The following is a 72,089-nucleotide window of genomic DNA, read 5'->3' as shown; positions in this document are numbered from 1 at the left end:
GGAGGTCGATGGGCTTCTGGTGCAGCAGGGTAAATCTAGAGAAGACAGTTTCCTGGGAAAAGATCCCGAGCCCAGTTTTCAGGGGTGCAAGCAGACTGAACTGTGCCAGTGCCAACAGAACTGTGCCCTTGCAGAGCAACAGAGCACCTGGCTCTGCGTTCTTCAGGGATCTGATTAACCCCATAACTACTTGCTTCCTGGCATTAATTATCTACCTGTGGTTTTGCCCTCTTTTTCTCATATATGCCTTTACCCTCCTTCAGGAAAATCTTCCAGCTGGCTGTAAGATTTCTCAGTGCAGTCAGATGCCCTAAGACTGTACCCTGGGAGAAGACAACAAGCAAACCTATCAACAATTTACATCCCGCCTGGGATCTCCAGGTAGCCTCATTTCCCTGAGGGAACAGCTCTACTCTCTAAGCACTACTGCATGAAGCAACTGGGACAAAACAGCTCCTGCAGCTTCATAAACAGCCAAGAAGAAGCACCACATGCACGATGGCTCATGCACTTAGGGCAAATGTTTATAGAACAAATTTAGCACCGACTCAAGCAGATTAGCAATTGGTTGCAGCATTTTATCCACATCTTTGTTGTCCCCCAGGACATCATGAGCCAGCGAGTGAGCTGTTGACAGCACAAGAGATCAGACCTTACCAGCTCAGCAGCAGCTCTTATCACCGTGGACGTCAGAATCTGCAGGTGGAGATCGTCAGCACACGCCGGGGCTACCGACATTGTTGTAAGGGCTTGCGGGGGCTTTAATTCCTAGTCTGTCAGATACAGGGGGAAAACACACTGGCAAGGAGAAAACAAGAAAGTGTTATGGGTGGGAAAGCAATTATCTACCCCTCATCTGCAAGGCTCTTTGTGGTGGATTCCCAAGGAAGCAATTTGCAATGGGTCAGTTTAGCCTACTGTCCTGGTTTCAGCTGGGATAGAGTTAACTGTCTTCCTAGTAGCTGGTACAGTGCTATGTTTTGAGTTCAGAGCGAAGAATGTTGATAACACTGATGTTTTCAGTTGTTGCTCAGTAGTGTTTAGACTAATGTCAAGGATTTTTCAGCTTCTCATGCCCAGCCAGTGAGAAAGCTGGAGGGGCACAAGAAGTTGGCACAGGACACAGCCAGGGCACCTGACCCAAACTGGCCAATGGTGTATTCCATACCATGTGACGTCCCATCCAGTACAGAAACGGGGAAGTGGGGGGCAGGGATTCGCCGCTCGGGGGACTGGCTGGGTGTCGGTCGGCGGGTGGTGAGCAATTGCACTGCGTATCATTTGTACATTCCAATCCTTTCATTATTGCTGTTGTCATTTTATTAGTGTTATCATTATTAGTTTCTTCTTTTCTGTTCTATTAAACCGTTCTTATCTCAACCCACGGGTTTTGCTTCTTTTCCCAATTTTCTCCCCCATCCCACTGGGTGGGGGGGGAGTGAGTGAGCGGCTGCGTGGTGTTTAGTTGCTGGCTGGGGTTAAACCACGACACCTACAAAAATTAGCTCCCCCTGCAATCAGGAAAGACTCTGTATGGGGTGATTTAGAGCAACTTTGCAAGACATGTTGAGAGAGCCTGAAGTTGTATCTAATACACGAGGTTAAGTGCCAGCCACAGCATCCCCAGAGGTCCTGGTGTCCCAATGCTTTAAAAAATACCAGGTAGATGAATACAAATAGCATCACACTTACAGCAAATGCTAAGAAAGCACTATACAGTGCTGCTTCTTAGGGGACTGAAAAAATTACCCCTTTCTTCATTAAGGAAGACAAAAAAAACTTTTCTTATTGTATAGACACAGAAGCTGAAGTTGGAAAAGTTGGTCAGCTGCTCACACTATATTCTTTGGTCTGCAAAAGGGATGATAAGCATGGTAATGTTTTACACTTATCCCTGAAACGTTATAGCAGTGGCTCCCACTGAGGCACTTGAGGGTTAAAACTTTTTACAGGCCACCTTATTTTTCCTCATTTAGCTCCATGCTCCATTTCAGCCCCGACAACACCCCAACTGGTTTATGACCTCCCTCAAATAATGTCTTGGAACTCTGGAGCTGTTAGTTGCCCTCGTATAATTGTAAATGAGTTAAGCTGGTTGGGAGCCTAATTGCTGCTAAATGACTCAATTGTCTCATACAGATAGCAGGAAGCTCTCTCTGCTCCCATCCCACGTGTACAGTACAGGACTGGGGTCATGTAGCAGCTGGCTGATAAAAAAAAAACCCGCAAAGGCCACTGGCCTGCCTGGTCAGTCAGATACTGGTTTCCAGTCTGTGGAGCTAACTGGCCTTCTTGTGCTTTTCAATAGGTTGGTGCTGCTTAGGTTTGAAAGGCATTTACCTTCAGGAGCACGGCATGGACACCACCAGGTATTCCCTCCAGCTCAGTCACACTCCCCAGCCTCTGTGGAAATCCCCATTATTTGTATTTTGCAACCTTTATTTCCTGATATCCTGGCACTGCCAAGAAGCTTTAAGTGCAGCTCCACACAGAGTGTGTGGCACGTGCAGGTCATTGCTAAATTGCACTTTCTAATTAGCACCTGCTCTGCTGGCTGGGCTGAGAGGGAGCTGGGATCCTCCTGAGCTGGTCCCAGGTAGCAAAGCCTGTGCAATGAGCAATTTGATGAAATGAGCTGCCTGTTCTGCATTTTCTCTCCTAATGAGCAGAGCAGGGTAATGCTGTCAGCTAGAGGAGCAGACACCTGGGGAAGCAGTGGGGCAACTAGCTGTCCAGCTCCATGCACTGACCTCTGTATCTACTCTTTTCACTGTGGGGAAATGGTAAAAAATTGCAGGAGTGAAGGCAGGCTCTAAGGAAGGGTCACAGCTTGTAAGTGGTGCTGCTCAGGGAATGTAAAAGAAAAGACTGGTGGGGTGTGTATCACACATAATGCTGTTCCTGGCAGTGCTCAGGGTGTGTGACTTTGCACCAAACTTCCCCAATGACTGCCAGTCCCCTATAAGTGTTCTGCCTCACCAGCTGAGATATTTAGGAACAGCATCTGTCGAGAGGTAGGATCACTCTGGGCCAGGTTGTGTTTGGCACGTGTTTCTTGGTATGTGAGGAGACACAGATGTATTGCATACAATTTCTGCTTCCACTGAGGGGCAAATACCAGACTGAATGGCCTTTCAGATGGCAGGAAACCCAAGATGGGGGAGGGGGGCAATACATGATAGAATATTTGTTTTGCAAAGGAAAATTCCAACACTCAGAAGACCGTGGTTTTGTTTTATTTCTCCGTGGCAGTTTTGACTAGCATGTGGGCATTGCCTCTGTGGTGGGCAATGCAACCATTGCTTAGAGCAAGGGTTAAAGTTATCAGGTTTTTTAGTTGAATTTTGTCACAAAGGGAAAAAAAAGTGATGTAAAAAGTAAGATAAAACTTTAGTCTATAATAGGATAAATGGGACAATGCTTAGATTAAACCATATTACTGAAGCAGCATTGATTTTGGGTGGGAGAACTGCATGCAGTTGCAGAGCTCAGCAGTAGGAAGGCAGCTGTGATGCCTTTGGTTAATGAACACATTCCTGCTGTCATCAGCCCAGGCACTGCCTTTACCCAACTAATAAGGGAGAACAAGGTTGCTCTGAGTTTTTAATATAGTTCCTACCTAATGTGTTGCTTCCATCTGAGTTTGGCTTTGAGTGTCAGGTATTTTTCTAGCCTCAGAAGAAAACTCTGGGGTTTTGAAGCCATTCCTGCTTGGGGAAAAGAAGCCATTAGCAGAGTCTTGTGCGGGAACTAGCATTCACACAGGGTGGTGGCATTCTGCTCATTGTGATGCTGCAAGATGTGGCAAGATAAATCATTTTAATCACAGAGCCAGTGGAGAACATTGCTTTCTCCCCTCAGATTTCCAGATGACCCAGGTGTAACAATGAAAGAAATAATCCCTTGTAAGGACTTGTAGCTGCTTCAGCAGCAAGATTTAATATACCATAGGATGGAAATATATGGGAAGCATCTGTCAATGTGTAGGCGTTTTAAAACAAGGAGAGGAAAAAAAAAACCCAAACCAACCAACAAAGAAACCCCCAAGTGGATGAAATGGAGTCTGGCTGAGAAAGACCATCCAGAAGGGACATTGCTTTGCTTTCGCTTACATTTCTCAAGCCATAAACTTGCTTTGTTGCCCCCTTGTTCTGTGCCAACTCCTCGGTGCTCCCAGAAGACTCTGCCTGAAATGTGAGAGGTCAATTTACAGCAGGGCAATTCCAGGAGGCTTTATAGGAAACCCTGAAAGCACCCCGGTGAGGCAGGTCTCCGTTGAGAAAAGTTGAGCTGAAGCAGTGCTGTGTAAGAAGGCACAGAGGGGTGGGTGGTAGTCCACAGCCAATGTGCCGTGCATCTCTGGGGAGCCCAGGCGCTTGGCAAATGCTGTCCCCATTTTCAAGGATCCTTGCCCACGTAGTGGTGCCAGAGTGAGATCACCTGGAAGGGAGCCCAGCATCCAAAGTGTGTGAAATGCTTCCAAGTTCATGTAGGTGGTTGACTTTCTTGGTGAACGTGGACTGCCTTTCTGTAGGAAAGACCTGCTGGGGGAAAACTCTTCCCAACATGCCCACTGCTTCTTCTCCCAGCCTGGAGCTTGTCTCTCTGGTGAAAGGCTTCCTTGACCAGAGGGATGATGTCCCATGAAAGTGAATACAGACCTGTTAAGGAGAAGTGAATAGACCAAAGTACAGCCAGTTACTTCTCCTTGGAGTACATGCAGGGTAACTTGTAACCCTCTAATATCTATATACCAGCGACTCATCTCTTGGGCACGGTGGTTGCTGGCATTTTTGGAGAAACTTTCCTTTCCCTAAGCTTATCTAGATGATTTCTTCTGAATCTTCACCTGTGAGCAGGATGCAGGTGACCAGCCTGGGGGCTGAGAAACAAGGGGATCAGTCAAGGAAAAGGACTTTCGTTTCTGTTTGGAAGTTAGTGTGGTCTGGACACCACCAGAAGGTTTTCTGCTTGCGTTGTATTTAGGCAGTGAAACTCGTCATTGCCAACAGAGAAACTCTGAGGCCTGCCTGACCTTCCCGGAGTTTTTTCACGTTGATCTTTATTGGCACATAGGTCCCAAAGTTGATGGCCTGTGCGGGGAGAGATTTTATTCGGTTCAAGTACAGGCAAGAGGGGAGTAAGAAAGGATGTACGTGTGACAGGCACGCACAGGCAGTGTCGAGGGAGCCGTCTGTGGCCACCTGAGCCAAGGGGACGATACCTTTGCTCAGGTGCAGCTCCTGGGTGAGTGTGCCTAAGTAGCTTGCAGGCTGAACCTGGCTGGCATCTCGCCAGATGATTGCTCTGCGTTGGCCAAAACTAAGCATACCTCGACTGTCACACCAGCTTACTGTGAGGTGACATTCAGCACGACCGGCGCCTGTGCTCCGTGCCGCGTAAAAAATGTCGGCACACCATTTGGCTATTTTGGAGATGGAGGAACAGGTCCCATCCTTGGGAGATGTAATCTATTTGATTTATTTAGCACCTGCGGTCCTGCTTTTAATTTTTTTACACTGGGAACTTGTAATGAGTTTAGTGAGCTAAAATCAGATTTTCAAGGGTGGCTCTTCACTGCCAGCAAAAGAGAAAAAACTTCATCAAGAGTTTCTTGTCTACTGCTAGAAAACACTTTCCATCACCCCTAGGGAACTGTGCCTACCAGAGACTGTGAGTGATTCTGGAAGCAGCAGGCAGGCAAATCACTTATTTTATTAGCTATATTTTGCAGCCCAGTATGTTTGTACAGTAAATAATATTTTGCATAAAGTCAATGGCTGATGCTGTGCTTTTTATCATGGACTGCTATTTTTTACAGCTGCTCTTTTAAGTGTCAGCACTGAGCATTTGTTGGTGTCATCATCTGCACTTTACATTGCTATGTGCAGCGATATAACTGCTCCAAAGCTTTGTACTGTGACAGGGGTGTCACAGTTATTTGGGAGAGATGGAACCACACTCTGAACATTTTTCACTCTTAGCATGGCCACATTTATGGTGTTTGTAAAATTCTGTGCGATTTTATGGCATTTGTAAAATAGCGTCATTTTATGGCAGTTGGGAAGTGCTGTGATTTCAATGAAAAATGGACTACACTGGTTTCAGTGGGAGAGTTTTCCAATGCCACCGAGGGATAAAAAACACACCCAAACTTTCCGAGCATAGCAGGAAACTCTGTGTTTTCTGCCTTTGGCATGTAAGTGATTATTCTTCTTGTGGTAAACAGTATTTGCTGCTTTGCATGATATGTATGAGAAAAGAGTGTAGCAAGAAAACCTCTGTAGTTAAGAATTTTAATAAAGCAGAACCTCAAGGAAATTATATATTTATAGTCACACACATATGTAAAGGAGTAATCATGTTCAAAGGCTGCCAAGTCCCGTGTGTCGATAATGGTAAAATTTAGCTCTGTGCGAAGGGCCGGAGAAGGGACTTTGGGGCTTGTCTCTGCTTAGTACCCTCCACGTTAATTTGTCCATGTTTGTAGGATGTTAATGCTCCTGTTTGTCAGAATTTAACAGGAGTGTCATTAAATACTGCAGTCATTTTTATTCTTTGCAGCTTTGTAACCTTCAATAACTATGGACAACTCCCCCCACCTCATCTCCCCTTCTTGCAGGCTTCACTCTTAGCCATAATTGGAGAAAAATCCGGAAAGGGGCTGGAGGTGAGGTTTGTTAGAGCTGCTAATTAGCTGATGCCATCACATCCGAATTACAATCCAATTCCTTGGAGGACTCCAGAGCCTCTTCTCCCCAGCTCTGAGACACGTGCCGAATTTACCCTTAGAAAACAGGGGCAGATGATTAGTACTGACACCCTCCAGTTCCCTCACTGAGTAGTCTGGTACAAGGTGGTTGGTTTAAGGGCCTTGGCTGGAATTAAAGAGTTTTCTTTCAAGTTTTTTTTTTTTTCCCCAGACTAATTCAACTGAATGTGAAATTTGATGAGGGAAATTTCCTCTCCAGAGCTTCTCATTTGGGGAGGAAGGGAAAAACAACAGCAGCTCTGCTGACGATAAAATTCAATTAGAGTTGAACTACCATTGATTGTTTTGATTTCATTTGTGTTTATCTTTTAATTAAGCTGTCCTCATCTGATTTTTAATTTTTTTAAAAAGATTTTTTTCATCCTCTTTCTTTACGTGCGATTCAGAAGCAGGTGTTCTGTGAGCCTAAAGGAAAAGGTATAGTGCTGCATCCCTTATTTACCATGCTGGATGGTGAAGACAGCCTTCTAAGAAGATAAGTATTCTTAAGACATATATGTTACATTGAGGACAGTATCCAGACCATACCTGATACAGGCATTGAGGAGCCATAGTTTTGTGGCCACATCTGGTCTGCCTGAATTAGGCAGTCTCTCTATAGACTCTATAGGGAGATTTAGGCATGCTTGAAGTCCAAAAGCCCTTGTCACTTAAACACGGTACATAATCCGTCTCCGAAGTGGGAGCAGCTTTGCCACTGCTGCAATTCCCAAGCAAAATTGACAGCTGGACCTCAGACCTATTGATTACAGCTTTTATTCACCCAGATGTGTGCCCTAAGTTTTCTCTGCCTGGAGAAAGAGGGGATGCACAGCTCTGGTATGAGGGAAGAAGGTAATCCCTTTTCAGGCTGGGTCACGGTACAGGCAGGAATGCAAAGGCTGTGGGGCCAGAAGGAGAGCAAACATCAAAGCCCAACCAGGACCTACTGGTCAGGGTAGTCTGCTGGGAGAAGCAGGACTGGGGTTTGTCTCCCTGATCAACATCCTCCCCATGGAAAACTAAGGCACAAGATTAATTTTGTTCCTAGTAAATACTTATACTGAGTAAGAACCAGTTATTGCATAGCAGTGTGATAAAACATTTCCTGGGCTAGTGCTGCGTGCTGCAACAGATCCTACAAGAGCTGAGAAGACTTAGCTTCCCAGAAGAGGAGGAACTAATTTTCATAGCTCCTTCAGCACTATTGTTCATTGTAACGTGAGTACAAATTTAACTTTATTAAAGCAGCATTTCTAAGGTAGCTCAGCTAAACACAGAAAATACGAGATGCCACCACACGCTGTTGTTTTCGTAAGGACAGCAGCTTTAATACTGGAGAGCAATAAATTGCCTGGAATTATATTAAGTCCTGGAACACTGTGCTAATGCTGGTCTGCCATTGAGTAACTCCCAGTAAAACATCAATGGGCCTCTGGCTTTAGTTTTGTTCAGTGAGTAGGTGTTAGAGAGTTTTTTCCCAGCATACACCAATCCCTGGTTCTGCCAAAGATGATGGATGTTTTCCTGTTTTCCTGTTGATAACAACAGGGACTGAACCAGACTCCCACAGCCAGACTCCCCACCCTTCCTGAAGCCATCCCTTGCACCCAGTTACAAAGACCTGAACAGAGGAGTTTTACAAGGTTTAGATCAGAAGGCAGTGTTTGCCACATAGCACCCTACTTGTTTTGTGACTGGTCATAGGAAATTGTTTTATGTGTAGTTTGTGGGTTTCAAGAGTCAGCAAAGGTGCATGACACCTGGGGACCATTTTGGATATTTGGGTGTTGAAAATAGATCTACTTTTTGCATAAGACACCTTGCATCCACCTCAGACTTCAGTCAGTCCTCAGAGAGTCTGGGTGAAAAATGGGTGGACTGTGACTACCCAGGGAGGCAGGTGCTTGTGCAGGATGAGGAGATATTCTGATTTTTTTGTTCTGAAATAGGCGTAGGAAGGAGGCTGTGATGGAGTGTTTTGCACAGAGGAGGAAAAGGATGGTCTTGGTCATGAAGGGTTTCTGGTGGCTGGGGAGACACCACAACTCTCTCACTTGACAACTCTCACAACTTGACATCACAAGATGATGCCAAGGGCAGAGAGGCTGCCACTGAAAAATGACAGTGTGTCAGGTTGTTTGCTTGAGCTGGATGAATGCACAGGAATAACTTGATGCACACAACACAACGTGGAGTAGCACGTGCCGAAAACATCCAGTGCTGATCATCTGAGCACTCTCTGGTACTGGGCTGGGTGTTCATTTGGGGTTCGATCCAGCGTGGCTGTTTTTGTGTTCTTTCCTCCCAGTTTCTATAAAATAAGCAGTTTTATCAGTGGAATTTACCTTTTGGCCGAGCAGACTCTAAACAGTTTCATTCAAGATATGCAGGTGTACGTATACACCCACATTTAAAAACACACATACACTCGTCAGATATAGCTATCTCTCTATTATTGTATCATTGCCTTTTAGTAACGTATGATATAATTAGGTAATAAAATACCTCCTAGTCTGGTCAAGTTTCTTCCATCAGTCAGTGAGGGTTTATAGCTCTCTGCTCTGCATGGCACAAAGGATTCTTACTCTCCTCACCAATCACCCCTTTCCAGTGATGCTCAGCACACCACCACAGGCAAAAGCTGAATAAAGAAAAAGCTATGAAGGTAGCTAAATTGGGCACTGAACAGGGTAGGAAACCCCAAGAGGGTGGAGTGAATCCTCAGCTCTGCCCCCTTTTGTGCTTGCATTGTGACAGAGACCTTAATTAAACGATTGCACGATGCTTTTTTTCCTGCGGGATCAGACATCATTGAAGGCACAGGATGGAAGGACTTACTGAAAAACAGGCTTTAGGTAGGGCTTGTTTTATGCTCTTTTATTATTAATTGTGAGCTTTCGGGCCTTAGCTGCTGCCTGCTCTGGTGTTAGAAGTATTTCTGCTCCACTGGGCTCTCTGCAGTGCTCCACCTTGGGGGTGTCTGAGCCCCACAGACTCATGTCTTGCAAGGGTATGCAATCCCTATATTGCAGACAAGAACTGGGGCACAGGCTGGCAACAGCTGGGAGAGCTCCTGAGATGGGCACGCCACCGTCAGATTTTGGGGATCTTATTTTTGCAGGCAGGCAGTGCCAAATAGTGCTGTAGTGTGCTCCAGCCAAGCCAGGCATGTGGAAAAGGAGCCTTGCATGAGTGAAACCTGCAAGTCAAGCCACTAGCCGAGCATCCCATAGGAACAGGTATGGCCAAACCTGCCCCTCACCCTGCCTCAGATCAGCTCTTTGTCCCTGTGCAGTCCACTGCTACCCACCCATCCTGGCTCCACGAACGCACTGGCATCACCTCTGGTCTCACGTCCCTGGCTCCCCAGCAGTCTCCTCGCCCAGCCAGCCTCTTCTGCTTATGCCAGTCCTTGTCCCATTCTCCTTCTCCAGCCACAACCCCTCCCTGCCCTCCCACCTTCCCTGGGGAATGTGCTCCTGCTATTAGGCTTGAGGAGGTTGCTCCACCATCCTGATCCTGCGATTGAGGTGGTGGGGCATTCAGAAACCAGGGGAAAAGGGCTCTGGTGGCTGTCATGAGAATCTGGGCCACGTGTTGTTCACAGCGAGCCAAGAACTGAGCTTGCGAGGGAAGTTGTGCTGAGCCATCAGAATAAGCATTGCTAGGGAGCATCGACTCCACAAGGAACGTGATTGCTATAATCTGAAGGACACAGAATAAACCTGTGCAGACTGATACTTTTCAAAGACTGATACTTTGGCCAGATGACAGTAGTTGGTAATAATGATGGCAAAGAGCACAATTAACAGAAAAGGCCAGCTCCATGCCAGATTTCAAGCTCCTGCTCCATGTGCTGTTCTCAAAAGGGTACCAGAATTTTGTCACCATGAGCAAAAGAGTGCACTTTCCCCAGCCTCAAGGACTGAATTGCTTAGATTTAAGACATCGGCCTGAGACAGACAGATAACACAGAAAAATATTGAATTTTGAAAGTTAAAATCTGGTAAAGTTCAAAGCATCTGAGAGCAGAGGAATTGCACTGAGGAGTGCTGTAAAATGCCATCAATAAAAGATTGCCCAAACACCTGTGACACAGGCTGAGATTTAAGATCCCTTAGTGGGGACCTGCTTTTCCTTAACTATAAGAAGGACAACCCTGGGAATCAGATGGTAGACCCTGAACACCGGACCCTGAACACTCCTCCTCCAGGCAAACGAAGAAGAAAGCCTCTCCTGAGTAGCTCCCTACACTAGCATCCATTTCATGGCAGTGAGGAGGTGCTTTGCACTGCCTTGTGCCCCTAAAAAAAAGACTGCACACTTATTCCTGCCTGGGAAATCCTGGCAGCATTGTATGGGACAGCCCTAAGTTCAGAGCAGCAAAAAGACATTGGCCGAGGGAAAAAAGCGAAAGTAGCAGTAGCATTTGTTCTGCTAATGCGTGGGGGAGACAAAAGAAAGGAGAGGGGGAATGGCAAGGTTTCAGAGAGTGGAAAATTAGTGCCAGGCAAGGTTGATATTGCTGAGAGCCCTAAACATCTTCCTAGCTTCAGCAGTCACAAACAAAGCAAAGGGTACCATCCCAGAGTCAGGAACATGCTTCCTGCAGAGAAAGAAAGAAAAGTGTTAAATTGGCTTTTCCTGTTGTTGAAGAGCAGACAAAATGGCTCTTTTCTGCTCTTGGAAGTGTTCGAAACCATTAAGAGGTGACAAGGCCTGGGGTCTGTAAGGCTGTAAATAGCAGTATCTATATTTAATTGAAGATGATGAAGGATTCAGTGAATTTCTGTCCCGTAAGCTTGACATCAGCCATGTGACAAAGATGAGGAACACGATGTGGCAAAGAATGTGACTATCAGAGTTTTGAAATGCAGAAAAAGGGGCAGCTGCTATGAATTCCTGGCATGCAGTTGCTGGCTGGTACTCTTTAATTCTTTAACAGACTGCAGATCTGGCTGAAGACCTGGCAGCTGCAGTCTGGCCAGAGGGATTTCTTAAGTAAGCAACCTATTCAGAATCATTAACCTACCTGCACTCCCATGTGCACAGGACAGCCTTCCCAGCAAGCCTTTGGGTCATAATTTGCTTTGCTTTTTGACTCTGTCACGAATGGCCACCCTTACAAGTGATATGTCTGGGAGGGAGACCACATTTTAATGGCTTTGCTCAGTAGCTTCCCCTGTCAGTGTGCAATATGTGCTGTGGCTACAAGACAGAAGATGGTGCAACCCTTTAAACAGTGCTTTCCAGCAGGTGCTTCCTGGGAAAGTCAGTGGAGATATTAGTGGAAGCATGATTGGACCTTGAATAAGCAGGGGAAAAAAAGCACCATATGTCAGAAGATGAATATTATGTAAATAGTAAGGCATACAGACATTTTGTAAGTGGGCAGGCTGATGTCATTATCAATCTACAATTAAACCAAACTGTGGGGTCATACCATCCTATTATGTCTAGCAGATTAAACTCAGGCTGTCTCTTTTTGTTATTGTTTCTGATGGAGTTTTGGAGCTTTCTTAATTCAGGTCAAAAAATGAGAGGCTTCCTCATAAGCATTTTAATTAACCAGCTGAAGAATTCTCTTGCCCCCAGAGACTCACAGTACCAAATCCAGAGCTCAGCACTGCTATCCCTCTCAGACTGTCATATTTCAGCTCAAATTGTGTTTGTGCCCCTTTATTCAAGCCAAAACCACAGACAGCAAATCAAACCTACCCCCCTCCCTCATTGACTACTTGGGAAAAAAAAAGTATCTAGAAAGTTTGATTTTTGACCTAAACATGTCCTTTGCATCCCCCAGCGCATGAGGACCAGAATGTATGAGGAAAGCGACCTAAACCTGCTGAGGAAAGCCCTTTTGGCTGCACCTTGGGGCTACACACACCTCATCGCAGGCATCTTGCCTGCCCTAAACCACCAGCACAATAGGGTCATCCAGCGTTGTCTCAGGGCTGAGTAAAACCCCAGTCCTTTTCCAGGGCCGCTTGGTGCACTGTTCCCCCAGGCAGAAGCCCTCAGTTGAGCCGTTGGGTTTGTAGAGAGCATGCTGCTCCTTGGGCTGATGGGGAGCTCCTTCCTGGTCCATGGTGGCTCTCGACCGCGTTCGCAAGGCTGCGGTGACTCGTGGTGGCTCTCCCACAGCAAGCTGACCTTGCACCAGAGGCCAGCCATCGTCCTGGCAGGCTTGTTCAAGGAGAGGAACCTCACACCCCCAAAATGGTCATGGGTGAGAAAAGCATCCCCCAAAGTCCCCCACTCCCCCTGTATCCTCCTCTATGTGGAGCTGGCGCAGATACTGCTCCTTTCCAACTTTTGGGGTAGCGGCGTGCTGTAAGGGGGGAGGACATTGAAGAGCAAGTACGGTTTTGGGAAGGGCAGGAGCTCCAAGTGGTGGGGGACGAAGGAGAGTGTGCTGGGCAGCCAGGCAGTTGTCAGCTGCCCTTGCAGCGGTAAGTAGTATTCCACGGCAGGGATGGTAGCAGCGAGCTTTCTTGGCATCAAGCTAGGAGCCTTTCAAGAATAAAAATGCAGTCTCAGGTAAATCAATACAGACTTTTAGTTAGATACAATTTATGATCAACCTTATTTGTTTCCCTGGTGCTCAGTAATTAAGAAAAAAATTTTAGAAGAATAGACTCCCTAAAACCCAGTGGTATGCTGTCACCCAGGGAGCAAGGCAAAATACCCTTTGTTCTAGCCATGGAAAAACTCCTGACAGGGAAAGAGCCTGTGTGCCAGCCTAGGTAATATTAACTGTCCTGGACTTGGCAAGGACGTGGGTCAAGAACAAAAAGCGCTGGTCAGCCTAACAAGGCTGGATGTTGTAAAGAGATACTGTCTATAAAGAAACATTGCTTTGTGGCTGCAAATTTTGTATTTCTTCCTGTTCAGGAAATTTCTGATGGTAAAGATATTTTGAATCTAAGTATGATTTACAGGGAAGTGATTTAGAAGTAAAATGGGGAAGGATCATCCTGCAAGAGACACCTCACGGCATATTTACAAACCAGGTTTAATTTCATAAAGAAATGTGCTATTTGACCATATTTGCCAGCATTTCTCTTCATCATATTGCCATTTTTGTCTTTTCCAGTCCTTCTCCTCTGGGATAGTCCCATGCGAAGAGGTGACCTGGTGAAGGATAGGTATCTCTCCCTCCCTCAGTGGCTTTATACATAGCTTCCTATACTCACTGTGATATCTGACTTGGCAGCAGGAATGAAATCAACTTCTGTCAGATGCTGAAGGCCACCAAAGTTGCCAAACTTTTCATGTTTCCTCCACTTTGCTCGCTGGTTCTGGAACCAGATCTGGATACAGGCAAGAAAGAAAAGGCACAGAAATGAACAGGAGGTGGAAGAGGAACTGCTCACATCCAACTACTTTCCCTGCTCTCTGAGCATCAAAAAACATTGACCCCCAGCTTGGCAGAACCAGGAGCTGAATCTAAAGGAAAACATTGGGTTCAGCACAGCGCCTTTCACATTTTGCATAGCATGTGGGATCTCTGGACTATCATGACAGCCTCTTTTCTCTCGCAGCTCACAGAAGAGCTAGGATCTCCCTGTTTAAGGAAAGACATTGTCACAGGGTGCAGCAGGTCTTCCAGGGCTCTCCTGGGAAAGCAGATCCTTTCGTGGTGAAAGCTTTGCAGCAGTCAAGGCACACGGCATTCTGTTTTCCCTAGGAGGTGCAATTTGTTGCATGACAGGGGCTCTTCTACCCTGTTCCCAAGTGAATAGACTGGGAAAAGACCCACCTAGATGTTTTGCTGGGCTGCAATAAAAATGTGTCACCAGTGGAGTTGTAGTAACAGGGTTCTTCCTATATTTAGCTGGTAACATTTTGAAATTCACATAAGGGACCTAAGCAAAAGACCCAAGGGGATGAAACCTTCTAAATCATTCAGCAGTCTATGTTATCTGCCATCTCTTTTTCACTGGAAAACAGATGACTCATTTTCTCAGGGGAGTTTCTTTCATCTGTCAGCTGATTTGACCAGTCTGGCTTCTGGCTGAGGCACACAAGTATTTATTGTGCAGCTACAGTAGTGCATCTTGCTGCATTGCTGTGAAAAGTTGAATCCCCCTTCCATTATAGTTTCTAGCTGGCTTAGGAACTTGCTGTTTGAATGTAAGCAAGTGGTTCACATGAGCACAAGGTGTTAGTGATCAACACCAGATGTTACTAGATGTAAATATGTATGCATTTTAAACCAAATAATGAGCAGCTCAATTATTTCTGCATCTCTTGCCCAGGAAGTAATGGGAATGTCAGGACCCCCTGCTATATTGCTGGTAGTTAGCAGTATCTGAGGTTACTGAAAGGACAGTCTTGTTTATTTGGGCTTGCATGTGTTTGAGAATTGCTTAGTCTATATGAACTGCTCCATTCCCTTTCTACCATGCAGGAGTTATATGGTGAAACAGCACCATAAAAATGACTCCACTTTAACAGCAACAAAGTGATTGAAGGCAGAGGGGAGACTGAAGCCAAAATCCAACCTCTGAAATGCTCCTTCCAAAGTCTGCACATGGGATAAAGTCCTCACTTCAGGGATATTTATTTTTTTTTAATAAGGGCAAAGCTGTGTTCACAGACTGAACTGCTCTTTTTTTGCCCAACCAGCCCTCCAACAGCTACTGATATAATTTACTCTCTTCACGCTACTAACTTTCATTTTTCCAGTGTTCCTGAGCTATGGCACTGAGACAGAGCACAGTATTCCCATGTGTGTTCACGAAAGTCACACCAGTGCTAAAGCCAGGGACAAGTGCCTCCTTAATCCTGCTTGAGATTTCACAAAAGACTCATTTACCCTCTCAGTGGTCAGCAGGTTGTCCAAGGAAATAAGGACTAAAACAGAGTGCAGAGAGAGGGTGGCATGCCCCATGCTGTAGGAATGGTCTCCAGTTGTTGCTCTGTAAGATTGTCCATTTGTTGTTCTCTTGCAGACACATGACCAATGATCCAGAGCTTGCTGTACTAAAGAATCAGCCTTTTCATTATTTTCCAGTCCCTTAATCTTCTTACCACTTCATAGCACTATCATTAAAGATTTTACTGATTATGTAGTTCAAATTCACCTTTGTGTCCTTAAATGGTTCCTATGAGAGACCACCTTTGATATGTCCTCCTTTGCAACTGAACACCTGTTGCAGACCTAGCTTTTTGTCTACCAGCACATGCCATTTGATCTGCTCTGTTTTCTTAATCCAAGCAGGCTGTAGGATGAAGGCAAGGTCCTTACAGTGACATGCCATCAATGTTATTACCTTTATCAACCAAATACGTAGAATCATAGAATCGTAGAACCACAGAACCCAGTCCAACCGCCCTACTGTGGGCACAGACATCTTTCACTGCATCAGGTTGCTCAAAACGCCGTTCAACCTGACTTTGAACACTTCCAGTGATGGGACATCCACAACTTTTCTGGGCAGCCTGCTCCAGTGTCTTGCCACCCTCATCATAAGTAATTTCTTATATACAATCTAAATCTACCCTCTTTCAGATTAAAACTGTTGCCAATGATCTCATCATAAAAAGATGAGTTAGACAACATCTATTTTCCATAAACCTGTGTTGATAAGCATTAAATATATTACCCTTTCTTTAATTCTTCATTAACAGAGACTCCTATCGGCTTTATCACTGTTTTGCCAAAAATCAATGTTTGGCTGACAGGCCAGTCATTATCTGGTTGTCCTGTTTACCCTTTAAATACTGACACAACATTAGATTCCTTCAAGGCCCCTAGAATGTCTCTTGTGCTCCAGGACTGATTAAATATCAACACTGATGACCCAAAGTGCTTCTCAAGCAGCTTTTTGAGAGCTACTGGAGGTAAGTCACCTAAATGTCTGGATTTAAAAATATCTGTCTGTACCAGCTGCTGTTCAACATTGTCCTTATGGAAAGTGTTTCATCATCATCGTGTGATACTACCACCTTACCTGACATATTTCCAAGGATAGAGCAGAAATTATGACTGAACATCTTTGCCATTTCTGCATTATCCTTGACAGTCCCATTGTTTCTATAAAGTAACAGATCAAAGTAATTGTTCACTTTTTTTTGTTTGTTTGTTCTTAATGGACTTTTATCAAGTTTCTGATGATCCTTAATTTTTCTGACCAAAGCTTTGGCCTGTATCCTTCTGCTTTGCTTATTCATTTTTTATAATTTCTTGTTTCTAATATTTACTCACCCAGCATTCTTCATTTTGTGTTGCGTGTAGGCATACACACATGCAGGGATATAATTCCATCTATCTATCTACTTTAACTGTTTCACAGCAATCATACCTTTGTTTCTTGATTGGAGGACACAAGCTTTTTCACAGTTATGCAATGTTTCACTTGGTTACCCAATGGTTGCTCACTTTTTTTTTCCCAGTTAAATTATCTCTCTGAGGTGATTTGACTTATACTGCTTTTAACTTTGTCAAACTATTATTTCAAAGTACCAAGAGCATATACGAATTATCTGCACTCTATTTTGTTTATATGTGACAAATGCAATCAATCAAAACTGTAACAACTTGTAACTTGTACCTAAGTTGCTGCTAATTTTTAGTTCTGTGGCTGGTTTCCCTTTATCAGCCATGATAAGGTCAAATGCAGAATTTTCTGTGTCATGTGTAACACTGTCTGAATTGGGAATTTGGCGTCTGCAGTTCATACATGAGGGGCTTTTCACTACCTTTGTGTACATCTCAGGTTGATGTTTCCCATGATAACTCTTTTTTATCCCCCCCCCCCCCCGATTATAAATAATTTTTTAAACAGAAGATTGTCCTGTTCTTTCATGTGATTTGCTGGGAACACTGACTAGTAGCCCAGCTTGTGCTTTATACCATTGGAAATGCATTGTGGGTACACTGATATTGCTAATGGGCATATTATGTCTATGCTGTTCCAATTCTCCCTGTCACCTAACTATGAAGCAATATCATCATGGTTAGTTGATAGTCCCAGGCATATCATAGTCAATAAACTGCTCTGCGTTGAACTTTGGTTGTTAGAGTGGGATATGTGCCTAGAAGTACACTGATGACTCTAGCATTATGGCGAGTACAGGAACTGCCTCGTGCAAAAATCATCACAACAGTGCCTGGTAAACAACACCAAATTCCAATACACAGTGGTATGTATATTTTAATGTAGCAGATTTCATATGCAATAAACATTTGGGGTCAATTTTGAGCTCAGTCAGCAAGACTGCATTACAGATGGGGAGAAGTGGATTAGTTTCCGTGCACTGAAATTACAGCCAGGGAATTTAAAGCCTGTGATATCGAAATACAGAGCAGTAAGAAAGCATTTTCATTTGGGCAGTTATTTTCACTTTTTTGAGACCCTGTAGAAGATGGATGTAGATGGCAGTTTGTGCTGGATGTACATTAGTCTATAAAAGGTTGATAAATGATTAATAAATATTTTCATAAATGGCCGCTCTGTCGCTACAGAGTCCAACAGGTTGCTTATAACCATCTGTGACTCCTATTTGCTATGCATTTAGTATGCTTAGAGCTCCTGTTAACCCTTTGATTAATCCCATTTGCTTAGTCCCAGCTAGGTGACAAATACTTTTTTCCCTATTTGCAAAAGGAGAATGGTGATACTGGCCTCCTCTGTAAGGTAACTGAGAGGTCACGTATTTCATTAGCGTTGTCACCCAGGCATAAACCATTAAGAATGTACTCTGAATAAGGAGTTGGTGCAGTGAGCATAGCCGTTTGGAGACATAATGTACCTGAACTCTGGCTTCTGGGAGATTTATCTTTGCTGCCAGTTGGTTTCGAATATGGACATCCGGGTAGTGAGTCACTTGGAAAATCTTCTCCAGTTCCTGAAGCTGCTCAGCTGTGAACGTTGTCCGGATTCTCCGTTTCCCTTTCCTCTCAACTGTGCAAACAAGGAAAGGTGTATTGCGTTTTATAGGAGAAGGCCACAGGGCCACAAGAAGATTCAGAGATGCAGGAATTTCTGTAAATTGCTATGCAGCTGGGATGGCACCCACTCCAACACCTTCCAGAGATGTACTTACCATAGGTGACTGTCTCCTGACCCAGCAGTGAATGCGAATGAACTCCTTTATCATTCAAGGAGTGAGTCAAAAGTGCCCATTTGCAGTGCTAATTCCATGGACTCACTGCATGTCAACAGCTACAAAACCCTATGTATTTTAACCACACTAGCCCTGTAGTGGTTTGTCATCAAAGTCTTTTAGTGCTGGACCAGCCTTTGACCCCTTTTTGCTCCTGTCTGTCACATGCACACATCTGTTGCTAATTTATAATCCCTTATTAACTATTTGTGAAGAAACCTTTAATGTAAACTGAATGAAAAAGTAGATAGATACTCCATTTTGTCTTGGTGCTGTTCTCATGCCTGTAATGAAGCGCCATCTTTCTTTCAGCTGATAGCTTTTCCATCCCTATCTTTTCCCATCATACTGGTCTTACTAAGCTTTCTTCAGGCTCTGAGGTATTATTTTATTCCATTACCACTCTATTGATTTTGATGAATTTTCTCCTCCTGTATGCCAGCAAGATCAGAGAGTACCCAAAATGTGTGAATGCTGGGAAGGGAAGTCAACCATTCCAGACTAACTGACCACTGCTCTCTTTCCATAGCATTCCTTCAGCAGTATTTAGGGATATCCAGCAGTTTTCACTATAGTGTGACAGTTGCATTAAAAATGTTACCTTACAAAGAAAAGTCATGGTATTCTCCTGACTACAGTGTTGTGGTGTGGGGACTTTCTAAACAAGCTGAACCATAAGAACTACAAGGCCTTAAAACCCATGGAGCAGCATATGGGGAACTTTGGGTGCTATTAATTCCTAACAGTACTCTTGGACTGCTCCATTCCTTCACCTGCTGTGGTGTGTCCACACCAAAGACTTCCATCAGAACTCCTACACTGTTTTGAAAATCCCCTCCCACACCAGAGTATTTTATTTAGATCATGAACTCTGTATGCCACTTGGTGTAAGTTAGAATAAGGTCTAGGTTGCTATGAAATGATGCTGAAGGGATGATGTCTTGCAAGGAGGAGGAGAAAGGAGCAGCAGAAGTGAGCTCTAAGGCAGCTGATCTGCAGAATGTGGAGTTCAGCCTCATCCCAAGGCTGGAATCCTCTCTGATGCACAAATGGAGTATCTTCCAGCTGACATTGAGCGACCAGTGCAAAAAGCCATGTCCCAAGCATTGAGTCACAGGGTTTTTTCTACTGAGCTTGGAAAACTGCAGCCTGATAGGAGCATAAAAATTCTAATATCACTAGTGACTATGATGAGCTTGTTACTCAATGACCTTAAGTAATTTGCAATGACACCATGTTGCTCAAGAAAATGACCTTTTTAAAGAACTGCTTTTGGTCTTCCATGGTCTGATGACATCTACCAATTCATACTATGTAAGTAGATGCATATACTTCCTAAGGGGAACAGTTAACCAGAGAAGGTTATCTTAGTCCCTCAAAGAGACTTTGTACTTTTCTCCCCCCTTTTGTTCAACCATTAGCATAAACTTTTCCTTTTGGGGGCTAATGCAGTGAAAAAGGTAACTAAAACCTTGGCCAATATAAATTGGGCTCTGTGCCAACCAGAAAATGACATTTTTCATTCTGTAATTGAAACTTTATTGTGACTCTGTTGACACAGAAAATAAGGAATAAAAAATTCTGTCCATCGACTTGGTAGGAAGGTGCCTAAGACACGATACCTGGGGACCAGTAAGTGAATATATTCCATTGTGAATATTTAATCTTTTCTAAACCTTTCAGGTACTTTGAAAGGAAACCAGTCATGCAAGAATAACTGAGGAGTGTCATTTATCATAAACACTGTCAATACTCCTATATCTCAGAAACAGCCTAATAAAGCTGATGTCCAACACAGTTAAATCCATATCATTAGACTTTTCACCAGCCTATCAAAGTCCTACTCATTAGACTGCAGCGCTGGCTTCAGCCCCAAGAGAAAAATGTTATTTACATTGAATCTTGTTGGCACTACTGGGGCAGAGATCTGAAATGAGAAATAATTTTGTGCTTTTATGCTGAATATAGCAATGGGCACCCTCTCCTAAGAAGCCCTGATTACAAAGTTGCGTCTACTTGAACCTTCCCAAAAGATGGCTGTAAGGGGATTTATTGCTGTATGGATTAAAAGGTTAATATCGATGCTGAGACTATGAATCTCAGGACACTACGTCCCCTGTAGATATGATAGAGCTAACAGTTCATAATGGTGTCTCTTGTCTGGAAGATTTTCACCTCACACTTCTCTGTGTGGGTTGGCCTCCATATCCTCCTGGGAGATACTGCAGACAGGTAAGATTGAATACTAAGCTGATATTTTGTCAAGCACATCACGTTCTGTCATACAGTAATGAATCTCTTTGCTGTATTTGTATTGTTACAACGTATGGTCTTCATATTTCTGTAGCACTGCGCAATTCATTTAGCAGATCCCGACAAGTGAAGTTTGCACTGGTGTCAGAAACTTGAGGCCTCCCTGAGATGTCCTGTACATCACCTGAACACTGAGCTGAGCTCCTGCCTCTATCCAGGGTAGAAGACTGGCTCCACAAACCTGGGAGAAGCTGCAATCTACCTCCATCATTTCCAGAGTGGAGCAAGAGATCCAAGCTCAAACTGTGACCACCTCCTCGTTCCTGTGGTCCCACCTGTACATAAACATCTGGGAAGCTGACAGAGTTGTTGTCCTGCCAGGTTTTGTATGCGCAGGCACTCTATGTAGCTTCTAGCAATCAGAAAGCCTTCAGGAGAAAGAGAACAAACCTGCCTACCTGCCTACCCTCTGGAAAATTTCTGGATTAGCAAAAAAATCCCAATGTACTTTTTAAAAAAAAGTAATAGATTAATGAACTGAAATATAATTTCATGACTATGCAAAGCAAGAAAGAAACTGTCTACAATTTAAAACCTAAGTTGTCACATCAAATAATAAAAAAGGTGTATTTTAGTATTCCATCAGAATACAGCAAATAATGATTTAGTTCAGTATAAACCCTTCTGTCTCATACATTAACCAGACTCTACAGAATTGAGATGACTGAACTGGACCACGATGGGATTGAAGTGAATGCCAAAGACCAACTGGATCAGACCTCATCGAAGCAGGCACCATACAAACAGCAATCATTAGTTCTTGCCTGTAAGCACATATGATGACAGCTATCATCTCCTCTTTGTAATGGGGAATCAAAGCTAAGGCAAGACTTTTAGTGCCCAAACCAGGGACTACTACCTGTGCTAGAAAGGATTGGTTTACATTATTAGACCATGCTAGCTGCAGGACTTCTCCACAGAGTATGTTCACACACACCAGAGACAGAGATGATAATGTGGATATCTATCCTTGGCTACCAGCTTAAGAAGTTGTGGGTGCTGGCAGAACACTTGATACAGACTTCACTGGATTAATCAACCTAGATAGACTCAAGAAATCAGCTGTTACAAGCAATGCAATACCATCTCTACAGGGCCAAGGTGTGGAACAAACTCAGTAGTGAAGATCATGACTCTAGAAGGAGCTGCAAAGCCTGCCCTACAAAGAATATATGAGAATGAGAAGACAAAGGCTGTGCACAGCTGGTGTAGGTTTGGGAAGAAACTTTTAGTTGAGCTGGGACATCTTATGGTACCTGAGAGCTGGATCCATTGCCTTGAACGTATTTTAAACTGTGCTGGAGATGGGATGGGGAATGGATCTGCCAGATCATCTCTTACTCTATTCTGTCCCACTGGCAGCTAAGAAGTGTTCAGGACTAGAGAGCATGGCTTCAGAGAGAATAGGCTAGTGAGTTTCTGGTGTCTCATATAGGCTTCTTTGGTATGAAAATGACCCAAATAACTTGGTGATGGGCAACAGAAACTCCCTATCAGTTGACTCTTACATCCTCCTCATATTTCCTTCTTGAAAGGTGAACTGTTTTACAGATAAGACTCATGTAAAGGAAGGGTCTACACAGTGCTCAGAAGTGTCAATCCGATTTTTCAAACCTGAAACTCATCAGATTAAACAAAATACAATAATATGAGGTCAGCTATGGGCCAGTAGAGTCCGAAGGACTGGCTTTGATTTCAACTGGAAATGAAATTAAATTGCTAACAAAATAGACTCCTGTGAACTAATCAAGGCTTTTGCCAGTAGGAAATCTAGAAGAGTGCATTTTTTTTTCTATAAGTAATCAGCCATTCTGGTTTTGTTGTTTTTTTTTTTAAAAAAAAAAATATAAAAAATACAAAAAATCTGGGACTGTGTTAACTTTTTCTCCTGCAAGATGAAACTTTCTCTGACTGTAGTTTTGATACTTCCCTTTGCCTTGGGACCTTAGCTTAGAGATCCCATAGCAAACAACAGCATTCAGAATTACAGTCTAATAAAGACTCTGGGTGGAAGATATAAGACTAGAAAGTGTTGGAAGTGTAACATTGGCTTTACAAACGTGGCTCTAGAGTCTCTGGGGAAATAAGACTGTCTGAGTTTCCTGAGCTATTTTCTATGTAAAAGCTGGGGATATTCAAGTGTGCTTTTATGCTCTGTGAAAGTTATTTGCAGGTTAGCTGACTGCTGAAACCAAGCCTGAAAATACCAAGCAGCTAAATATGTCAGCATTTGCAGATGCTTAGAGATACAGCTGTCTATACATTGCCTTACTATTGACATTGGAAGGGCCAGATTCTCCACGCTGATAAAGCAGTATAGCTCCTTTAAATTCAGTAACAGGCTCCACTTGTCCTCTGCAGATCTGGCATTATTACTAGGTCAGACTTGGAGCAAGTTGGAACATTTGAACTTTGTAGAAATACAGATTCTTCTTGAAGCTAAGCAGTGAAAGGATGAGATCAATGGGTACAAGTTGCAGCAAGGAAAATTCTGATTACATAATACAAAAAAATGTTTTCCCCATGAAGGTAGTCCGACATGGGCCTGGAGAGGCTGAGAAGTCTCAATCCTTGGAGTTATTCTAAACTTGACTGGACAATAGCCTAAACAACCTGATTTGAGCTGGGCCTGCTTAAAGTTGGGGTTGGACAAGATGGTGTCCAGAGGTCCCTCCCAACTTACTTTATTATGTGATCTCTGACCTCCAAATATCCACATGGACTGAAGCCTCCCCATCATTCCTTTCCTAAAAAGTAAGGGAATTTAAGGCTTTAATACTATGCACAGCTCAAGGAGTCTGATTTGCAATTGCTTATTTACACAGTTTCAGCTTAGCATATTATGGCTTATTTCCACTATCCAGTATAACACAGTTACAAGATATTAAAGGTGTGAGGGAATCGATACCAAAGACTACTGCTTGTACCTGTTTGCTAAGTAAAAGATGTGCAGCTGCAGCAATGCCATACTTGGGCAAATTCATTCTGGAATATGGTCTGTAGGAGGCAAATAGCCTATGGTACAGCTTGCACTGCTGTTTCTCAGCTACCCCGCATACCTGAACCAGCTAGATAAATGCTACCTCAGGGAGATCTCTGCAATTGAATCTCCCATTTGCACTTAGCCCATTAGCGGGCTGAGACTGTATCAAGCCTACTTGGTCTTATTACAAGGATGCATACACTGGAGGGATAAGGAACTAAAAACCCAAGAAAAGGGCTGGAAATCAGTGCTGGCACGTATTTGCTTTGGAGTATGTAATCTAGGTAGACGAAAGCTGGTGTGATCAGTTTATCACGCTGCGATCCTCTTTGTCGTTTCTGGACAGACACCCTCTCATGGTATGCGATAACCAGATCCAAAGATTTTGCTGCTGCTTTGAGAAGAAGAGTGAAAGCAATTACATGAGCAAGCAAGTGGCTTTAGCTACGTATCCTCAGAAACATATTTTTCTCTGTGTAACAAAGTTGACTGTATCATTTGTTTCTCAGAAAGTTGGGAACATTGAAAAAGAGCCTCATTATATCTGGTTAAGTTCTGGTTTTCCCTTTTAGCCTCTTTAAAAGAAGTTCCTCTCTCCTTTTTAATTCAACCAATTACAGATATGTGGGTCTCCCAGCTGGTTCCTTCTTGTGGCTTTTCTGAATGTTGTTCTCTTGTGGTGACATTCTGTTTATGGCAGCCAAGCCCATAGCAAAAAACCCCCAATTGCAACTCTGTCTAAGAGTTATTACAGAGTGCTGATGGCATCAGGGCAAAACATGCTTGTCTGCGTACAGAGATGTGCCCATGGCAGTCCCTCTCCTAGTTAAAGAGGTGGCTCAAGGCTTTCAAAAGAGCTTGCGCTGCAGTATTTAGGTGAGAGTATGGCAGTGTGGCTAATCTTTATTAAAGTGATTTTTCAGCCTTTTTTAAGAAGGACTGGCGTAGCCAGCGAGACTTATCCTAATTGGATGGGTACAATGCGCTCCGGATAGAGCCTCCTGCTAGCGAAACGCAGCATTTAGCATCCAGCTGCTGGCGATTCAGGCTTTGCCAAAGTTAAGACAGAGCAGCAGGACTTGAACTTTTAGAGGCTTGACTTCCTCCCTTCAGTCCACAACTCCTTGACGGAGCGTTGCTTCCACCCTGGTGCAGAGTACAGTGCCTAATCACCTGACAGCAAGGCTGAAATGCAGAGAGGTACAGACTTTAGACGGCGTGAACAGGGATGCTAAAAATACCAGGCTAGAAACCTGTTTGAGCAAACTGTACAGTGGTGGCCAGGGGAGTTTCTTAGTCTGCTTGTCAGAGGAGTTGGCAAGGAGTAGACGGTATGTACGAAACCATTCATGTGGACAGTTCGTTGCAGAGGATGGTGCTCACCATCAACCTGACCCCCTGGTGAATTTAACCCTTCCGATCTGCCAGCAAAATGATGGCAGTGTTTACACGTGCTGCTGCCCTGAAATGGTGTTGTGCGTAACTCTGGCACAGCCAGTGGTCAGCGAAATATCTGGAGGAAGAAGCATGCAGGCCATGGTTTGAGGGACCCCAACTGACAGGGGTGTGTGTTAGTTTCCATCACCTGATATCAGTTCTCTACCTAGGCTAAATGACCTGCACCTTCACGAACTCCTTCAGGTCAAAGTGGATTCGGGGTAGGTATATGTGTAGTTTCCCCATTCAGCTAAATCTCAACCTCGAAACATACTTTCTGTGAATGTTCAGCTGTTGTCAAACTTCACCTTAAAAGCAGTGGCCAGCCTAATCCAAAAACGGTTCTCACCAGGGAAAACAGGTTCTCCACCACTCTCCCCACACTCTTTGGTCAATCACCTTTGTCAGAAACCAGTCATTTGCCCATGGAGAAAGCTGGGCTTATTGCAGGTTGCACAGACAGCCGGTTTTCTACTTTATTCCTGCTCTTTGTGGTTATTTGTACCTGCAAACCTCTAGACATCAATCAGGCATGCTTGTTTACATCCCTGCCTCAGAGTCTGTGCTCCCTCCAAGAAAGCACAATTCCATCATTATTTTAGTACGTAGTCTCCGCTGTTTCCCATTTCAGCATAAAGCACTTGCTAATACAGTAGGTAAAAGGCCTGCCCTCAATTTCAAAGAACAGTAATTAAAAGTACCAAATACCAGGGATGCAATGAGAAGTTCTCAGACAATTTAGGAGAAGCCAATAAGTACTCGTAAGACCTTTGAAATAAACTTATCAAGATGTGCCATCAACTTTACGAGTGGTCACATTACACAGATTTGACTAGCAGGAACAAATTAACCTCTGGGTCCTGTGTAATGTACCCTTTGGATCCAAAATTCCCAGGAAAGAAGGGGCTGCTCGAGGAAAGCATTGAATGCTAACATTTGCTTTAACTAAAAAAACCCAAAAAGCACGATGAAACAACATAAACAGAATTTATGACAGTCCCCCAACTGCTGACAGCTTTGCTTTCTTCAGTGCTTGCTTGTACCAGTGAGATTTCTATGTGAAGAGTCTGAAGGGTGGGAGTAACGGATTCAGGTTTCATGCCTTTCATTTAATATCCAGGGTGTGATTATAAACAGTCAGGCTTCAACGAGGGAAAAAACAAAGAACCAGCCTTCAACAATGCCTCAGGTAAACCCACCAAAACAAGGTCAATGGTCTGCTGCATTTCTAAATGTATATAGGAATATTGCACTTCAGAGACACAGGGCTGCAGGGACTATTCACACTGATAAACAGAAGACTGGTACGACAGCTAATGGCAGCCAAATTATATACATAGGCATTTATTTCTTCCTCCTGCTTTTCCTTTTCATTTAGAATTGCTTCCTTTTGTTCTGCAGGACAATGGGATGCTTGTGCCCTTTCTTGCAGTCCCACTGGCATATTCTGGGCAGCCGATATTTATCTAGGATTGTGATTATACAGTGCTTCGTTGTCTCTTGGGTGTTTCATAAATGCATTAAGATAAGTCAGCATATTGGGGAAAAGACTGTTCTGTGAGAGATAAACCGTGCTCTTTCACAGGGGTACATGGATTAGACCATCTTGTCCACAAATGAACAGTACAAATGAATTTATGGCTTCAGAGAAAACATAAACGCTAAGCTAAAGATACCTGCAATTGGCATCAGTACAGAGGGGGCATGACTTATACTGGAAGTTCTCCAGAACTGAGATCATCTCTGTATTTCCTGTTGTCTTTATGATAATTGCCACCAGAATTTGTCAATATGCTTTGGGGTCAAAGATGCTATCATAATAATAAAACAATTAGATTAATAAAAAGATCCCTGAGCTCCCAGTCAGCAATGTGCAGAAGACTTCTGCTATGGAAATATTTGAGTGATGTTGTCTCATTATGGCAGCCTCCTCTACAGTGAATAATGAAGACATGAGCTTCAGGAAATAACGTCCAGTTTTTCCCATGGCCTAAACCCCCCAGTTTCTGGTGGAATTAGGAGCCAGCTCCATTTACTGAAGCCTGATCTACCTTGTACTTGAATTATTGCCCAGAGAAGAAATCCCACAAGACCAGTGTCTTAAGGTGATGCTGCTATCTGGCTTCTCCAAGGCACTGACTGCTCCCTCGCTGGACAGGAGGACTGGAACCATTACCCATGTGCAACACTGGACACACTCATCCACTGCCTTTGAATGTAAATATTTACAGTGCACACACACAAATGTATACAATCGGACTCAGTATGCATAAAAGCTTTTGCAAAGGAATTGCCCATGGGGATTTGAACTAGGCTGGGATCTTGTACGTGGCAGTCTGCAGCAGGAGCTGCTGTAGGTCAGGCAGGCATGGGGACATGTCATCTTCTTGGGCTCCAGTGCTCGGCTGTCGTGAACTGGCCAAGTCCCAAGGGTGCCACACAGAGCAGAGAGAAGGAATGAAAAGGAAAGCGGGAGCTCGGGACATGTTGCTGTGATGCTGACCGACAGTCACAAGAGTTTGCCCTGCTTGTTCTTAAGTTTTAAAGACCCTGGCAGCGATGGTGGTTTCACATAGCAAGATGGCAGCAATTAATCATTTCACAGAGAGCTGGCCGAAGCAGAATCTGTACCCACTGCTCCAAAGTAAGGCCTCTCTCAGAATGCTCTCCTCCTAAAATGGGTTTTAACACCACTGCTTCCCAAGAACCAGGTTTTCCAAAAAAGTTCTGCTGAGCTTTTTGTGCAGAAGGCCACAGGTGAAAGCACTCAACGTTCAGAATGAAGGCTTCCAATTTCAAGTGGGGGCTTAGCAAAACTAAATGCCACTGTCAGCACGTCTCTAGCATATGAGGGCTTTTCTCTTTTTTTTTGCTTACAATGCAGCCTCTAAGTTCAAAGTGCAAGAGGCATTGCTTCCTGTAAATGGTTTGTGATAAGGGCATAAATCTATTTAGTTTAATGACACTGCATTTCTAAACCGCTTAGTCGCAGAGGCCATTTTGTGGGAAGAGCAAATTTTTAGGAACACTACAGTGTTACAGCGTTTCCTGAAAATACGCTCCAAATTCACACTCAGGGTCACAGTCAGGGTGCTCTTGCTATCTCAGACCGCCTGCCCATGAAGGACGTAATGTCATAGCCTCGTCATCATCTTTCTCCTCCTATCCAAAAAAGCGCCAGACAAACCCCAGCCCTCCCGCCTCCAAGGTGATTGTACAGCACGCTTGATTTCTTCGGCTCCCTGACAACTATACAGATGTGTATGCTTAGTCAGAGCCTAGTGCCCTGCCTCCCAAATTATGCAGGTGTTTTATATAGATAGAGGCGGGCTGCAAGAAAGAGGTGAAGGAATGCCCAGCCGAGGATTTCTGATGTTTTTCACATCAGAAAGCTCTCCCGCTGCTGAGGTTAGTGCCGTTCCCCTGGGAGCTTGTAGGCATCCTCGGTGTGGGTGTGAGGGAGGTCTTGGGGATACCTCCATGGCATATGCTACGGGCATTTGGTACTGCCTGGGTGCCTTGTTAGAGGACCCGTAACCGGCCTGGAGCTACCATGCCAAAAGTGCATCTGAAGCACTGCAGAGTCGATAAGCGTGGAAACAGAATTAAATCTGCTATCAGCTTGAGCTCTAAGGATTACAGACTGCTTCCAGGGATGGTGCAGTCTACCTCTCCTGCAGGTGCTGCTGCTGACATCGTCTGGGAAAGGTGACTCCAGCCACAGCCAGAGGCAGGAAAAAAAGAACTGCCAGCTCTTCCCCCCCTAACATAAAGTGGAGGAAGGAGGCTGAAGCTTATGATGCTGGAAAGGATTTTAAACCCAGGCCTCCAGCTCTCTGCTAAGAATGACACAGTGCGTGAACAGGATCCGAAACATCATTGTTTGTGCACCGTGGGGAAAATGCCAATCCAGTGCTTTAGGATCCTCCCCCCTCCTTCAGCCAGTTTCTGTCAAAGGCTCAGCAACTGCGGGAGCCAGGAGCCTAGAAAATGGCAGATCATTAAACCTCTCCTTGGTTTCAAAACCCCACTGCCACAGGGGAACAGAGGGATTTTGTTTAAAATGCCTTTAAAATATAAGTTGCCATTGAAAGGGCCCGCTCAGCTTGGCTCAGTTTTGTGCAGATAATTACATGCTTCTTCCCTGCTTTGCTGATGAGGCTGGTACCGACCACCGTGCTGGTCAAAGAGTACTGAGTTGGGACAGCCACCTCCCGCCTCTGTCACCCTGGGAAAGCCACCTCCCAGCTCCAGTGTGATCCCCATGGCTGGGAACTCCCTCCCGCATGAAATATACTGCTTTTATCACTCACAGGTAACTCCGAGTACCAGATACAGCCCTGGCTCTTCTGCGAGAAGGCAATGTGATTTACCCTGCTGCCATCAGCTGCTTGCAGCTTACAGGGCAGAGGTAGGCTAAAATATCTGGTTATCTTACAAGGCTTCTCTCTGCATCGAGACAGATGCCGTCTCGTGCAGGAGGAGGAGGTGACAGCAGCTTGTCACAAGACTCATGTATACCATAGCAGCAGCAGCAGGAACAAGGCTTTTCTTTCAAATGTATTTCACAAAAAGAAATGTTTCCTCTGCCAGCTTGCGCAGTATGGGCTGAGGAAGATGCGTGGATCCCAGTGAAGCCAGCTGAGTAACCCTGCATCTGCCATCACACAAGCCCATTCAGAATCTTAAATGGACTTAATTAAAATTGCTTTTTTTTTTTTCTTTCAGAAAGGAATGAATAATAACAAACTATGCAGGAAACACCTTACTGCTGCTACTGAGAACCTGTTTTCTGGAGTGTAGTATGATCATCTGTATTAACCTGTCCTAAACCTCAAAGAACTTAAAGCAGTTTTTGTCACATGCTGCTAATAAATTGCAGTGTGTCTGTTAGGAACTTGTCTTGTTCAGGTACCATGTATCCTGCTTAGCTTAAAGTCTGTGCGCAACATATTGACAAAATATATTTGTAGCGTCCTTTGCTTTGGCTAAGAGATAGACTGCTGTTTACCTGTGCTCACAACTAATGAAATTAGCAGACCTACCAACGTGGCCAGGCTTGAAAATTGTGCCTAACGCATCCTGCATGCCAGACCTATTGCACATCAACAGTTTGTCTGTGTGCATGCTGATGACCTCTTCATCACCTGTACAATGGGTCCAAGGTGTACAGAACACATCGGGCTGATTCAGCGTGTTCAGCAGCCTGGCTCCCCGTGTTGTGCAATGCCCATTTACGAGGAAATGGGTGTTGCACAACCTGGGGACCGAGGCTGCTGAACATGGTAACTCTGTAGATTGCCACCCCAAGTAGGAGGGCGATAAACACCCAAAGCAGTCCCTATCACTAAAATTGGTAGAGTTGGCAGCCCTGAGCCAGGTCTTTAGCTCAAAGGGTGGGTCTCCATGTTTTCGATGGCGAGACTGAAAAACCATCCCTGTGACTTAGCCAGGAGCTTAGCAGTAGAGATACTTGTGACGTCTGTTCCTAGGTATTGCCATATACATCATTGTAAGATAACAGCTATGTTTTGGGGTACTCTGGGAGAAAGTTTGGGTATAGAGGCACTCACCATGAAGTGAATGGTCCACCGGGAAATCGCGTAGCTGATCTTCTTCTTCCTCGTGTTTTCTTTTGCCTTCCAGGTGTTCACGTCCTGTGTCCTCACCCAGGGGCGAAGCTGGGCTGTCAGCAGGTCTCCTGCAGTGAGCTGCCTGCACTTTCTTTGCCCTGGCCATGGGTGTAGCACACATGGCAGGGAGAAGCATTTTGGCTGAAGGTACATCACAGTCTAACTGACTTCTGCTGCTGGAACCTGTGAAGGACACAGCACAAGACAGCTTTGAATAAAGCAACTGTCGTTCACCGCACCTTCCAGTTTGTGTGAAAAAAAAGAAGCATGAGTGTAGTATAGATACTTTACCATTCAAACCTGATCATATTTAAAATGGCCTTAATCCTTCTGTGCTGTACATCAATGCCAAGATGACCCCATGTTGCAGGGGCATGATCCCGGTGGATTTGACCCCAAAATCTAGCCTGTTCTCTGTTTCCTTCCACCCTAAAACTTTCAATGGTCCTTGTGGGAGATTTTCAAAAAAGGACTGTAGAAGTAAGGAGACACAACAAAATGATCAAGAAAGCTCAGCTTCCCTGTCAGCACCCAAATTGGTGGCTGCCTTTTCTGAAGAACTTGGAAGTACAGTAGGTGTGGAGCTGCTCTGAAAACGTGACAGCAGGATTGCCGTGGAATTTGCTAGATGCCAAATGCTTTCAAAAATCTGGTCCTTTCTTAAATGTCCCTGTAGGTACATCTACCCGATAGGAAGATGCGCCATAGGATAGGCTAAAGGTCAGTGTCTTCCCTGATTCAGGTCCATTTGTCCTTTCTTCTACATCTGGGCTGCCTGCCCCTCAGATTTAGGCATTGGAGATTTCTAAAGGCAGCCTTTGCCCCGGCTGTCAACATTGCCCATCTGCCTTTGTGACAGGTGACACTGGTGATATCTAGGAAGGTACTGACAGCCAACTCATCTTCATGATATCACCTGCACGCTTTTGTTGACAGAACAAACATAAGAGAAGTGCATATTGGCCCATTTTGATGAAGTACAGTCATAAGGTTAGCTTAGATTTGAGGATGGGTGTTATAAACAATCTCAGCGGGAGCTGATGGTAACCTCAGCAGTAACCAGTGGTGACACATGCTAGGACACCTCACCCTGAGTGGTGATGAAATTGGTCATGGTGTTGCCTTATTACTAACACCATCATATCTGTGTGTAGCAGGGGCACTGCAAAGATCTTTCAGATTAGTTTTCTGTCCTTATGAATGTAGTATGAGCCCTTACTCTTCCTTATAAAGGTAAGTGGACCTTGCAAAGCCATGCACTGAAATACAACGTGCTGGGAAGCCTCATGGCTCAAGGCAGTGGGCTGTCTGTGGCTGTTAGCACCCTAAGAAAGGTATACGAAATACTCCCATTCTCTTACCCGCTCTTTTCTACATTAAAGTCTAGCCATAAGCCCCAATTCTGAGTGCTTTATGCACTGCCTTTGGTAGATGCAATCAAGGGTCAGGCTTGACTCTTCAGACACAAGATAACTGGTTCTGTGCTGCTTTAATGGCAAACCTAGAATTTTATCTAGTTTTCCTCCATGCCTGGATTTCTTTGCTTGGAAAAGCAGAGAGAGAGGCAACACATAAGCATAATGGACCCATTGGGGAATTTAGGTTCCACGGTTAGCATGACCCTGAAGCAAACGTGACAGCACAGATTTGTCTGCTGTTACCACCAAAGAACATTAAAATATTAATGCAATAATGGACTGCACTCCTGAGCAGTCACCCAAATCTAGGCTCTGGGGTTTGCAGTACCCGTGGCTGTTCCCCATTCCCTTCTCATATGTAAATAGCAGCAGGTGTGAACCCCACCAGGCTGTACTGGAAGAAACTCCATTTTAAAATACATATTTTACTTCTGGTGCAGTATCTAGCATTGGCAAAGCATCTAACTTTTCAGACTTGTCAGAGTTTTATTTTCTGAACAAATAACAAGTTCTATTTGTAACCAGCCTTGGAGCAATAATAATTATAACATCCAGAGACAAAGTGCCCAATTCTGGCCTCAGTAAAAGCCTACACAACAGGAATTATACAGAGGGCTGACCCTGACATGAAGAAAATGCAGTTACAAGAGCCCTGGAAATTAGCCAAAGCCTCATGTCAATAAAGGATGATTGTCAAATGTTATCTTTTGAAACTATCACCAATCTTTGGGTAAACTTCTAAACATGTGTCCAGCCATGTTGACCTTAAAAACCTGTTATGAGGTCCACCTCTGTGTTTGAGGCATATTGTGCAAAATAAGACTCATTTAATTCCTTTGGGATCAACTAGATTTGAGTTTTCTGATGAGAAAACAGTGAGGTTTTGAACAATATTTGTGGGATAAAGGAGGAGGATAAACCTGGGAGTGGTCACTAGCATGGGGCTGGGGTTAAATGATTTGCTCAAGAACTCAGAGGGTATCAGTGTCAGCATACGTTCTTAGCCCAGGATTTCTATCTATCTCAGTCTCCCATCCCTAAATTAAGGACTACTTGCACTCCCTTGCTAGATGTGATGCTGCAAAAATGAGTATGTTGCAGAATTGATGGTGCTTATATCCTACAGTAATGAAGAACATAAGGGGACCTGAGCAAGGTGTTCTTAAGTGCAGTGATTAAAGCTTTCTAAGAATGACACTGGCATTTTCTAAATTATAGAAGGCTTTTCACATGTCTTCATCCTTCATACACAACTCGCCCCCCTCCCCCCCCGATTTTTCTCTGAGAAGCTCGCATACCCCAGTGATGAGCACAACTTATGTATGAGCATGGATAGAATAATTATAGGCTGAAGATAAGAAAACAGGGAGGGAATGGAAGACTGTCCTAGGCAGATGGGAAAATACCAATGTCTCTGTGAACTGGTGAAAAGGAGTGGGAGGATCAGTTGTTTGAGATCAAAGCAGCAAATTAGAGCGGCATGAACCTTAAAGAGAGGCTGGAAAAATCAAGGAAGCTTTCTGGAGAGTAAGATTGAAGGTAGATGATACTGAGTTTAAAGCACGTATCTGAGAGTTAGGAGCCCCAAGGTCTAGTCACATTTGCATTGCAACCTCCTCTGGTGCTTGTTGTCCTGAACAAACAAGGACACTGTCTGAAGTGGTAGCTCTTTAGGCCACCCAGTATTTTTCAGTGCATATTCATGTGACTCCAGCAGAGCGCTCTGAAAAATACCTACGAACTGGCATGGGGTAAAATTTCCTCCAGGGAATGCAGTTTCTTTTTTTTTTCCCAGGGATGGCAATGACATTTCAGCCTGGCACAACATGAGATATTTGTTACTGTTATGCACAGAAATGACTTTGACTTGTGGCTCAAAATGGTCTTTTTGGCTTGACTTTCAATTGCGTAGGAAAGGATGGGAAATTTCAGGCAAGATAGTAAGATTTCCTTTTGGAAGCAGGAGTTTATTTCAGATGGCCTAAGTTCCATTTAGTGAGCCTTTTTGTGTAATCACTGGAGAGAGACAGACCCGTTGTAGGCATAAGGCTTATGATTTTAGGGTCTTACTAAGGTTGTGAACAGGGAAGAGTCTATTACTGAGAAGTGCAAACAGCTTTTTATTGTGCTGTTTTTGTCTTGCTTCTATACCTTTTTTTTTCTTTCTTTCTTTTTTTAGGTGGATTGATTTCCCTTGTAATAGGTGGGGTAAATTGGTGATATTGGCCAGGTGGTATCTGTACAGTTGTTATCCATCAGCTGTTTCCTCTTTTGCAATAAAGCTGGGTGGTGTGTTGCTAAGGGTGAAGTAAACAATCACCATATTGACATTTGTGTGTGAAGTGGCAGTTGTACTCCTATTAATTTGCATATCCTTAACATAATGGGGCATAACACAGGCAGAATGACAAAATTACTGTATCTGTTACTGCTTTTACTATTAATTTCCCAGGTGTAACGTCCTCATCCCAAGCTCTCCTTGACTTGATAAAGGACCTCCTGTTGGTAGAACGTCACTGGCAGAAACTGGGGGAGTAATGAACAATTATTTCAGATGTGCTTTCAAGCACAACGAAATCAAGTTCCCAGGGATTTCAGAAGAAGAATTTCTTCTGAAATAGGCCTGCTAGTCTTCTCTGTTTAAAATGAGAGAGTTGGCACTAGGGAGGAGATCAGCACTTGCTGGGTGTTTATTTGCATCCCTTGCAAAGGCCATGGTTACACTTTCTAGGCAGTGTGACAAAAAGAAGAGAGAAAGCATAGACTGAATACTAAAATGTCTACTTGTTCACTATTCCTTTTTTAACTTGGTAAGAGTCTTTAAAAAATTTCATTAGACTTCAGATCAACAGCTCCAGTTCCAGGTCATCTAGTAGTTGTGGTTGTGCAGTAAACTCACAAATGGCTGATACCAGAAGAGGAAAGTCGCATGTAACTGGGAAGTTGCACGCTCCTGGGGAGACTGCACACTCCTTATTCCAAGTCCCACTGGAATTACACTCACAAAAACCTGTGAACTTAGGAGTCAGGCCCAGAGATCTTCTCATACACGATCAAGTCCTGCCCCAGCTTTCCACGAGAGGCTGGTACTGTACATCACAACACCTTTTTTGTCAAAGAATCATAGAATAATTTAGGTTAGAAGCAACTTCTAGAAGTCACCTGGTCCAGCACCCCTGGGTTTTCTTGGGAAAGGGCTCCAGGGTAAGCTTTGTCTATGTATGATGTCCCTCATTTCTGACATTCTGCATCTTCTGGTCCTCTGGCCCTACCCATCTCCTTGGCTCTTAATGGCTAGATTTAGACTTCAGGACAAGTGTGATCTTGGTACCTAGACAGCCTTGGTCAGCAGACGAGCTGGATGACCATTTCTGGCCTCGGTATTTACCTTATGGTAGCCATGCATATGTGTGTGGTGCCAGTTCTTGCTCTCATATAGATCATGGCTTGGCTCAGATACATACCATATGGGATGTGGGAAATGTTCTTAAAATCCATAGTAAGATATAACTCAGCCCTGACCTGTAGTACTTCCTTTTTTGCTGCTGCTGAACTGTTCTGGGAAAGCAGCTGGATTTGTATCCCATCCTGGAATTTCTAACAAGTTCCCTAAATCATTTCAGTTCCCTGACCTTGCCAGCACCAAGCCAAATTAGATATGACTGACTCTTTACACAACTTGTTTAATGCCAGTGTTATATGGCATGAAGTTGAATGACTTTGATGAAATACAGCAATTATCCCAAGATGTACAGCATAGGGTATTGCACTTCTGAAATAAATAAACATACCTATCTGCAAAGATTGGCAGTTCTGCTGGGAAAGCAACGGGTAATAAGCTTAGGTATCTTTTTGGTGTTAGGAAGAAACCAACAGTGAAAAAGCTTCATTTTCATTCTCTTTTTTAAACATCCTTGATCAATTTTGAAAGCAATGAACAACGACATTTTGGAATACCTCTACAGCTTTCCTGTCTTCCCAGCTCCAGTGACAGTTAAGTGAATCTTCATGTGTATATACTATTTTCATTAGCTAACATTTTACATTGCCTTAAGTATTTTAATCCAACCTTGCTTTCTAGCCAGGGAGAGAAGAGACACTATATTCTCTTGCTACAGCTATAGTCTCTCTCTGGCAGGGTGATGAAGCAAAGTCAAAGGCAAGGCCTGGCTGTTCTGCCTGCATTGCTTTCAAAAACTGACTGTACTTTCAGGTGGAGCAATTTGGGATGAAACAGTACTGGCAGTGCAGTAATGCAAGCCTAGGAACTCACCACGTCCTGCATACAGATTTTTCAGATCTTGTATTTGGAGCGGCACACTTAGCCGAGACACGCAGTGGAACAGGGCTTCAACATATTGATCGTGAAACAGACTTAATATAAAAAGGTCCTGTCTCTGCCACGCTTCTCTGTTCCCAGAGGAGTCTCATGTTCTTAAAATGCAGTTCTATGGTCCATGTTATGAACAGCACTTCATTTTCAGTGGTGTTATCTGTCTCACTTTGGATCCAGTGGCACAAAGTGACTGCCATGGACCCTCTGGAAAGGACTTCCAGCTCACAAAAACTCACTCCCACAGAGCTCACACCAGTATTTCCCCCCTTCACAACCTGGCACCTGGGCTCCTTCAGCACACGGGCCCCATTATGCTTGTACCGGCATCAGCTATGTCCTTGTCCACCCCTACAAACTACCAAGCTCTCACTTGTTTCAGGACCATATTTAAAACGTGGCCTGGGTCTGCTGTTGTTCACTATTCAGGAAACCTCCGAATGCTGCAGCCCTCCAGCAGTACCAGTGGTGAAACAGCCAAGCAACACAGCAACCTCACCTATCTTTGAAGCTGCCCTTTCTTTGAGCAGCTGGCTGGACTTCCAGATGACCTTAAGAGGTCCCATCCAACCTCAATTATCCTATGGTTCTGTGAAAATTCAGCAGCACGCTGTCCCTCTTCCCCATACACAGGTTTCTGTGGAAAGCCGCAGGTACTGGCGCAAAGGCAGCGGTTGATATCCAGCCCCAGTGCTCGGGGCTCCCACGGCTGTGAGATGTCTTGTGGGCTGGCTCTGCCCCGTGGTCAAGAAACAAGCTCTGGACAGAGCGAGTGAAGTTACCCTGTCTCGGAGGTGAACAAGAAAGTGCAAATCTCGTGCAAAGCAGGGCTGAGAGGCAGAGTTAGTGGGACTGGGTTTGAGCCCAACTGGTGACTAACGTTACACTAGTGAGTGTGGTGCTCATTTCACTGTAGTTTCCTTCCCAATTTAGGGCGTTTGCTTTCCAATCCAGGCCAGTATCCAGTTTGGACAAAAAAAAAAAAAGCACTGAAATTATGTGAATAAGCAATGGTTACTTGGACTGTCAGGTTTTTGGAAAAAGACTCTCTCCCTTACTATTGGGTGGTTCATCCAGTGTCCTGGGAAATGTGGTCCTGATCCATGAAAGGATCTCTCTGTGTTACAAAAAATGAAATGTAGCATTAAGCTTTGTTGAAAGCAGTTGAGCGGGAGGTGAGTGAAAATTTTCTGTCAAAACTACAGATCATTTTTCAGTTAAGTGGATGTGTTTGTATACATAAACCATCTCCTTTTCATGGAAGATGTAGATTAAAAAAGAAGAAGAAATACTAAATCCAGAAAATGTAGGCCATTGGTCTTTTTTTAAGGAAAAAAAGAGACCATTTCTTGGGGGGTAAAAGCTCACTCAAGGCCAAAATAACTGAACTGAGGAAACTGAAGTCAAGAAAGCTAATACACTTGCTGGTTTGCTAAGATCAAAGCCATGCTGGTTTTCTACCAGCTGTTTTTATTGAGTTCATGAAAGGACCTAGTGTCCATGATGATAAGGAGAAATGATTAAACACAAATGCTTTCTCTTTTCTTGTTCCAGCATTTGAGTTCTAACACTCCTTAGCTATCATTGCCCTTACAGACCATTTCTCCTGCTTGAGGATGAGTGGTCGAATTTATCAGAAAATGGTACTGATATGAGATTTGGCTGTAATTCCAGACAACTGTCAGCTCTTGATATAAGTGAAACTCCAACAACTTCATTAAGTTGCAGCAGTTTTAGGTTAGCTTCCTGAGTTTGAATGCCCGTCCTTCCTTATGACAGGCGATTCTTTTCTTTTTTTTTTTTAATAACAAGAGTATTGTTTTTTAAAGGGAAAGACACCAGGACATTGTATTTGTTTACAATAAGCACTTCTCACTGTTACTGAAGAGAGTTACCTGCAACAACCGTTCAGGTTGCATACCCACCTCTCCAGTGACACTGGGGCTTCATAATGCACAAAATCCCACCAAAGGCTGGCAGCAGAGCCCAGTCTACTGCAAGGTTGAAACAAATTATTTTTTAAAGATTATTTCTGTATATATAATGAATGATTTGTACCCGATTACGGAAATCCCAGATTACTACAAAAGCTTAAGAATAAAAATTCTACATAATCAAACAGGATAGCTTTAGGGGTTAAAAAGAAAGGAGCATTTTCATTAAGTGTTATAACTGGTACTTACCAAAGGCCAGTGGTGACCCTGCTTTTAGGGCTGGAGGTCTCTCAGCATAGTTACTTCTGTTCCTGGTTCCACTGCTTAGGGCTGTGCTGGCAGAAGGTTTCTTTAAGATTTCCTCAATGGAAAAGGACAGGCTGGGCTTCCCCTCGCTGGCACGCACCCGGGGGTCTGTCATCTTCCTGACAGAGTGGCCACGGGGCAAAGAGTCCTCTCCTGCTCTCCCGGCTCTTGGTGCACCCCAAGAAACATGCAGCTGGGAAGGTTCGTGTCTCTCCCCAGCCGTCCCCCGCCGACCTGCCGGAGCGCCAGGAGGAGAAACAAAAGCGACCCACAAGTGAGCACACGTGCCTGCTCCTCTCTGCTGATCACCTTGGGACCAAGACCTGAGCTCCTGTGTCTGGGGAAGACAGCATTAGAAGTGGGGGTGAAAAGTCTTACCAACCCCACCCACTGCCGAACATCCCCTGGCCGAGGCAGAACAATCGCATGGCCATCCCAGGAGGAGGTATGTTCCTCACAGATCCGGGTGAAAAATGCCCTGGGAAGGATTGCTTCTTGTTGGTAAATCCTGTTTGTGGGGCAGTTATCCTCCTTTTCTGCTTTCAGGCTGCAATCTGTGACAAGCCCACTGGATATGTACTATTATGGAGTTCAGAAAATAATCGGTGGGGTGAATAGTTGTTCCTCGTGCCATTTACTAGCAGGAGAGATATACCCTGTAAACTTATCTTGCATACAAGGAGGTGTCACACATGGAAACCTCCCTCACCAGCAATTCCCAGGTTATCCTTCAGCCATCCCCCCCCAGCCATCAGCTTTGGCTCAGATTCTCTTTTCTTCTACTTCGGAAACCCTTTGAACTTTCCAAACAGGTGCTTTTCAACATCATCCCATCTTATCAGTCACAAGAGAAAAAGAGATAGCCCTTGCAACATGCTTAGGAATAGGAATTAGTGCCCTCTACCCCCCACCCATACTGCTAAAGATAAAACATTATTTTCTTTCTTTCCTGAGCTATGAGGCAAGCTAGCTTGGTAATCATCCCACCAGTCACTTGTGCCTCCCAGTCAGGCATCCACCGCAGGGGGAAAAAATTTCCCGGGTAATGCGGATGAATGCCAGTGATTCCTCTCCTGAGCCACTTCTGTCTTCTCGTTAATTTTTATTTTGGGAAGGATATGTGGTTAGATACACTCCTGTTCCTTCCCCCTCCCTGCCCCCACTGGCATTTCTTGCCACCTTCTGGCTTTGCCCCTCACCTTTTAAATTGCTATGGTTGTGTCTCCCTCTCCTGCAGGTTCTCCTCTGTGCCTTCCTTATCGGGCTCTTATAATTGTATTGGCAGGCCCTGCCTTATTTGTCCAATGAACTGACAATTCTTGAGCTGATATCCCATTATACGACCTCTTCATGGAGCGGAGACCAAAATTACTGTGTAACCAGGGGGCAATAAACCACATCTGATAAGATGAAAGGCTTTCGGCTTTTTCCAGATTCGAGATACTGGAAAAGCAGTGGGGGTGGTGGGGAAAAGAACAATGAAAGAGGTAAAAAATGGTGCAGCCAGTTGTGATGAAGAATATTTAATTATCTGATTTTATTAATCAAGCTTCTCCCCAGGCGACAGGGTAGACAAGAAAGTGTCTTTCACACTGATGAAATGCACGGGGTGGAGAGTGGGAAGTGCTTTTCTTTGTTCCCTTTGCATCCCTCTGCCCAGTGGCTCAATGGAGCCGTGTGTGTAAAGGAGGATCTCTTGCCTTCCCGTTTGTGTGATGAGGTGGCAGCTGTTGCGTGGGTGCGAAAGGTCTTGTGGCCCTCTCCGCAAGCAGAGGACACCTTGCCGTTTCAATCGATGCATGCAGGGGGACGCCACTTTGGCCAAGCCATCCTCTCCTGTTTTGCTGCTGGTGCCTGTAATTCTGGCTGTGCGCACAAAGAGGGATGTCTTCCCCTTCTCTGCTTAGGCAGAATGACAGAGTGGGTAATTTATGGGCTGAGAAGAGGTGAGCATGTCGTCTGTATGCAGAGGGAAGGGAAAGAAAGATGTTCTGAATCTACACCCTGGATGAAAACTGCCTGTTTAATAACAGGGTTCCCCTTTTTCCTTGTGATTCCTGATTCAAAACCCATGAAAAAGCACAAGGAGAAACCTGGTGCAGTCTTTTACAAATGCCTTCCTTACCCTACTCAGGTTGCCTAAGGCACTAAAAAAGCAGCCACTCTTCTTGCTTTTACTGGCTTCCTATAGAGCAATGGCTTCAGATCTTACTCACTTCCCAGATGTCATGAGTTGAACGTCCTTGACCCAGCCTTCAGTGTATTAATTTAGCATATATGACAGTGTCTGGACTCTCTGATGTTTACTGTGCTACCTTTTATCTGAAAGCTTTCAGGAACAGGGTAACCAGCTCTAGGGACAAGGAGCCTCTGTTTTTTAAGCCTCCCTTGCTGTCCATTTTTCCAAAAGCTCTACATAGGTGCAGGAGTGAAGCCCATGGATTCGTTTGCTTCAGTTGCCAAGTGAAGCCTAAGAAAGGACACATTTTGCTTTGCCGTGGAAAGCTTTGGCTTTGGTTTGTTCTTAAAGCCTCTTTGTGATCAAGGGGCTAATTTCTTAGAGGGGAGAAGGAGGAAGATTTCATGGGAAAGCCTGATAGGTCCCAACACTCCTTATGAGAGGACTCCTATCTTTGGAGGTCACTGGCTGGGTAAATTAGCCTAGAGACTCTCAGGACAAAAAATACACCTCCTATCCCTCCTCTTTGCTCCAGGTCCATTTCTGCTGAGTTAAATACACACCATTTTGAAAGGAAGAAACATAGCCTTCTGGCAGTTATGTCTCTATGAACGCTCACACCGGCTCCCAAAGAAATACATGTGCTTCCCCGTTAAAAATTTTCTGAAGAAGAGAGAGCTGAGACAGGCACACTCCAAGTTTTCATCTCAGTGAAATACCTTTATTCAATGATCCCACTGACAACATGTACCAAGTGAAACCAGAGTATTTCCCTATTCAGAGAGTATGCGCTGCCTGTCTCCACCGCCACCAACTTGCTCTGGGTAGGAACCTACTGAGACAACGCTGTAGTCCCATGTCACAAAATCAAACCCTGCATGTTTGTATAACTATTCTGTTTCAGTCTGTGACTTTAAACCTCCCTGCTGCTCGCAGGGACAAGCTGATTTTCTGTGTGCGTTTAAATGAGATGCGCACATGCAAATTTACAACTTGAAAGCTTCCTTGTGAAGGCTTTATTTTTGTTCTGTCTTGTTGTATTGTTCTTTTTATTAAAACTGAAGGCAATGCCAACTGAAAAATATATTTTTGTTCTTCTATACAGAAAAACACAACAAGCACTAAAGTAGGAAATAGGATAAGTGACAAGTCTTGAAAGGGGATTAGAAAGCAGCAGTGTAATGATGCATAAATCCCATGTTTTGCTTACGAAAGTTTCTTCAGAAAAAAAATGCAGATTTGATATCAAAATGTTTAAGTAATATCAAAAGACTTGAACATTTTAATTTTTTTAATACAAAAAATGAAAAAATAGTGATAGATACTATTTCATTAACTAAAAAAATGAAATACTTTCTTTGGAATGACTGCTAGTTTGGCATTTCTTTGCTTTGTATTATGTTAAAATAAAAATGAGTGGCAAAAAATAGAAGCTTGAAATGCAAATGAACATTTTGCAAATTAAAATAGTTCAGTTGCCCCCCTTTTTCAAATGGTTGAGTTGCTGAAATGTAACAAATTATTTATGTTCAAAACAAGAAATGATTTACTTTTAAATTACCAAAGAATGAAGAAGTTATTTTTCTGCCAAGTTCTAATATGATGGCTTTTGTAGGGTAGTTTGGGGATATTTTTACATTTCTGCTTGACCTGGAAATGCAGATGACTCTCATTTGTTGCAATTATTGTGCTACCTGTCTAATTTAGTCTATAAATTCCTTGAGGCAGGAAACACATCTTCCCCTGGGGCTGCTGAGCTCTGAAGGCAACTCTTTACACCAGAAGGCAGCTCTCTAGAACAAAACCATGCCGTGTTAATTTTCTCAACTCATCCTGCCTGTGCCAGGCAAATCTAGAGGTCCACAAAGCCTGTGAGGTTTTTAAATTACGGTGTGCTTTCAGAAAGTGAAAAATCCTGGATGTGCGGACTCAAAATCAACTTGGGATCAATACTTCGGAGTTTTTTGTCCTATATTGCCTGTCTCGAAGAGGAAGAAGAATTGTATTTATGCTGTCAGTCAGGAAGCATGACCGTTCCTGCCCCACTGGTCTCTTCCTCTGGATAAAGACAATAAGGGGACAATTTTCCACCCAACGCCTCTGAAAAATCTCCTTTAAGCTCCCACTTTTGTATGTGACTCAGAGTCAGAGCTGTCCAGTGTTTATGCACAGTATGGATGCTGCAGCTTGCAACACCTCATCTCCGAGGGCTTGTGCTCAGCCAGCTGTTCAGAGCAAGTCTACGAGCTCAGGAGGTCAGAGGCACCCGTGCGTAGGTGCATCGGCAGTTGCCAGCGATGGTGCAGCTGCAAATTGCCCACATCACCTCTTGGATCCTCATGTCCTTGTAGGTCGTCTTCCATCCTTTATGCCTTACTGGACTCTGACAATCTCCCAGGTGACAGCTGAACTGCTCTGATCTTCTCAAAGTTCAACAGCTGGCAATGATCTAGCAGAAAGCCCATGCAGCCTGCCTTCTGGAGTCCTTTTAACTTCAGATTTATTAGCCATGTGTCTCCGTAGATTTCTCAACAAGCTCATGAATTCGAAATATTAATAAAAGGGACACTGTGGGTTTAAACTGATAACATTTATTATGGCTTTTTAATGGCACAATTATTAGCAATTGACATTTAAAATGGCATCATAATCCATCAAGGTGAAATGGACTCAGAAAGATATTTCTCCCAGGCCAAAAATAATAAAAACAGCAGCAGCAGGATTGTAAGAGAGGAAGCACACAAACAGTTTGAGTCCAGGTCACTGATTACATAGTTTGGAGGTGATTTTTAGCAACTTCACCCTCTGTTTAGTCCATTTTTGTATTTCATAATGCTGCTTCTCCCCTGCCAGGCTCCTCAAGCCCTTTGTAGAGGTTTTTCTATCAAAAATCTTTAGTTAATCCATGATGGGGAGCCTGCCTCTTTGCTTCGAACAGAGCAGGAGCTGTTATATGTGGGAAGGGCTGGAGAGATCAAAGGTTGTCCTTTTCATAGCAATTCAGGCCTCTGAGCAGCAATTGCCATGGAGAACTGTCCGGCTTGGCTATGCTATAAACTGGCTTTGATCTGTCTGCTGTTTGGCTGATGGAAAGTTAAAAATAAAGAAGGAATGTGCTTAAGGTAGCCCATCCTTGCAAACATGGGAACATCAACAATTCCCTCCCCACCTACTGAAGAAGGCTACAGAGGCTACATGTACAGAAACAAAAGCAATTCTCCTGGAAAAAAAAAAAAGCTCCAGGAATCGATAACAGAGTAAAACAGAAAGTCCATGACCTCTAGCTCATTATTTCAAATTGGTTGTAGTTTGGTAGTGAATAAATGTTCGTAGTAATGCATGAAAATGAACTTCCCATGTCCCGGAACGGTTCTTCATCACCTAGATGTGGAGAAGGAACTGAATCCTCCCATGAATCACTAGCACTATGCTGGACTGCTGTTGTTTTGTAGTGGTATCTGCAATTAAAGATTTAGGCCTTCACTGCATTTTCCATTCTGGAGATGCCCAGCGGAAGATAATCTTTTAAACAGTGCCACGGCAAGCTGTCTCGTCTGCCAATGGGGAGGAGACTGGCACTTCCAAATGGGCAATTCAAGCTATCCTCAGGTAAATGCCTGGGAGAGATGTTCCTAACCTCCCTCAGGAGGCACTTGTCTCTCTACATTTTCAAGAGAGAAAGCCTCAAGAAGTAGCTTAGACTAATTATCTAGAAGTTAGGTACCTAGACTATGGTAACCCCCCCCCCTTCAAATCGACCATGCAATGCACAGACGGGGAGTCTGAGACTGACCTTTTTTTGTCCTGTGTTCTTAACGATGTGTGCACTGGACTGTTTTGTTTTGGTAGGCAGCTTTTTTCAATATGCTCATGTGAAAAAAAGCACACACAAACAAAGTGAGCCAAGCAGTAGGCAGAAGTCAGTGAGGTTGAGCCGACCATCAGTGTCTTGGCTGTATGGGAAACGTTTCTGCTATACTAATGGGGTGGAGCTGCCAGCTATTGTCTCTTTCCTGAGAAGGCTGGTCTAGAGTCATTCACCTCCTGGGTACAGTTTTATGGGAAGTAGCCTTCTCGTGCTGGGAGTATTTTGAGATTTCATGAGAAGCTCCTACACGAAATCAGAACAAAAAGTCAAACTCTCAAGGACTCAAAAAAAGGCCTTTTTTTCAGTTCATTACCCTCAGCTCAATAAAAACATTTCATTTTGGTCATAATAAAATGTTTTGGCTTGCTGTTGAACTTTCAATTATTTTTTCACCATAATTAATTTATTTTTAAATAAAGAAGTAATCTCAAACATGGAAAAACAACCTTTAAAAAACTATTGGAACAATACGTTTCAAAAATTTCAAGAACTTTCATAATCTTTTTTTTTTTTTTAAATGAATAGTGAATCCAAACAACACCAGCCTGGTGGTGTACTGCTCTGTGTGTGCAGAGCAAATCCATGTGTTTGCTGCTGACCCAGTTTCCTGGTCTTCTAGATGCAATTGGAAAATCAGCTGTTTGCCAAAAAACATTCAGGAAAAGTTATATTATGTATGCTTTTCCGAAGGCTGCTGTCTGTCGTGATTAACAGGAGGCATAGTTAAATACCTAGTCATATTGTATTGTTAAACCCACTTTTTTCAAAGGCTTTTCCTCTATTTCCATAGCTATTTTTCTCAAATCTAGCAGTTCAGTCTGTGAGGTATCCTGGAAAGCAGTTATTGCATAGATAATTTATGTGGGAATAAGGAAACTCTATATTGCATGCATAACAGGGCTTTTATCTGTCTGGGATGGTCACAGATTTCAGTGTGTACAAGTTTGACAACCTTACCTTTCTCTAAAATTGCTTTGATTTCCACAAGAAAAAAACATTAGTGTGTCATAAAGTTCCCAACTGGCTCTGACACCCTGCATGAATTTTAATCAGTCAACACCTTTCACATGATAGGCTTTGCAAACAGTATTGTGAAACAATAGTTTAGTTACCAGTAATTAATTCAATGTTAAGGCTGACAGAGCCAGTATTGGGTGATCGCTGCTTGAACCATTTCTGCCCCTCAAAGCCACGCAGGAGAGGGCAGCATGTCCTGTGGACAGCACACCTGGGCTGCAACAGCCTAAGTGAGGAAGTGAAAATTGTCTTACGTCCTTGTCTTCCACTTTAAGTCGAGTCATCCCCATGGTGAAAAGATGTCACAGAATGCAAAGTGATACTCTTATCCACCTGATTTCCATGCGAAGATTCTCCTGCAGTTACTTGACACAGTAAACCCCATGATTTACAAGCCAAGAACAACCTTGATTTTTTTGCATATATGGGCTTCTGCAGCTTTGCAGGGTGGGAAAGAATTACAGAAAGAGAAAAGAGAAGAGAAGAGAAGAGAAGAGAAGAGAAGAGAAGAGAAGAGAAGAGAAGAGAAGAGAAGAGAAGAGAAGAGAAGAGAAGAGAAGAGAAGAGAAGAGAAGAGAGGAGAAGAGAGGAGAGGAGACGAGACTATTTCAGTTGGAAAGGACCTACAATGATCATGTAGTGCAACTGCCTGACGGATTCAGGGCTGACCAAGTTAAAGCACGCTGTTAAAGGCATTGTCCAAATGCCTCTTAAACACTGGCAGGCTTTGGACATTGACCACCTCTCTAGGAAGCCTGTGTTTGACCACCCTCTCAGTAAAGAAATGGTTCCTAATGTCCAGTCTAAACCTCCCCTGGTGCAGCTTTGAACCGTTCCCATGCATCCTATCACTGGATACAGGGAAGAAGAGATCAGCACCTCCCTCTCTGCTTCCCCTCCTCAGGAAGCTGTAGAGAGCATACAATATCTATAAAGAAAGCCAGTACACTAAAATCAGTGAAAGGCTAGTCACTAAAGCCTTTTTTTTCAGGTGACTTATTCTAGAAAGCACAAGAGAAGCTGAGAGTTGTCCTGTCTTCTTTCAACTTCAGATTTCCCAGCACCTAGTCATGCAATTTTAAAGAAATCAATAATGGGAAAAGTGACAATCATTCATGGTTTTTCCTGTCAAATACCCCAAACCCTACTTATAACTGATCCTGATCCAGGCCTTGCTGGGCCAAACAGCCTCTTGCCTGGTGAGACTTTAAGTATTATTTCAGGATGAGCTGGGAACTGGGATGGTTTGTATTATTGCATTTCTCCGTAGGTCCTGAAAAGGAATAGCAGGAGGGCATGCAGATGTGTCCTCAGAGCCATACAAAGGGAGTCCCAAGAGGAGAATAAATTCTGTGTTGAAAGAGAAGTGAGAGTAGTAGACAAAAAAGTCTTGGTAGCAGGAGAGGATACTGTGTAGGAGCAAGACATATCAGCAGAGTAGACTGGGAGACATTATCCTTGCAACGTGTCCTGTCAAAACATCACCTTCATCAGTGCTAAAATTCAGGTCAAACTCCATGAAGAGAGAGTAAAAGAGATCACACTGTAGTGATTCATTAGCTCTGCTTACAAAACCTGGGGAAAATGTCACCTCCAAATTTAGACAATACATCAAAATTTCAACCTCTGCCAGGGACAGTCGTGTCAGGCTGGCCAGATGGCAGAATGGCAAAACAAGCAAACAGTCCATTGAGGCCCTGGAAAATCTTGGGAGAGCACAAGATACCTGTGTACAGACTACAGAAGGAAAAATATCACCTGCAGGCACACAAAGGAGACGTTCATCCACTTACTGAGGAGATACGAGCCCGTCTCCCCTCCTGAGCCAGCCCTCTCCCAGGCTCCTTCCCTCCACTTCAGTAGCATTGCAACCTCCCTGTCCTCTCCCTGGAGATCCTGAGAAAATGATGAAGTGCACAATATTCCTAGGCTTTCAGCATTTTGTTTTGTTTAATGGGCTCCAGTGGGAGCTCTTATTAATCCACTCTAGAGAGAAGAGCTTTTTTGTTGTTGTTGCTGCTGTTGCTGTTTGCCCCCTTCTGCCTGAGGCAGGTCATGAATTATGTCCCTGATGTTCTTCCTCACTTCTGGACTTTCCTGTGATGTCCCACAGGGGCCCATTAAGAGCTTCCTTGCTGCAGCCCTCCAGAGAAAGGCCAAGTGCTGAAGTGGTAGAGGCAGGGGAAGAGAGAGGCTCTTGTGGCTCAGGGAATTACGGGATCTTTGGAGCAGAGCAGCAAGTCACCATTAGGGTTTGGATAAGGGCAGGACATCTCCAAAGCTACACAGGTGCGTGAGGGTCTGCTGGGGGGGTTGAGTTGCATACTGGAATAAATTGTCCAATTACAGGGCAAAAGTATGGTTTGGGTGTTTTTCCTTCTTAAGTTGCTCTTTGAGTCATGGTATTTCCACTCGTGTATAGTGGCACGAGAACTCAGACTTCAGGAAAATGGACATTTCTGATCTGCAGCTGACTGCAGGTCATTCTGTGTTCTGGCCCACAAACTACACACACTTGAGCCAAAGTTTAGCTCCAGCTGCTAGAGCTGCCTATGCCTTTGGGGCAGAAAAGCCCTAGTTTGGTTCCCCTGGGTGACACTTAACATAGCCGCTTTCATGCATTTCAAATAAATTTCCTGCAAGAAGCCATCGCATGTTTTTATAACCACAGACATTTTAAACATATTTCTGTATTTTCTGATGTGCTGCTGCTGCAGGCTATGAAAATTGTTTGGGCTATATAGCTTGTTTTTTTCTTTTTTCCCTTGCAGTTTGTAGTAGGAAAGCAACCTTTCTGCAGTTGTGTGCCAACCTGGCCTCTTTTCAAGTGCACTGTCTGCTTTTTATCCATGAAATCACATACCGGAAAGTCCGTCTAAAGAACATTATTAGCTGAGGCTGCAGAGTCAAGTACTGGAAAACTAAGGCAATGCCAGACTTGAGATTGCTTCTACTCATACATTAAGAGACAGATGCATTAGGACATACTAAAAGCTTTTGTCGATGGTCGGACTCCTGCAGAAGGTGGGAGGATCTGTCACAGAGGCAGTACTGATGAATTATCTGAAAAGTGACTCATTTTCATGAACTCTTTCCTCCTCAGCCGTGCCCCCCAACCCCCTTCCCTTTGCTCATTTTGGTCCATTGTGACCTCCACAACTCCCAGTAGGTACTAAAACCAGGGTGGCTGTGGCACACCACGGCACTCTGCCGCAGATGGAGGAGGAGGCGGCAGATGAGGATTGCCTGGTTCAGACAACCTCTGTGAGGGACAAAACAGCATGTTTTAGCCCAGAAGCAAGAGACAGGAGCTGCTAGGTAGATCACCCCTCTCTGTAGTTTGTTCCTGGCTCGTTCAAACCTCCTTTGGTGATGAGCTGTCTGTCACTGGCAAGGCACTGAAAAGGGCTACAAAAGTAGTGCTATTTTCTGATCCAGTAAAAGTTTCCATGGCCCACTCTGAGGAGAAAATGAAAATTTACCCCCCCCTTCCATAGCCAAAGAGAAATCTGGTCAAGGATGGGTCAGGGGCAGCTGGTGCAGGGTCTCTCCCTCTCCCCCCACCCCTGCCTACACTAGTGTTAATGTAACAGGGCAGTGAGTTTCCTTTCTGACTGAATACTGAAGCTTATTCACAGTTTAGGTTGCCAAAAATAAAACTAATTGGCTGAAATGTTCCGTTTAGTTGTATTATTATGGAAGTAAGTTTTGAAAAATGAAAACATTTTCAGATTGTCAGTGCTTTTTTTATGAAATTAATGAAAACAGCATTTTTAAAAATGAAAAATCTTTTTTATCTTCTTTATTTATTCAGGAAAGGAAAAAAAACAGTCTCTGTAGTCTCCCTTTAGCTTTAGGTACAGCCCTTCCCTCTGCTGGACTCTGACAGCAGATTCAAGCAGAAGTTGCTCTATCCGTGACATGCAGGTTGCCATTTCCAGCTTTCCTTCATGGCCAGGAGAGATAAAATCATTTCTCAATAATGAAAACAGAGATGTTGTTGTCATCGAAGGAGAGCTGGAGCCCCAGGCACATGCCTGTGCATTAATCTGTCCTGGGCATCATGTAGATCTGTTCCTCTGGCTCTGCAGAGGCAGGTACAGCCTTGTATGTGCTTTATCCACAGGAACTTCCCTGCAGACACCACATACTAATTGCCATCCCTATACTGTCGACATGACTAGGTGAATACACAAGACAGTCACTGTCAGCTTTGGTGGGGTTTTTTTGTAAATACTTTTCTAAATTTTGTTTACATGCTAGTACACTAATGGTAGAGGTGAGATGAGGTTAAGAATCAGTTTATAATTACCCATCACTTTCTATTTTAAATAATAAGTTTCTTTTACTCCTTTGAGGAACTATGAAGAATATGGAGTGCAAACACATTTTTACCTCTCCAAATCTGTCACCTTTAAATCAGTGCTCAGTTAACAATACATGTAATCTGTCACTTGACTAACAACAGTGACACAGGAAGTACGTCTAGATCCCATTTCATATTTTGGCATTAGTTATTTAGAAATTGTACTAAATAAACAAAACTCTACTGCCAAGGAATTTGAATGCCGCATTCAAGCATCCTCCTGCTTATACCTGAAGATCTATAGTTTCACTTAAACATTTAAAAAAAGTTGAAACATCGTGTGTTCAAGGTCCAACTTGGCTCCCATAAAAGTCAATTAAAAAGTTGCTTTGATTGAAATGGTGGCTGGATCAAGCTTGCAGCATGTCTGTGCTTTTTCATTAATACCCAAGTGTTAGAACTACCAAATGCATCTGAAATATTAATTTTCTGAGACTGTATTTTGAATTCAAGAGTTTTGAAGATGCACATTTTGGACTTGGGGATTATAGTTTATAATAGAAATATCACATTACAATAAAAATCCACCTCAGGCATAACAAGCTAAATGGCTAAATATTCAGTTGGCTCCACCTTAATACATCACAGCTACACAGCAGTAAAAAAATTGCACACGCACACATAAACACAGAGTCATACATAGCCAAGGACTGTTTTCTCTTGCTAATGCAAGGTAATAGCGATACAGATGGTATAACACAATTCGCAAAAAGCAGTAAGACAGCTGGCACTGAATGCATTTGAAATAGGGTAGAGAGCATACAGGGAGGATGCAATAGAGAAGAGGATGCGGTGAGAGACCCTATCAGTGCAGACATGTTCAAGCCAATGTCCAGCAGAGACAATGTCCCACTTGGGACCGTGCAGCACCATGCAGATGTCCCCTTTGGATGTGGAAATAGCATAGCTGTTCATGTGGAGCATCCACAGGTGACTCCGCACAGTTAATATCCAGCCTGGATAATGGGCATACAGAGAATCAAAGAGAGCTGCAACATAATCTTTTTATTTCCTGCTTCACCCTCAGAAAAAAGACAGTCTTTGCCTTCCACAAAAATCTTTCCATTAAGAACATTTTACCACGTGTAACTGAGCTGGTCAAATCCAGGATACTTCTGTCCAAAGAGAGTGCAAGGATCCTTAGTCTGGGGACCCTGCCAGACTCCACTTTTTCATAACAAATATTAATCTAGCTTGCATATCTCTTCTATTTGCAGCTGGAGCAGGGAGAAAGATGGGAAAACATCTTAAACCTCATGTACAAGCTGGTTGCTTAATTTGACTTGTGCCTGCCCAGTTTGCAGTTGCTCTTTAGTGCTAATGGTCAGCTTCTCCTTCCCCTTTTGTCTCCACAGTGAATTGTTGACAAATCTTCCTGGTGACCTTTTAGAAGACCAAATACATAGAGAGTAGTTTAAAGAGAGAGAGAGAAAGAGAGAGAGAGTTTGCACAGGCTTGTGTCTGTGATGAGGAAGCTGTGATGAGTGCAGCTTGAGAGTATTTTTATTTGCTTCCTGAGAGAGAAAGAGAATGACAACAAGCATTTGCTTAGCCACCTTCTGCATGACAAAACATGACGAACAAATGATCTGTGCACTTTTTATGATCCATGCAGTCAAGATTCCTGCCTGGGGTGCTGGCTGAGTATCCCTGGACCACAGCTCAAGTACTAGATTTCTAGTGCACTAGAGACATACACACATGGAAGAAATAAGGTTAATGCCCTTTCTGCATTGCTCGTATAGACTTAGTTCATGGCTGAGAAAAGCACTAGGGTTTGGCTCACACTAATATGGTGCTGTGGGAGCATATGGAGGAAGACAGACAAAAGGAGCGAAGCCATTTGCAGTTTGTGCAATGTACCTGATTCATGTGTTGGCTGGCCTGGAATATTCATCAGGTGAGGTTTTGCTTTTGGGCTTACAATTACAAGTGTTACAAAGCTTTCTGACTGAGGATGATTTAATGCCTCATTTGGCACCTGAAGTTTCACCCAGGCCAAACAGCACACGTACTAGATCAGAGGAAAAGGGAATGGCTCTGTGTCTTCACAGGCCCTCCACATCATGGCTGCATTCAACCTTGCAGCGGGTCCTCACCGTGCAGAGTCCAAGCATCTAGCCTTCAGACCAATAGCCTGCAGTCACAAATAAAGGTTGGAAGCTGTGGGCTTGGAAACATGCTCCAAACTGATGCAATTTTCTACTAATGTGGGGACTGTAGTCATACTATTCACTGAGTTTGCAGACTGTGTTTGTTTAATTCTCCAAAAGGTAGTTTCCACCTGGACTTCTCAAGGCACTAGACTGAGTTTACAGCTTACCTCTTCTTTAGTACCTAAGAACCTCCTTGTGCTATGTGCTGTAAAAGTATAGAACAAGGAGACACTTCTATGTGTAAAATGAGAGGTGCCCAATTAATGCAGTGATCTTACGAAAACAAAAATGTTACAATCTTGTTATGTCTTCATGCTGCCCTTGGTGGAATGGGCTGTACTGAGATGAGATAAACCATGGCTGTAGTTTAAGCATTTGTATCTGAACTTCCTTCTAGGTCCATAAGGGATGTCAGCACCATGCAATGCAGAGATATATGGGCTAGTTTCAAACATGCTGGTTCCTCCAGGTAGGATTGTGCTGAACATTGCTGTACTGAGATACTGCTTCTAAGAGCCATGGAACTATATCTCAGTTAACACAGTCCCAAACAGGCTACTTTTAGTCCTGTTCCGTGGCGTGAGCTTGATGAAGAAGTTATCTTTTACAGCATTGGCTTTTGCATCAAAACACAATGCTGTCCAGAACAACAGAGATGAACCCTCTGTTCTCAGTGCCCTCTCTCTGAGCAAGTGAAGAACTAACTAGAAAGCTACTTCTTTCTCAGCTTTTCTCAGTCTGCACTGTACAGCACAGACAGCTAGTCTGCCAGCAGTTAGCAGCATGCTAACAGAAGCACTGAGCTCCGAGTTATGGTAGATAAGTTCCCAGGTGAAAAGTACTACCCTGACAGGGCACTGGGCTCCCTGTTCACTAGCTATTCCTCTTCAAGAGCTTCAGTTCAATTTTCTTCTCCCACCTCCCTTTGGGGAAGATGTGAACAGAACAGCAAACAGGATTTTTTTTTTTTTTTTTTTTCCCCCTGTAAAAGCATTCATCTCCCACTCTTGCTGGGACCCACATAAATTCTAAAGTGCTGTCCCATGGCTTGGGAAGGACTATGGCAGCGAGCGCAGCAGGAAACGACTGACGCTGCTAGCAGCAATCTTGGACCATAGCACTAACAAACTCCCCTGCAAAAGCTTCAAACTTCAAGCTCCGGAGTGCTTCCTGCACTGACCGTGCAATCTTGAAGGTTTATCATGCAGCCACCTCTCAGCCGCAGGCCTGGCAGCCTCCCTGCCGAGCAGTCTGTTTCCCGCTCGCTCCGTAAGTACCACCGAGACCCCGCGGCCGTGCCCACGCCGACCCGGCTGAGGGTCCCGCCGGGCAGCCATGCCGGCCGGCGGCCGCCAGAGGGAGCTGTGCCCACGGCCGCGCCGGTGCTTTGCCCATGGGCTGGTCCGCGCCCAGCCGCGCCGACAAAGGGCACCGGGGCCTCGGCGGGCGCGGAGGGCTGCGCCCCTGCCAGGGCGGGAGGAGCTTCTTCGGAGGGTCGGGGCGGGAAGCAAACGATGTGCTCCTCGCCCCCTTCCCTCCACGTTAGGCTGGGACTAGGAGGCCTGGCTCTGGGAATGGACAAAGGGAGTTTTAGTGTGGGGAAAAGTTGTGGACTAGCATGGGTCTCTAGAAGGAGCAAGGGAAAGCCACATGGCCTGGGTACCCCTGAGATACAGGGCAGTTTGGAGACCTTAGTAGGCAGCGGCAGTCTCACAGAAGAGGGAGGCTGTTGGTGTGGTCCCACAGGCACTCTAAGTACTCTCTTTGGAAAAGAGGTAAATAGTGAATTGGCATAGCCAGTTGCTGACATCACATTATTTACAGCAGTCAAAGCTAAAACTGTTTGTGAAGGCTTGCAGAAGGAGCTCGAGAAGCTGAGTGATTGGGTAATAAAATGGCAGATGAAATTCAGTGTCAATAAATGCAAAGTAATGCACATGGAGGAAAACAACCTTAACTATACATACCCAGTGATGGACTCTAAATGAGCTATTACCACTCAGAAGACAGATTTGGGAATCATTACACATAATTCTTTAAAAACATCAGCTCAAAGCTAGCAGTGGTCAAAAAGACAAATGGAATATTAGAAATTATTAGGAAAGAAATAGAGAACATGATAAAAGACATACTTTTTGTTACCATGCAAACCTATGCTGTGCTCACATCTTGAATGCTATCTGCAGTTCTGGTCTCCTGGCAGAATAAAAAAAAAGTATGAGGTAGGTGTGGAAAACATAGAATTAGAAACTTCATGAAGAAGATGACAAGGTTCACTGGAGGGAGGGAACAATTTATTAGACATCAGGTTTAAAAGAAGCACTGTAATTATTCAACAGACAACGGCACTGTGGAACTCATCACCACAGGAAATTTTGAAAGCCCAAATGTAATTAAATTAAAACAACAACAATTAAATAAAGCTGTTGGCATTAGGCCAAACAAAGGAGGTATTTTTTGAGTGATGTAGACAAAACGACAAGCTCAGGAAATAACATAGTTTCTAGCTGCTGGAAAGTCATATGGGGATAATCACTCTATCCCAGCCTTGCTTCTAACACTCTTTTTTTAATCTGTTGGGCTGCACAGACCTTTGCTTTTAACCAGGAAGGCCATACTTATATCATTACGCTAAAGATAAAGAAATATTTTGGTCCTAAGGAAAATCAATGGCAGAATTCATTGATTTAAAGAACAGGGAAATCAGTTCTGCCTCTAGCTGGGTCATGTCTCACTGTGTGAGGTGTTGCATTGATTGAAGCGAGACTGCTGGCACAGCATGAGCAGCTTGTAACAGGTAGCTTTGAGCTACGCAGAAAGTAGCAGTGACTATGAGTGGGATTCATTTCAGCTAACTTTAGCTGGTGTTGAGAACTCCGTGCTTATTCTTTAGGCAACTGAGGTACTTCTTCCTGTCACAGTGTTTCCACGGTACCAGGTTTGCCAGAGGAAACAAGGACAAAATACATATCATGTTCCCAGAAAAAAAAGCAACTAAACCATCAGGAGCATAAGTCACCTTGCCTGCTCTTCAGCACCTGAAATAGGAAATGAAGAGGATCGTGTTTGGACAGCTTGGGGTAAAGACATGAGCTGAGAACTTAATTTCCTTGAGGAAAATGAATGTGATACGATTTGCCTCTGGGGTGTAACAGAGTACCCACACTTCTCAGGTGTTTCAGCGACAGTATGAGTAAGTAAAACCCAGAAAGGGTATTTGCATTAGAAGCATAAATATTTCTGTTTGGTGCAGGATTATTGAATAGGCATCCCACTTTAGGTCATTAGTGAACTGCTGCAGAGCTGTAACTGCTTTGTCTAACCAGGGTTTCATCCCCTTCTATCGGAGAAAGACCTTCTGCTGGTGAGGAAGCATCACTCCTCAGAACTGGGTCCTGATTACTGAAGCAAGCATGTTTTAGATTAATAGTAAGCAAAACCAAAGCAGAATACTGCAGAAGGCAATACAAATGAAAGAATACTTTAAGCTGTATTTTTCAGGAAGGCAGGAAGGAGGGGACTGTGTTTGGGGGAGTCTGTTCCAGGGATATAGATTATCTCTCTCTCTTTTTTCTTTCAGTTGCTTATGTAGCAGCTGATCTCCAGTTCTTCCCCTTGCACTGAGTCTTTTTCTATATTCAAGATAAAAGCTTAATGGATCAGAGACTTGAGCAGTAATGAAAACCTAGTATGTTTGTTCCAGAAATAATTAAAAAAATTGAAGACACCATTTTAAATTCCTGAAAATTTCATGGCTTAGGAACATTCCTCTCATTCTCTCCAGATCTCAAGCCTTATATACCTTATTTTTTAAATGGTCAATCTCTGAAGTTTTTCTGTGGAAAAGAAATATGTATATACACTTATGTACGTATTTATAAGCAGAGAGAAAAATAAAGCACTAATCATCTTTTCAGAAGTGGGTACATAGGGCCTGCCAATCAGCTGGTTTTTTTGGTATACACAATTAATTCATATTAATCATCATGGATTGCAGTGGTGCTTAGCAGCTGCCACTGAAATTGAAGCTCCCTTGTGCTGTATCTGCACAAACACTGAGGAACAGTCCCAGCCTTGAAGCCATCAGTGCTTAAGTAGACAAGAGAAGCCATGGAAAGAAAAAGCAGACATCTCCCCTGTTTAATTTCTCTGACTATCCTCATAATTTCTAAAGGAACATTTACCCAAAGCAGTGTTTGGTTAGAGATCCCTGACCAACCTAGAGACTTGAAATGTCCCAGGGCAGTGCTGTGCCGGGACCCTAGAACAAGCCCCGGATCCAGAAAAGCTTCACAGATGCGGTTCTGTGCCTGTACTGGAGTCCCTCCTCCTCTGACCCAGGTTGGTGTGGGAGAGCTGACAGGCTGGTGTGGCTTCCACCTCCACAGCAAGTCTGTGGAGCATTGGCAGAAGAGCCATCACTCATCTTGCCTTCAGTGACAAACGCACCCGAAGTGGCTTAGCTGAGGGCACACGGAGCGGCAGCACTAGAATAAATTGCAGAACTGCCTAAATCTTCCAAATGAAGAGCTCCCAGTCCAGCAAACCTTATCTACAAGCGTGGTCACATCTAATTCCATGCTCTTTACTGTACTGTGCATGGCACATCATCCCGGGGAAAAAGTCATATATTTTTGCAGTTTACGTCAGTTTGGGCTACACTTACTCTTTCAATATAGTTTCAGGGTACTGCTTTTTATTTGTTTAAAAAAAAAAAAGAGTTGCCATTAGTGTTTAGTGTTATTTCAATATGATGGTAATGCGTGCATTAAAAATGCATAGGTAGATTAGATATTTAACATTCAGTTGGAGTTCTGGCACAGTCTGAGGGCATGAACTGTAGCCAAGAATATATAGATTCTTAAAACTGTTTCCTGTGCTAAATCTCAGCATCAGCCTGTCCATAAGTAATGAGGAGGAGAATGATGTAAAATAATGGTATTGTTAAAATACTGTCACCTCTCCCTCCTCCACATTTTTTAAAGACATATATTGCAAAAAATTCATAAAGCACCTGGCCATCCTTCTCATGTCTTTCTTTCTTCCTCATCCTGATGGAATCAGTACTCTATATTACTCCTTAGATTCAAGAGATTATGGCAATCTTCTCTGTTTTTTCATTAGTTGAGCTGATTCTGTGCAAAAGCTGTTTAAGATTCATGAGTGATTTTGCCTCTGCAAAGAATAGGAATGCAGCTGAGGGGAGGAAAAAAAAAAAAAAGAGAGAGGTTTCCAGTATTCTAGTCTGACCATGGGATACTGATGAGAAATATGCACACAATTAATTTGAAATGAAATGCAACAATTTTTTCCTTCAAGACTGTCCCCACTAACTGAGGTGTGCCTAGCTTACTGCATCTAAACCATTTGCATCCTCCCTCTTGTGCAGACTAATGTCGCACAGGCATACTCCTGCCTTCCTGGGTCCCTGCAGAGCCATAAACTCCCAACACTTACCACAGATTTTCCTCAATCTGGGAACCTTGAGGTCTGTGCTTTCTGTGGCTAGACCCCATTGCTTCAGGCCAAAGTTTCTTATTTTCTCACACCAGAAGGCTTGCAGACAGGGCAAATCAGATTCTTTTGGTCGTTGATCCCGAGAAGCTGGAGAGAGCCAAATCCCCTCCCTGCCCACCGATCAGCTACGTATGCCATCGTGCCTGGGGCATGCTGTATGGGTGCCTGAACAACCCGCCAGACCCTGGCAAAAGGTGAATTTGGGCTTAGATAATTCCTAGGCTCCACATCTGTCTGTAATTCCCACTTGGCACCTCTCAATGGATGCAGGGATCATCTTAACTGAGTAATTTTAGGCTGATTGTCATAGATGTCACAGGAAGAAAAGCAGAACTAGTAACAGGATCCCTGCTCCAGTGGGCTTATCTTGCTTAGGGGTGCCAGTTACAGCAGTCCAATGTAGTGCAGTTCAGCACAATGGCTTTGTGCCTCCTGATCCTCCAGACAATTAAGGAGACTGATGCGAATGATTTGCATACCCTGGATCTGCTCAGGAGCCCACCGCTCTAGGTGCTGCATAATGTCAACTCTTCCACACTGGGATCTGTTTGTCAAAAGCGTTTGCAAATAACACCCATGTCCCTTCCCTGCTGCCTTTCCCATCCTGTTTCTGCAAGGTACTTGGAGCAGGAGCATGGCATTGAACATGAGATAGGCTGAAGAATACCTTCAGGCTTGTGTTTAGGCACACATGCTTCATTACTTTCTTGGATCAGGGCCTTAGCACCCTGCAGTCACCAAGTGAACAACCTTAATGTGAAGCCAGTGCCAACTTTGAGTGGCTAAGCAACAGAACTGGCACATTGTATTGATGCTATTTTCTTCATTAAGAAAGATGATTCAAATATCATTATTTCTTGAAAAGCATCCAGCCTGTGAAAAGATTCAGACACTGTTGATCAAGTTACCATGGATTTCTTTTGAGACATTCAAGCTATTAAGAACAGGAATGTTTTGCCTGAAATGCTATAGAGAAACCTACTGATAGAAATAATCACTTGCTAGCCGTTACCTTTCGTCTTTTGTACATGAGTAGAAGTTTACCATGTTCCTAATTACAGTGAATTAGATGAATTTGTCCTAGCAAATCAGGCCATTCAGAGTGTGAATATTTTCTGGAAAGGGAAGAGCAAAAAAGACTTCAAACAGTGAGTCCAGAAGAAAAGCTTGTGAAGATGGGCAGACATGAGTCATGAAAGAGGGATACTGTAGGTGTCCTTCATACTTCTGCTTAATGTTTTTGCTTCTTGTACAAAGGAAATTAGTAACATTGTACACAGACAGTAGAACATCTTCATTTGAGCATGCAATTTATTAGAGCTTCTTAAAGAACTACTCATTATTTTGTGTGATGGAGACAGAAGCCTTCAAGGCACCCTGGAATGTGCAGGTTCTATCAACCACAAGAAGATAATTTCTACTCTGTAATCCCTTTCTAGAAAGTTTCCAAGATGAACTCCAACACAACTGTGACTATAGAAATAATTTTTTTCACTACCAGTTGCAAAACAAAACAAAAGAGGAACTGATCTAAAAAAATGTATATGGCCTTTTGTTCTCAATTACAGAAAGGTCTTTTTACAAATTTTGGTAGTGTAGAGTTGAGTGGGATGTGACCACAACCTAAGAAAGTGGGGGAAGAGGAGCAGCTGCTCCCCAACCTGCAGCTAAGAGTATACATGGCATCCACTACATGCTGTAAACAGAGCTATAGCCCCATCAACCCTTCTCCCTGTAAGTCTATCCCTGATGTAACAGCAAGGAAAAATTGTGCAAAAATAATATTTACTTTCACCTTAAGGTCCCACACCATTGTAAGGTTAGTGGAAATAAGAATTGGCGTTTCTATACATAAAAGTGCTACTCGTTACTATAAGCCTTTGCCCTGTCTCAGGGTTACGAGGAATAACTGTGCCTGGTAGCAAAATTGCAAAATCTCTCTCTGAAGATGTCTGAGGTTTCAAATTATTTAAATCCTTCCCCAGGTTATGAGAAAAGTTAACACAAATATCTCCTCTTTAATTTTTAATCCAGAGGACACTGAAACTGAGAGAAGCCCAGATTCTGCTCACCTCCATGAATGCAGCTAGCTCTGGGGCAGAATACAGTCAGTTTCTTAACAATCTCTGTCACAACTGCATAATTGGCTGGGGCAGGACAGGAGGTGACTGAAAATGTAAGAATAGCTCCTTGGTGGATGCTCCCTCCTCCTCTGTGTACTAGGGAAGAATCTGTAAATTCACTGCAATTCCTTGGGAATCAAACAGCTGCAGAGGACAACCTGAGGAGGAGAAAGAGGGGTCACATTACTGTACCTCACAAAGGAGACTCTGAGATTCATTTTTTAAGCTCTTATGTTCCCCCTGGGACTCAGGGAGGATTATGACCTGTCCTCACTGAGAGCAAGGCGACTTTAATTAATACTTTCTTGATTCGGTTTCTCACGGACTGCACTCCCTCCCACATCCCCAGCTCTCCAGCCTGGTCTGCTGATTTGGATGGGGATTCCCAACTTCTCTGCAGCTGAGCTTCACTTGATGAGAAAGTTGCTGGTATGCTTCTTGCATCACTCTGGGGGCACAGCTCCCCAAAGATGGGGATGAGGACATCAGGCTGCCTCTCATGTGAGCGCTACTATTTTGTCATTTTGACACGTTAGTATTATTAGCAAATACTGCATGGCAACATCTTCGGACAGCTGGGGCTGGGCAAAGAGGAGAGAGGAGATGGCCTGAATCATTTCCTAAATGAGAAGGGCTACAAGATTTGCTGTTCAGAGCCACTGACCAAAAGAGAACACGTGTTGCAGGTGCAAAGGCTGCATCCCCAAATATAGTAAAACCAGTGCTTCTGGGACCAGTCAAGCTTTCTGGGTTATGTTTGCCATCCAGGTAATGCTGCCACATTTCTGACTGGGATTTCCTGGACAGGAACACACCATACATGAGGAGCTAGACACTCCCTGGTTCCATCACAGCTTCTGGACGTCACTTCTTTCTGGACCGATTGTGCTAAGCAATGATACTTGACTAGCAATGTTTGGCTGAATCCCTGAAAAATAACAAATAAACAAGGATGTCAAAGGTCACGGCATTTACAGGCAGAGGAATAAAGGATGTGCTCCAGGGACTGTGGATGGATGGCAGCTGTACTTGAACAGTGTATTTCCATTCATGGCAGGTAGGACATCTCAGATCGTGGGAGAAACTGGAAAACCAGATATACAGGATGGCATGAGATCAGCAGGTCCGACTCATGGGAGTGACAAGTGCAGATAGTCCTGCTTTTCTTTTTCCCAGCACCACAAAAGTATTAATTAGGTCTGAACTGGTACTTTACCTTTGTTCTGCACCTGAGCTTCTTAGTTCTCTCCATCAGCTCCCAGGCTGCTGCTGGCTGGCCATTCATCCTTGCCTTGCTGCCCAAAGACTGCTGCCTCTCAGGGCTACAAGTTACTACTGCCACCTCCTATTTAAACTGATCAAACTAACCTGGATGAATTTACTTGGCACAAACGAAGGAATGCTGACACAAACTGCTGTGTGGGTGGGTTCAAAAGGGTGCTTAACACCAGGGGAGGGAAGGGGTGGGAAGAGAAGGATGGGGGACACAACAGATGAGCAGCCGTGGTGGTAACATCCAGCAGCACAGCTGGGTCTGAAGAAGGATGTTTGTCTACAGCTTCTGAAAGCAATTAAACTGGAGCGTTGGGTGGTCTGGCACATCTGACAATAAGTGCTACTTATTTCGTTAACTAAATAGGGATTTGGATATTTGTCCTTATTTCTAGATTGTAACATTCACGGGCTTGTGTGTGGTGTGTAAGCATTGAAGATCTGGCTGCTTTAATTACTGGTAGCAGCTCCTCCATGAAATGCTGTGTATCACATGAGAAGATGCTGATGCTGATTTCTAAGGTGAAATAAGGGGAAGGGTAGTTCTGCTGCAACTTCCATCAATCCACAAGGTGTCTTTTGTTCCAAATCAGGCTGTCTAAACTCAAAATGACACAAAATTTCACAAGAACTCAGCTTTGGAACCTGCTTTTTTCTGGTTTCAGCATTACCCTTGCTTTCCTAAGGTGCCCTGTGATGGCTGCATTCAAGAATACTCATGTCAGGGCATCCTGGCACCATGTGAAGCGCAGCAGCCTAAGATAGTGGTCCTTCAAACACTTCTATACATATTGAACTGTACTATGATGAATTGTTTCTTCGCTATCTATGATACCTAAGTGCATAGTCCCTTATCCAGGCTTGTGAACTATTTCTTTTTATATTATTTCTGTTAGGGAAATGCAAAAGTTTGGAAGATACTGCTTAGGACTGGAGAATGTTACTTCAGTTGACTTTTAGAAGATAATAATTTACCAAAATCAAATTATTTTTTTAGGATGTATCAATTTAATCTACATCACCTCATGTGAAATTATCCCAGTGAGCACGACGGAAATGTTTTCGTTAAGCATTATCAAAAGAACGTTCAGCTTTAGTCTAATAGCTAAGCTACACCATTTTGGCTTTTAATATTGAAAGTTCATCTCGGCCTGCCATACCAAATTGAAATGATATGGCCAAAATGGCACTACTTATATATAAATATTATCCTCTGCCAGTTTACCTGCAGCTGTGGTTACACTGTCCAAGGGGGATCTGGACACACTTTTCCCAGAAGGGAACTCATAAAATAACTGCACCCGCTGAACATCCTGCCACTGGTTTGAACTCTGATGTCAGACCCTGACCAATGGATCACATCTAAAATATACCGAACCAGATATACAAGACAATTGCTTGCAGGTTCTTTAATACCCTTGAAAAAGGGATATTAATTTCCTGCTGGTCAATGCAGATATCTCTGCTGTTTCTTCAAAGTTGCTATCTATGATACTTTCAGCATGGTGTCTGGTTCCACCAAGATCCAGTTCTTCCACAGCTTCAGGCATGGTGAAGTGGGTAACATTTACCCAGCCCTGCAGGCACCCATGGGAAGCTTTATCGGAAAGTGGTTAAGCAGTCTCCTTACAGCATGTAGCAAGACTTTCTGGAGGCCTGTAGAGAGCCTGACCACGCACAAAAAACATATCCTCCCACTGTCTGTGACCTTTTCTGTCTTCCCCCAAGCACAAGGCTAAAGGGCCAATGCTATACATCCTTTTTAAAATTAAAAATGAGCAATGTTATCTATAATTATAACATTCTAGGCTGTTTTTATCATTTACAATGCAGCTATAGTAAATTATTTAATTGTGTGGCACCTCTTTGCCCCTCACAGCAAGCACATAACACTTATTAGCTTCAATAGGAGTTATGTGCACATAACTATGCAAGAAATGAATATACCCCTTTGATTACAATAAGGTTATAAGCAGCAGGAGTCCATTATGATTAGCAGTAAAATGAAGAATTTTTCATAAATCATAAATACTACTTTATAATTTCCATTTCTCCTTATCCTTTTTCTCTGTGTGCATCTACAAATTTATATTTTGTCCTAATTCAGGCATTTTGCAATTGTCCCAAAAGCTGTTATTCATTATAACCTAAAATGAATTTGCTGAATCTTTATTTTTTAATTTCCAAAGGATCAATTATTATACCAACAAGAAAGTAAAAAAAAAAAAAAGACTAAGAACAACAAATGTATTAAAATCACTCAATAATATTTGCCTGAATTGAATTTCTGCTTCTCTGCCCTAGGGCTAGATCTGACTCGAATGTCGCTTTGCATCCTTGCAAAGTCTGCCGCATCCTAAAGTCCTCGTACTCCCAAATGGCAACAGAGGCACCGTTAGTATCACCTTAGCCCTTCCAAAGCAGTATGAGGTCTAGCAGGGAGGAAGAAAATGCTACTGACAGCTGTACTCTTATGGCTGCTACCACGGTATCTGCCTAAGGTGGTAGTGTGACATTTTTTCTTTAGGTTGTGAACCTCTGTTCTGAAAAGGTATTTTCCCTGCCATCCCGTCACCTGGCAGTGATTCTGGGAGGCCACGGTTTGCGTAACGTAAGCGAGGGGTGCAGCTCTCGTGCAGGCAGGGTGTGAGATCCCCCGTGCCCACAAAAGCTTTGAGGCAGTGTTGGAAGAAGAAAGGTGCCACGGTTCTGAGGTGAGGGTGGGACTGGGGCTGCCTCTTTAGACAGAACTGTGTGTCCATGTCTGTCGGGGGTAGGACGGTGGACTAGGCAGACTGCAGCTCTACTGTGTCAGCTCCTGTATTTCACTGTATTTTCTGTATGAAATTCCAATTCATGCCAGTGCATATGCTATGCCAATGGCCAAGAACTACATCCTTCTTTGGCATTACAGAAGGCATTTATGCTGAGAGAACGGGGAATCAAAAACCAACAGAGAGAATCTCTGGCACTTCAAGTGGAGTTACATATCTCAACAAAGATGGTAGCATTTCTCTCCTGACATACAAAGCAATTGGAGGCAAGTTGCATTTCCCAGGAGCAGATTTAGCATTATATCTTCTGGTACTGTGTACTGACCAGTGATTAGAAAGGACTGTTAAGGTTGTTGCCATTTCTCTTGCTTTTCAACAGCTGCTTTGGTCCTGGCTGAGAAATTGTATCTGGCAGAAGCTGGAGTTTGTGTGTGGTTCTGGAAAGTGGCCATCCTGTGTTTCCAAAGGACCAAGCCTTCCTATGGAGCAGATCTGCTGACACAAGGAATCACACTGTACCTTCCATTAAAAAAGAATTCCTCCCAAATGCTGTATGGGTTCATAGCAGGTAGCAGGCACAACATCAACTTGAAATAGGGGAGCTGTCATGACCGGACAGATAAAAGGCATGTCCAGCTACATGTATACAGGCATACAGATGTAACCTCAGGATACCACAGTGAGCCAAATCCTACTGTGATTAACTGTGGCTGTGACATGTGTAACCAACATATCTGTCCACATATTTCTGCCATTTTGCACTATTTATCCTATCACCCCAAGCGTTCTCCATAAGATTGACCACTTCCCATTCAGTTGTTAGGAGGTTTTCCACTGACTTCAGCAGGTGTTAATTGTCTTGTGACTAAAGAAAATAATTTAGCTGGAACACTGCAGCATAAAAAAAAAAAATTAATTCAGTTTGAGCACTAACCAGATGGAGTTTGGTGTGAGGATGAATATTTGCTTTCGGGGGGGGCAGGGAGCTTCTTTCTGACAGGCGGAATGGTAGCTTTCCTTCTGGAGTTTAAGGCACTGGCTTTTTGCTTTGCTGTTAGAATTGATCTTTTGCAACACAGCAGAAACCTGTGCCCAAGTTGAAGGATATGGTTTGTGGTGATGGAGTCTCTTGTTTAGTGTAGGAAAAGGCATGAGAAACTCCTTTACATTTATCACTTTAAAAATCTTGCAAGATTATAGCAGAATGATCCCACTGTAAAACCAAGCAAGCCAATGCCTTATCGGTTCTTCCAACACCTGCAAACTCTAATACTTTTATGCTTCTTGTCCTTCAAAAGTGAATGGAAAAAAGCCCTGAATTTTTATCGTATTTCTTCATATTTGGTTACTTTTTTCTTCCTAGAAGTCTTGAAAGCCTAGAATCAAAGTACTAGATGCAAACAGATATGTTATTTGTATATTTATAAAACCATATTACCAGGTATTAAAGTAAGTGACAACTAGCTCTATATTTAAGATGGCAAAATGTTTTTTATTATAAAAGTGTATTTTCCAATAGTTGTAGCTTGTGAAACATCCGCCTTCTAGGCTAAAATTTGCCATGCTTGGTAAATAGTTTTGAAAAGTTTACATATAAAGTACTCAGACCATTTTCAAGTGAGAATGAGAAGCAGAATATATTTCTCCAATTGTATCTTGTGACCTTTTTCAATAACTCTTATGGGCAAAATGGCTGACAGTTGAAAACTGTGATTCGCCATGGAAATAGCTATGCCTAAGTTGCAATGCCTAGCCTTATTGTGAAGGAAATTGATTTTTAGTTAACTGAGATATGAATGTTTGAAAATCCCATACCAACCATGCACTGTAAAGGCTTTTTCTTCTTCTTTTTTTTTTCCTAAATTTGCCTTACAACCCTGATCTTACACAAATCCTTAACTTTGTATACTCTGAGCAGTTCCTTTGGCTCCAACAGAATGACCACGATGCATACAGCCTGTGTGGGGAGCAGGTCTTTCTAAAACTTATTTTTTTTATTACTGACATACCCTGTAACCAATCTCAATGCCTAATGACCTGGCTACATTTCAAATGGTTTAACAACTTAAAACAAGTTTGAAGGACCCAGACTCCCAGCAAAAGAAGCACTCTTCTTAGGGTGTACACGCTTTTCTCCTACTGCTGTGATCTATAGGAAACATACACAGGGCAGGGAAGAAAAATACTCCTGAATTTTATTCTGATCTTTTTTTGTGATTGGACTTTATAGCTTTCTGTAATTTATGGCCTCTGTTTGCTACACTCTGAACAAGGGCGCAATCTAAACTGCAGGAGCTGGAAAGCTGTAGTTCAGGATGCAGGCTTGCTTCACTAAGCAGCCGTCCCTCTCCTTGTTCCTGAAGAAGCACTTGGCAGTTGATCAAAAGATGAACATTTGCAATTTCTATGCTGAAGCTGGAACAGTGAGCTTTTGGCAAGCCTGGTTAAAACACTAACAAAAAGGGGTCCAATCCCACAGCTATTAAAAGTGATAGGGAAGCTGCCTGTTGCAGGAAAAATGCTGGGAAACTCTTTCTACTGGGCATTGCCTTCCAGTCTCTGAGCAACTCTTGCAGGCATCTGCAAAAGGAGGTGGAGACAAGAGACAATATGTTAACAACAGACATTGAAAGGTAGGTAGTAAGCAAGGATTTGCTTAACAGAGCACAGTTGAAGAGCTTATGAATTACATTAGTACAAGTGTTTTTAGAAGAGCTCTAGAAGCACGTATCAGAGGGTCTATCGGAGCACTGCCACTCACTTGGGGAATCTGAGCAAAGGAAAAGCATGTATGGTTTCCATACATGCTCTGTCCTCTGCTGTTGTATGGCACTTTCCGTAACAACGATGGACTTGCCTAGAGGCATTGGAGCCAGCTGTTTGCCATCTGGGTATCTCCACAATGTAGCAGCGTATTGAGATGCAAGCTCCAGTTTGAAGGCACTCGAGTCATATTAATGTGACCAAGCTAATAAGCTCTGCCTCGGGAAACTGTTACCTAACGGTTCAACAACTGTTTAGGGTGAAATGCCAAACCCAAATATTCTCCCCGCCCAAGCAAATGCTCTGATCAGTGGAGCAGAGAGCAACACTCCCTTGTACTTTCTTGCTGTCTGACCTGATGATTGACCATTCCCATCTGTCTCATGGCCCATGTTGGATAAGGGTTGGGAAAGCCTAAAAGATGGGTAGGTTTTTACACAACTCAAATGAATGTTGAGAAAGATAAATATAATTCTGTCTTTACTAGGCAGGGAAGAAAACTTGGGTTTTCCACTAGGAAGAGAATGCCCCAAACTCACCACTGGATACGGGCAAACCTTCTGCTCTCTGACCTCTCCTGGTTCTGGCCTGTAGGGACAGCAGAGCTACCTGGCAGAGCTGAGCTTGGAGAGCCATGTGTGAGCTAACCCACTCCTGACTCGCATAACAGCTCCTAAGGAGGGAGGGAGGTGGGCTGGGGTCTGTGGAGATGGAGTGGGTGCATGATAGGACTGTGCTGGGCACAAATAAGGCCCATTTTTCATGATTTGCAAACGGCCATTTGTGATCCATCTCTCAGCACTTAAGTGGAAGGAAAGGAGCGGGTGCATTACAATATGTTGGCTCTCAGCTTGCAGTGGGGGCAAGTATCAAACCGATTCCTCCTTATTACAGGCAGTCAGAGGGCTCACGGGTAACAAAGCCAGCTTATCTAAACAAAGAGGCAATTGTATATTGCACACATGTCATTTTATCCAGGAGCTCTGATGACTCAAGCTTCCTTTCTTGCAGCTGATGGCATCATTAGAAGGTTTCTGCTCTGAATTGGAACAGGAACCCTTGAAGGAATAATAGCCTCATGATTCATAGCCTCCTATTATTTATATGTTCTATAAATTACTTAATCCCGTTGTAGAGAGATCAGGGTGAGGTTGGGTGTAGCGCAGGGGCTGCCAACAAGCATTAAGGCTTGAGATGGTGGACTGGCAGGGGCTCAGGCATGAACACATGTGGGACTGCCTCTTTGGGGCAAACTTTAAGCAGGGTGGCAGCTTTGTTTAGTGCTGGGGAGCTTACTACCTGCACCTCTTACTGGTGTACGTTTTCCACCAACTTTGAAGAATGGTGGGATGAATTGGCCTCACTCCAGTTGAATTTAATCACTCATAGCTCCTCTAATATTTCCTAGGCTCAGTGGGTTGTAGAAAACTGTCATTAAACATGCAAAAGCAACACTGACGTTTACTCTGCAAGGAGGGAGAGAACATATGGAGTGAGCCCACACTTCGTACACTGCAGCACTTCAGAGACTGGATTAGCATCTCTTTTTTCAGTTGCTAGTCTGGCCTGGAAGGTTTGTTAATTGACTAACGTTGTTAGCGTGGCAAAAACATCAGGGTGTTATCCTAAATGCAGCTGCAAGCGTGATCCTAATGTAATTTTATACCTTCTGATGCTTGATTTCTAGTAACTTTCAGTAGATTATCACCAATATTTGGCTGATGACATCACAAGTGAGGTCACACCTGTTACCCAGATGGTTCTTTTTTGGTATCTCTCAGGTTATCATCACCACAGCCTCCCCTTGATCCCCACCAACACTCACTGATTGTGTGATAGAGTGTTTGGTTTTGTGGCCTTACCCCATGCCATATAACTGGGGTCAAGAGATAAATTCCACCTACAAAGACTCCAGAAATAATATTTTTTTTTCACTGAAAATTCAGTGACAATTTCAAATACAACTCACAGCTTTTACATGGTAATGAATGCTTCTAGGAATGTCATTCTGAGCAAAATGGGAGTAACTTTCTTTAACCCCAGTCCTACTATGTCTGCAGCTTGATATTTCCTATTTGAAGTGAGAATGCAAGCAGTAAATAATAATTCTCTGCTAGAGGGAATTACTGCAATGAATATTTTGGAATTGGAGCTTAAGGCCCAATTTGCACTATAAATGGAAAAAGATGGAAGGGGAAAAAAGTCAGTTGTAATTGGCTCATGGATTTTGCAGTTTCTTAACTCTCTTTTTTTGCCCTCTCTTTATAAATATATACATACATGCATGTATATTTAATGTACTGCATTATTGCTCCTTCATGGCTCCCCCTTCCCCTTCCAGCACTAGGCGGGGAAAAAAAAGGTGTAAGCTCAGGCATCTTGATGTTAGGAAAGCCACAGGAGAATCCCAGGCTTGCACCTAAACTCTTTGGTTGCAACATCTTACATAGTTCTTCTTGGGCAATGGAAATGATGCAGGTATAGTGACAGTGGTTTTGGAGTGAGCTCTGGAACTGTATTTGATGTTAGAATTAAATTGGAGTTGGGTGGGTTAGACTTCATCTGCATATACAAGCTGCACTCCTCCTCTGTGCAATTCCTTTATTCAGCACTCATTTCCAGAGTGCAAGAAATTAGGGTTATTTCTTTGACAGCTGACCTAGAAACTCAGGGTCAAGTTCTCCTGCTTCTTTGTAGAGTTTTATATTGCAACCATTACCGCAGCCTCCAAGCACTTTTTCGTAAAAAAAAGTCACTAAATCCCACATGGAGTTCATGGGGCCTCTAGCAGTTTCCTTTTTTGGGGTCAGCGCTCTGCATAGATGGCTGTTCTCTTTGGAGGGAATGAGGGCATGAGGTGGGGAGAATAAAGGTTTTTGTATTGTTAGTGTCAGTGATAGCAGTAAAGTTGTCTCCAAGGGAAGCCTAGTGACATCCCTTAGAGACCCCCAGGTTTGGGACTGCAGTTGCTCCCCCCTTGAATAATTTCCACAGAGACTTCCCTTTAATCAGAGCTGTTTTATTGTCAGTTCTCAGAGGGATTGGCTCAGAGGAGCCCAGCTGTCAACAGGGGTCACAGACTGAAATGTGGTCCTTCATGGAGCAGGGATTCAATCCTTCAGCTTCTTTGAAAAATGAGACTTTGAATTGATGTCAGAGGCTATCTGCAAGCTAGGGAAGGGACTACAGCAGAAGCTCTGCATGCCTGCTGTGGCTTCAACCACAGAGAAGGCAACATATTGTACCAGCTGGAATTGAGTGGCAACCTTAAACTGAAGTCCAGATGTGGGTGCTTCTAATAATCCATGCCGATGCTGATAAATGCATAGATTGTGTTAGCCATGTCCCACTCCTGGGAGGAAGAGCTAAAGTTGCCTTGCAAGCTGAAGATGAAAAAAAGCATTTTTAGAAATTAATGTGAGTTCGTTGCCCAGGCTTAGTGAGGATTCTGATGGGACTCCAGAGCTTTGCACCAGTCTTGACAAATGGGCTTCACCAATAGAACCACCCTCAATGCACGTTTGCCCTGAAATGCCAGCAGGCTGGTCATTTTATTACACAGCTGTATCAATTCAGTGAAACCTTCTGACTCCAGACTGGCACGGACCCTGCAGGTTACAAATGCTCCAACTGTGGCAGTGAATATATTACCAGAGAAGCAGTGGGGGGGGGTTGGATATAAAAAGGGGAAGAACTACTTTGGTGAATAGAGAGTGGGAGTGGTGGCGAGAATGAGTCCCATGCCTTGGGTCAGACTGCTGGGGTGGGAAGGGAGAGACAGAGCAGAGGCAGAGCAGACAATTCCCCAGGGCCAAATCCTGTAAGGTGTGTGGTAGTACAAGGGGAATTCTGTCTGGGAAGCTCTTTCTGGATCTGCGTGTCCCTCAGAGGGTAGTTGCCACTGCAGGAAGGACAGTCTCCTGGGGGAAGCATGGGTAGCCTGTGAATGGGAGCAAAGAGTGACAGATTTTGTCCTGGAGCTCCTTGCCCTGGTTCTTTTTGCTGTTTGGTAGATCAGACAGCTTTTGTAGGGATGCATGCGAAGTAAGAGAGCAGGCTGTAAGGAGCAAAGTGGAGAGATGTCACAATATGGTGTGAGGAAAATAAGGGCAGATGTCCAGGCCAAGGAAAGGATGGAGATCAGGAGCAGCAAAAGGCTGGGCATCCAAGCGTTTTTCCCAGCACCGGCCATGGAAGAAGCAGCAGAAAACGTGGCAAAGTTAAGGTAAGAAAGTGGCGTTATTGGTGTGGGGTTGAGGGTCTTTGTACAGAAGAGATGCTGAGAGAAAGTGCATATGAGATGAAAGAAGAGTCCAAAACTGGTCAGGTGCTACACAGGCCATAGGTTTTCACTGGGAGTGTCCTTACGGAATCTGGCATCTCGTGCTGAAAGCAGGTCTTACAGAGAGGCATTCAACATGACTATAAAGATGGAGAACCCACTGTTTCCCCGGGTATTTTGTTCCAGTGATTAATCATCTGTGCTCCTGAGAAGTTGTGCCCCATTACTATGTTGGATTTGCTGGACTTCACCTTCTGGTAATTAGTTCTTTTTATGACTCTCTCTGCTAGATTAAAGATCCCTTTTGTAGCCAGTATTTTCTCCCCATGTGGGTAATTATACCCTGTAGCCACACCGCTTCTCAATCTTATTTTTGATTAACTAAAACAGATTGAGCCCCTTAAGTCTTTCCCTGAAAGGCAGTAGGCTCTTCTGTTCTTTCTCCACCCCCAGTCTTTGAATTACATTTCGTGACTCTTCTCTCCAACCTGTCCAGTTTTGTGGTACCTTTCTAACAAACAAGTGGTAGAACATGATTCAGTGTTCT

General features: G+C 43.7%; 1 protein-coding gene across 1 annotated transcript; it reads right to left on the bottom strand.

Annotated features, from left to right (window-relative positions):
• Window positions 1-13,030: 13,030 nt before the first annotated feature.
• ISX (intestine specific homeobox) lies at window positions 13,031-39,340 on the bottom strand. The gene is made up of 5 exons (XM_052789998.1): window positions 39,169-39,340; window positions 31,175-31,417; window positions 18,515-18,666; window positions 13,951-14,067; window positions 13,031-13,267 (listed from the first exon to the last, which is right to left on the bottom strand). The coding sequence occupies exons 1-5, from the start codon at window positions 39,338-39,340 to the stop codon at window positions 13,031-13,033; spliced, it is 921 nt and encodes a 306-aa protein (XP_052645958.1).
• Between the last annotated feature and the right edge of the window lie 32,749 nt (window positions 39,341-72,089).

This window comes from Harpia harpyja, chromosome 6 (genome assembly GCF_026419915.1).
Source record: "Harpia harpyja isolate bHarHar1 chromosome 6, bHarHar1 primary haplotype, whole genome shotgun sequence".
In the NCBI taxonomy this organism is placed as follows: domain Eukaryota; kingdom Metazoa; phylum Chordata; class Aves; order Accipitriformes; family Accipitridae; genus Harpia; species Harpia harpyja.
This window is presented reverse-complemented; position numbering and strand designations above follow the sequence as displayed.

Bases quoted from the DNA above. Each gene is read 5' to 3' on its own strand.
- ISX (XM_052789998.1), bottom strand. From the start codon at position 39,340: ATGACAGACCCCCGGGTGCGTGCCAGCGAGGGGAAGCCCAGCCTGTCC. The intron at 31,418-39,168 runs GTAAGTACCAGT...TGTCCTTCACAG, and splicing joins AGGGTCACCACTGGCCTTTG to GTTCCAGCAGCAGAAGTCAG. The intron at 14,068-18,514 runs GTACATTATGTC...GCCTGTATCCAG, and splicing joins TCCCAGAAGCCAGAGTTCAG to ATCTGGTTCCAGAACCAGCG.